This window comes from Myxine glutinosa, unplaced genomic scaffold (assembly GCF_964187855.1).
Source record: "Myxine glutinosa unplaced genomic scaffold, kmMyxGlut1.1 SCAFFOLD_1714, whole genome shotgun sequence".
NCBI lineage: Eukaryota > Metazoa > Chordata > Myxini > Myxiniformes > Myxinidae > Myxine > Myxine glutinosa.
The window spans coordinates 1,006-73,094 of NW_027617809.1; the positions used below are offsets into that span (position 1 = coordinate 1,006).

Here is a 72,089-nt window from a genome sequence, read left to right on the forward strand (position 1 = left end):
TGCTCCGGGACCCAAGCGGTCCGTAATTAAATTTAGGTTCGTGGAACAGGTATGAGCAGGGAACGGAACAAACGGCAACCGAGCAAGAGAGTGGTTTACAATTTGGACTGACCCCCAGGCTAAAAAGGAAAAACAAAAGAAAACCACAGCTCACCTGACCCGGGTCAATTGCCAGCTGGTCTCTCACCACTCACTTGCCTGGGACCGCGTCCCGGACCGCCCAGACTGTATCCTGGCCGCTGCCACCAGTTGTTGGATTAGAACTTAGAACTTGGGACTCAGAAGACTCAGAGGAAAGGAGCAACGGATATATTTATTAGAACTCGATTACACAAGCTTGAGGACAGCAAAAGTTGCACTGAAACTCACAAGAAATGACCAACAGTACAGCAAGATGCTCTGAATTAAATCAATTAAACTTTGCTTTATATAAGGAATATCAGGGGTGGGGTTAGCTCACAAGATACAGAGATAGAATGGGCTCATTGGTCCCAGAATGGGCTCATTGGTCCCCCCACCATAGTCCCATCCTGTTGTTCAGTTACTTAGAGGAAGCTCATCAAGGCCACTCATAGGTTAACTCAGATAAGGAGATGGTCAGCCATATGTGGCAACATGTTTACAACTTTCTGTATAGAACTTTGGTTGAGAAAGAACAAAGGGAGGGTGAAACTCATAAAAGTGTCAACATTCAGGATATTGGAAAAGTCATGAGGAGATAACAACTGTAGCCAAGGCCAGGAGAGGAGAACTGAAAGATTGTGCCCACGCAGGCTAAGAGCACACAGGAAAGAACTCCTTATTAGGATATTACACATCCTCAAAGCACAAGAAAGGATTTAAGTATTATAAAGAGTCCAAGCTTTAAGGCAAAACAGAACATATAATTGGTTATACTTGGTAATTGGTAAAGCAGCATAATAACAAAGGGGGAGGGGCATAATAGCTCCCTACATATATATATATATATATATATATATATATATATATATATATATATATTATACAATCAATCAAAGCTTGTGGAGGAGTGAGAACACGTAACGGAATAAAAGAACAGCATGGATAGGGAATTGGGTCGGGGTAGGCTTGAGGAGAGTTAATGGGTGTAGAAAATATTATGTTGGTTGGATAAGCATATATAGATTTAGGTAGATCTGCATAGGTAGGTGGTTCATCTGTCGTGATGGGGAAACCTCACCTGTAATAAGTTCTGTCTAGCCCGGTTTGTTCGGATTAAGGTGTATCTTCGTCCCCATTAGCATTACGAGGAATGGGGCATGTTAAATAGTTCTAAGGATTATGCTAACTCCATTGTATGTGAAACCTCTGTGAACATTCCCATGTCCCTTATGGCAATACATCCCACACATTAGTTAGCCCCATTAGTGCACACATTAATTAATCCCCTGCCGCCACAATGACTGACCGGAAAGACAAGCAGGAAGTGGCCACCGCGCAGTAGTACACCATGGCAAGCAAACATCGCGCAGGCAGGCCGAGAGACATGCACAGAAGGACCCCGTAACACAAGCACCGATTGGAGAGCAGGACGATGAAGGACGTGCCACTCTGGCCACCGACAAATGACGATCACTAAAGGCGCGAACATTCGGCCAGTTGGTGTGGAGGGCCCGAAGGAGGACACAAGGAGCGACGCAGCGGTTGGACGAGAGAATAGGTGACGTCAAGGCACGGGCGGTAAAACGACTGGCAAGCTGACATTTTGCCCTTCTCGTTCCTGGATCCATCCTGCCTGGACCTCTGTCTCGACCTTTCTTCTTGCCTTGTTATTCTGCCCTTGCCTCGCCCTGCTCGTTTGGTCCCTTCATCTTCGACTCTCTCGCCACGAACGTTGGGTGCATCGGAGGGCCGTGCCAAATCCGAGGAGGACGTTGCACGGCTGTGGAGGTGGGTTGCACGCCCGCTCGCTCGATTCGCGTGGGAGGCCTCGTCGGGGCCTAGTGTACGGGGGTGCGTCGAGGCCTGTTTGGGCCGACACCGGAGCCGTGCCTGGATGACGTGAATGGACCTGACGACTGATCGAGCTAAGACGCACAAACACAAACACAACGATTTATTTTCTTCATCCTTCCATTGTTCTGTATTTGAAGTGAGGTGTGGGGACGTCCCAACTTAGGATTTAGTTTTACCGTTGCGCCCTTTGTTATCGGGTCCGTTAATAAATATTCCTGTTTGTACATTTCACATACGTTTTTGGTTGATTTATTAATTTGCAGGCAAAGACATCGTCGGACCGACAGGTAAGCCGCGGCATTCTCCCCCAACCCCCTGCTCGTGTATGATCCGCCATTGAATTGGAAACGCCTCGTTAAGCTCGATTAGCCATCCGTGGCATACTCTCGGTGTTAACTGAGCCAGCCACAGGACAATATCATGGTTGAGGAGCTCTTTTGAAGCCATCGAGGGAGGAATGGGATTGAACTGACTGAAGAGGTTGGTTCCACGGGTAGGGGAAAAGAGGACCAAATGAGTGGAGGTGAGCAGTTGGTCTGAATTTTTGGAGTCTCACCAGAAGAGAATTACTGGCAGGCCTCATGCGCCCGACAGAATCCTTGGTGGGGCAAAGCACAAAACGGGCAGATGGTAGGAGAAAGAAAGGAGGTGGTAGGAGAAAGAGAAACTGCATACCTGTCTGCGATGGGAAAGTTATAGGTTCAGAGGCTCAGTTTCATTGCAGGAGAGATCACTTGACTTCCACGACGTCAAGGTGTGAGGTAGGGGTGCCACTCCAAAGGGAATAGCAGTACTTTATGCTGTGGAAAAAGGCCTGGAAAGTAGTTAAATGTTCGGATGTGCCACGGAAAGACTTTGCATGATGAAGGAGGCCCAGTCGGTGGCTGACTTTCAAGGACAATTTCGACATGTGGTTTGCCGAAGAAATATCATGGCTGATAGTGAGGCGCAAAAGTTTGAGTGACTGAACTTCTTCAAGAATATTGTTGAGGAAGGTGGTCGGAGGGTTCACCAGATAGTCCTTTCAGAGAGAGAGAGAGTGAAATTGTGAGATTTGGCGGGAATGAAGGGCATCTTCCAAGTTTTTTACCAGCTTGTAATATTTGTCATGGACTGAAGAGCCCATTTCACATAATCGATCTCAAGAGGCTGCTCCCTGCATATCGGAAATATGAGGGATGTTCCAGGGAGTCAGAAAGATCGATGATTAAGATTAGCAATGGTCTGCATTTGTGAGTGATTTGTGTCAGCAGCTCCTCAATGCAACACTGCCGTGCGGCACTCCAGCCTTGACAGGGAGAGGAGATGAAAGGATCCCGTTGAGAGCCACACGTTGCTTATGAGAGTAGGGGAAGTCAGTAAGCCATGTGTGGAGTTGGCTCTGGATGCCATTGGCAGGGATGACGTATCCCAGGGTTATGCAAGTCTTGGAATCTCCGCTGGTTCTCAAACGTTGCGTGTTCTACATTGGTTAAAGCGTCATCCTGTTACCCCTTATATAATAATCATTAGAGTGTGCCAAAAGCGTTTACATATTATTGACAGACTTTATCAATACCTGGTGACGTCAAGGCACGGGCGGTAAAACGACTGGCTCGGGGTAGGCTTGTTGAGGAAGATAGGACCATTGGGAGATAGGGCCAAAAACGATACATAGCAGGATGTCTCAAAAAGTTGCAAACGGATTTGGACAAAACTTGGTGGACAGGTTGTGTATGTGACGAGGACTAATCGATTCGATGTTGGTGAAGATCTGAATATGGATTCGGATACGAGAATTATTTAATTTTCAAGCGATTCTTCACCATTGAAAGATCTTGTGAAAAGTGATATATAACATGATATTAAAAAAAGTTATGGACGAGTTATGAATAAACTTGGTGGAAGAGTTGGTTTGGTGACAAGAACAAGCCGATTAGATCTTGGTTCAGGTCCGAATCCAGGTCTGGCCTATCAGTGGGATAGAAAACGTAAACTGTTCAGCCTGGTGGAGGCATGCGCTCTACCGAGTGCCCTTCTAGTTTGTAATGAGTTTTCATCTCTTGTGATTTTTTTTTTTACGTTTGATCATTAATTGCTGTCCTTAAAATGTAAACAAGTTAAAATCCATCTCTACTAGTCTGAACTTCGTAAAAGTATAAATTTTTTTTATTGGAATCCTGAATCCCAAGAAGCTTTACAGATAAATGTCCACATCTATTTCACTGTGTCCTTCTAAACCCGCGCAAGGAATTGATATCTAAAGGCGCCCCTGACCCCTTTCATCAAAAACTCATTGCTCTCCTTGTTAATTATTTTACATTTTCCCTCAAAGTTTATTCTTTATTTTTGACTAAAATCAAACAATAATTCCTCCCAGAACGTAGGCAAAGGGACTAATGACCGGTTGGAGGCGAAGCGACGGACGTTGTACCAATATGTGGATGAAGCTGTGGATCTGATGAAGAGGCGAGTCGACAAAATGCAAAAGAGGAGGCTTTTTCTGCTTGAGAAGCAGATCGAGAAGATGCAGCAAAACATGGAGTATCTCCGTAAAGTAGAATCCTCACTGCAAACAGCACTGCAGGAGCTGGAGACCATTTCCTTTCTGGGGGTGAGTTTTCAAATGTTGTAATGATTAATTGAAAAGGTTCAAGAAAGCTGTATCAAGTCTGTTTAAACCTGTACGTTCATGCGTTGAGAGCCTCTTGCAGGTGAATGTCGAGGACAATGCTTTGTACAGTGAATTTAACGTATGATGTACTTTACAATTTTTTTTATACAAGGTCTCTCATGGAAGAGCTAGGACACAGAACACATCAGAACACAACATAACAAAGGGAACAGCAGGAGGAAGGGGAAACACCAATACCAAGGCGGAGGGAGAAAGTAGACGGAAGCGGACAAATACGGGACGCAAGTAACGATGAGGGTTAAGGGAAAACGCAAGGGGTGCACAACATGGATACATAAGCAAAATTTTGAGAGATGTGGTGAGGTTCAACGGACATAGAAAAGATCATGGCTTTGGATGGGGGATGACTTGAGATGGTGCTGAACAGCTGTCTTGAAGACCTGGAGGAAAGAATTGGATTAAAGAGAGTGTGTAAGGCAGTTCCACAGGCAGGAAAAGAGAGGAATAAATGAGTGGAGGTGACCTTGATTGACTCCTGGCGGAGGAGTCAAACTGTGCATCAATAACCTCCCAAACCCCAAGAGTAACTCCGGCTGCGACTTCTATTCCCCTCTGCTCACAACTCCTGTTTGTCTGTGTGTTGTACCATCCTCCGAACTTTGATGACTACATCTACATCTCTCTCAGACAACATGCACCAACTTTTAACCACTCATCCCAACTCTCTCTCCCATATGTGGTGATTTCAATTGTCACCATGGCTGATTGTTGTTACCTCTCTCAACAGCCATGGCACTTCTGCAAAGGACTTATTTGACTCCATAGGACTGACTAGATCTGTAAACTTCCCACCTGGAATTCTGTGAGTGGCAAGTCCTCCCTTCTGGATTTAGTTATGACCAACTTCCCCACTCTCCCCCAACCCTCCACCCATCCCCCAATGTATCTTGCTCTCCCTCTGCCCCAATTGGTTCATCTGATCATGTGCTTGTTAAGGTCAACAATCAACATCTCTGGCCATTCTCGGAGAACAGCCTCAGAGCCGAGGAGTCTGGCATTTCACTCAGGCCGACTGGCACGGTCTGTAAGCAGCCATCAATCATCTGGACTGGTCTCCTATATCTACCATGCCTGATATTAATTCAGGCTGGGAATTCTTCCACGGAAACCTGCTCTCCTTTATGCACAGATTAATCCCATCTCATCTTCAGTTATCATACCCATTACCCATCCCAACGATGGTACACTAAATCTTGTGGTGGGGCAGTTGCCTTGAAACAACTTCCATTCTCCTCCTGGAAGGCGAATCAGATCATTCCACAAAGCCTGTAACAAGTGTGTGTCCACTCTCAGAAGAGCCAGAAAACAACATCTGTCCAACCTCAAGAATGAACTTTCAAACTTGTCTCCCTCCTCTAAAACCTGGTGGCGCTTCCTTGTTTGTTTCCGGTGTATTATGGGCCCTTCCGGCCCCTTCCATCCCTACCCTCTCTTCAAATGGCACCACAGCCGACTCCGCTCATGAGAAGGCCGAATGCCTCTATTCTGTGTTTGTTTCCAAATATTGTGTCCCTAACCCATTTTATCTGTACACACCCTTCCTAGTCACACCCAACTGCTCCTGGACTTTGTGTATTTTGCATTTGAGAAGGTGTAGAGGGTTCTGGCAATCCTAGACTGATTCTGCAACTAGACCTGATGGCATCAGATCACGTGTCCTAAAAACCCGCTCTGCTGCTCTTGCACTTCCGCTCTCTGCTATTTTCACATTGCCATTTGTCCTCGATCATCTTCTATCTGCTTGGAAGTCAGCCAACATCAATATATTATATAAAATATGAAAAAAGGATCGCTTTAACTACAGACCGATTGGCCTACTTCCATTCATCAGCAAGGTTATGGAATCCATCAAAGGAGGCATAAAATAATTTCTTTGCTCCAATAACCTTATCTCAGATCATCAATTAGGATTCATACCATGTCACTCGACATTGTACATGCTGCTTCTACTCTCCCAACAATGTAAGGAGGCTTTCAATGTCAGACACGAGATCAGGGCCATTTCTCCAGACATATATCGAGCTTTCGATACAGTCTGTCATCCCGCCTTGCTCTCCAAACTCTGCCGATGGCCTCCATGGCCAGCTCCACTCTTGAATTACTGACTTCCTCCATTTTGGTAGCCAATGTGTGGCTCTCAATGGAACCCTTTCTTCTCCTCTCCCTGTCGAGACTGGAGTACCCAAGGCAGTGTTCTTGGCTCCATCCAATCCTAATCTTCATCAATGATCTCACTGACTCTCTGAACATCCTCTTTATCTTTTTACCGATGACACAATTCTCTCCCTCATCCTTCAAACCGATAGGCAGAAGCCTCTTCCTTCTCTTCAGACCTTGACAAAATCACAAGCTCGTCAAATACTTGGAACATGTATTTTAATCCAGAGAAATCACACATACTCACTCTCTCTCTCTCGCCCCCTGCTGGGATGTTGTGAGTTGGGTGTGGCATCATGGCGGCAGTGTACGTGCGTGTGTAGTTCGTTTTTGTGTTTCTGTGTTTTGTTCGTTTATCGTCTTCCTCTTTTCTTCTTTTCTAGTATTCTCTGTTCTCCCTTTTCCCTTCTCCTCCTTTTCCCTCCAGCCCCCCCCCCCCTCAACCTTCGTTTTTGTTTCCCTCCTTATCTTTGTTATTTGTGTTGATTCGTCGTGTTTGTTCTCCCTTGTTCTTTTACCTTCCCCATTCCTTTTCAAGATGAGAGAGACAGAGAGCCCACAACGTGTGGTTTAGACGAGAGAGGCAGCATTAATCGTTTCATAGAAAGAAAGGTGTGTCGAGTGACTTTTCGAGGGCCCCCTTTGGTGCCCGGCAATGACGTCATACAGCGCCTGGAGATGGAATAGGATAGCAGCGGTGTACAATAGGCAAGATGGCGGTAAGTTTATCTTACGTTAACCTGTTGCCGTGTACGTCACTTTGTGAGATGTAGTGCCTGGAGATGTCCCACTTGTATCAATACTTGAAGCTCGTTCCATGGTTGTATCTCTTGCCTTGGTGACCATTTTATAAACCATAACAGCACATCCAATGGTTCATGTGCAAGGATCTGTACCATGTTCTGAGTTGACCTGTTTCAGCACTTGTAGTTTATGGAATTATTCGACAAGGTGAGCTGTGCTGTGCATTTGATATTATTCTGTTGTGTTAAGCAGGACGTGGTGATTGCTCTTCAGCAAATGTCCAAATTAATCACATCTTACATTATTTGTTCTAATAAAATAAAGCAGAAATATATTCAGGAATGGTGTATTAATCCTTTGTTTTCTGTATTTTTCAGGGTTTCCAGGATCTCGTGAAGAGGTAGGCCTGCAATGCCATCTATGTATCACATTATCTGGCATATCGTGATTTTTGAGCCTCCCCCTGTAGTATAGGGGAAGGCTTATGCCTTTTGTATGGTTTCTTTCTACATTTGGTGCTGCCAATTTTTATTGGTACCACAGACTTTATTAGGCCCTTTTGAGTAGGCTTAGTAAACCAACATTTAAAATAATGATTTTCTTTTTCTCCCTGCACTCTCAACACTCCAAATTTCCGAACTGTATTTCAGAGCCGGCAGGGACTTTCGGAACGAAATTTTGCATAAATAATGCGGATATAAAGTATGCGGAGTTGACATAATGCTTTTGACCTTGACCCGATTATAGATATTTTAACTTTTTCCACAAAACTTTGACTAAGGTTTGTCCAATCAGAACAAAATTTCACTTTCTAGATAGCCCAGAGCAAGGTGCATTTAAGCTCAATTTATATCATAACCCTCCAGGTTAAAGGTCAAGGTCTTGCACCAATTAGAAGTACTAAACCACCATTTAGGTTTTTCTCCCTTTTTATGCCATGTCCGAGCTCAATCTTGCAGCCAGCAGAGACTTTCAGAATGAAATTTTGCTGCAATAATGGGAATACAAAGTATGCAGGTCGTGATTGTTTTTTGACCTTGACAATTTTCAGGTCATGACCCAATTGTAGTCTTTTAAACATTTTTCATGAAACACTTGACTTGGTTTTGTGTGATCAGAATGAAATTTTGCTGCAATAATGGGAATACAAAGTATGCGAGTCATGATTGTTTTTTGACCTTGACATAATTTTAAGGTCATGACCCAATTAAAGACATTTTAACATTTTTCATGAAACACTGGACTAGGTTTTGTGTGATCAGAAAGAAATTTTGCTGCAATAATGGGAATGCAAAGTATGCGGGTCATGTTTGTTTTTTGACCTTGACATAATTTTAAGGTCATGACCCAATTATAGACGTTTTTACATTTTTCATGAAACACTTGACTAGGTTTTGTGTGATCAGAATGAAATTTTGCTGCAATAATGGGAATACAAAGTATGCGGGTCATTGTTTTGATCTTGACACAATTTTTAAGGTCATGACCCAATGAAAGACATTTTAACTTTTTTCACGAAACGTTTGACTATGTTTGGTGTGATCAGAATGAAATTGCCATCTATAGATAGATTAAAGTAAGTGGCATTTATGCCAATAATTTACATCATGCCCATCCGGTTTAAAGGTCAAGGTCAAATGGCGGTTTGTAAAAAAAAAAGAATGTATTTTTTGTCATCACTCAATTTTGCCAATGTGGAATCTCAAAGCCTGCTTGGCCTTCCAAGATGTTCTTACATCATAATAGTGGACCCGTACTACTGTTGTGCACCTGATATTTGTTTTGTGTTCTTGACCTACTTTTTACGGCTTTCAGATCTACTTTTTTGGGATCCGGGTGCGGGAAAGAAAAGAAAGGAAAAGGCAGAAAAAGCTGCCAGAAAAGGCAGAGCATGAAAGTTATTAAGGCAGCCAAGAAGGCTGCAAAGAAAGAGGTAGCAAAGGCACAGGAGGCATGTAGGAAAATGTTCGGAGAACGCTTGGATTCGGAAGAGGGTCAGAGAGCGGTATTCAGGATTGCAAAGCAGATAGCGAAAGAGAGGTGTGATGTGATGGGGGTGAGTTGCTTGAAGGATGAAGTGGGAAAAATCGTTGTGGACCCAGATGGAATTAAAGGAAGATGGAAGAGATATATGGAAATGCTGTTGAATGCAGAGAATGAATGGGATGGCAACATAGAGAGTAACCCAGTTTTAGGACCGGCAGAGAAGATAACCGACAAGGAAGTTGAGGAAGCGATAAAAGCCATGAAGAGTAGAAAAGCGGGAGGGCCGACGGGAGTTGTGGGAGATATGTTGAAGGCAGCGGGAAATTGGGGTGTGAAGAGAATGACAGAGATCTGCAATCTGGTGGTGAAAGAAGGCCGCATTCCAGTGGTTTGGGAACTGAGTACCCTCGTCCCTCTATACACCTGGAAAGGTGACCCTCTGGAGTGTGGCTCATACCGAGCGATAAAGTTATTGGAGCATGGAATAAAGGTATTGGAAAGGGTGTTGGAGAGGAGGATAAGGAAGAAAGTGAAGATCGACGAAATGCAGTTTGGATTTATGCCAGGAAGAGGAACGACAGATGCGCTTTTCATTGTGAGGCAGTTGCAGGAGAAGTACATGGAGAAGAGGAAGAAGTTGTTTTTTGGATTTGTTGATCTGGAGAAAGCATTCGATAGGGTTCCACGCAAAGTATTGACATGGGCATTGAGGAAGTTAGGAGTGGAGGAATGGTTGATCAGAGTAGTGATGGCAATGTACAAAAGAGCGCGCACAGCTGTAAGGACGAAGGACGGCAACAGTGGTGAGTTTGAGGCGAAGGTGGGAGTGCATCAGGGGTCGGTACTAAGTCCACTACTATTTGTGGCTGTGATGGAGGTACTGGCACAGAACGTAAAGGAGGGTTTACCGTGGGAGTTGTTGTATGCAGATGATCTGGTGTTGATTGCGGAAAGTATGGATGGACTGAAGGAAAAGATGAACAAGTGGAAGGAATGTTTGGAGACAAAAGGTCTGAAGGTGAATATCGGAAAAACGAAGGTGATGGCAAGTGGTAAAGCATGTGGTGAGGTGGAAAGAACAGGGAAGTGGCCGTGTGCTGTATGCAGGAAGGGTGTCGGAGTGAATTCCATGCAATGTACAATGTGCGCTGAGTGGGTTCATCAAAAATGTAGTGATTTGAGAGGGTCATTAACCAGTGTGGCAGCTACATTCAAGTGTAAGGTGTGCACAGAGGGAGCTGCAGATGGAGGAAATGTTGAGTTGGATCTTGGAGATGGCGTGAAGCTGGAAGGTGTGAAAACATTTTGTTACCTAGGAGACATGCTGAATGGAGAAGGTGGATCATACTCGGCAACGGTTGCTCGAGTGAGATGTGCATGGAAGTAGTTTCGTGAACTGAGTGGCGTGCTGACGAGGAGGGGAGTGTCATTGAAGCTGAAGGGAAAGGTGTATGCTGCATGTGTGAGAAGTGTTATGATTTATGGGAGTGAGACATGGGTAATGAACGTAGAACAGCAACGAAGGCTGGAAAGTTGGAAATGCGAATGGTTCGGTGGATGTGTGGAGTATCGTTGAGAGAGAGGAAGACAAATGATGAATTGCGAAAGATGATGGGAATAGAGCCTGTGATGGATGCTGTGAAGAGAAACAGGTTGAGATGGTTTGGTCATGTGTTGAGGAAGGATGAAAGTGACTGGTTGAGAAGAGTGATGGAAATGAATGTAGAAGGAAGTAGAGGACGGGGAAGACCGAGAAAGACTTGGCTAAAGATGGTCGAAGAAGAAATGCGGGCAAGGGGGTTAACAAGGGGAGATGCAGAAAATAGGGCAAAATGGGGAACATTGTCATGGGGTCCGCAAGGCTCACCCCCGCTCTTGCAGGGAAAATGGCCTTAAAATGCGTTGTTGTTGTTGTTTTTTTTTTGGGGATTGTTACTTGATTAATGAAAACCACCTTTCCGATCATAACTTGAATAATTTTCCTCCACTTTTCATGATGTTGTTTTATGGATAGAATGTAGATGGAGACACATTTGCTTTATTTACATTTTTTATTTCTTTATTTATTTCATGATGTTTATGCCTAAATGTTGAAGGTCAAGGTGATATAGTGGTTCAAAAGAAATATGGCCATCATTGGATCAAGGGCCAAGGATAAGGTGTGGGCAATCACCAAGGGTAAGCTCCTTGGTAAGGACATTGGTAAGGTCACCAGGGTAAGCATACCCTTGTCGTTCACATAGTGATGGCAAATATCTGGTTTCTTTTGGTTCTTCCCTGATTCAAAGATTAAAATATTTTAATTTCTCGCCTCGAATAAGAGGAAGGGGAAACTAGGGATGAAAAAGTAATGGAGCAAAAATGAAATGGAAGCAGAGGGAAAGAAGCAAAATAACCTGCAAAAGAATGTGTGGGCTTGGGGACATTTAATCAGGATAGATGTGGCATGAGGTGATGATAAACAGTCATCTTGATGCCCTGGAAAGAAGGATGAGATTGAACAGACTAAGGAAATTGGTTCCATAGATGAGAGAAAAGAGGAACAAATGAGTGGAGGTGAGGAATGATCCTGCATTTTGGGAGTTTCACAAGAAGTTTCACCCGAAGTTTCACCAGAAGTTTCACTAGAAGTTTCACCCGAAGTTTCAGTTGAAGTTTCACCAGAAGTTGCACTACCATATTTATGGAGATTTACTACTAGAGTCGTTCATAAAGAACTTGTATTTGATATGAAAATAAATATTTTACAAACCTTTTATATTCCAATAACCTCTCCTACCCTACCTAAAGTAATATTTTTCCTTTTCATTCCAAGGATTCAGTTTGTGTTGGACTTTCAACACAAGAGCGTGACACCACCCACACTGCTGGACTTCTCGAAGGAGGAGAAGAGTCTGGACTCGCTCATCGAGCTGAACCACAACCTGGTGGAGACGATAACGAGTGAGTAACACAACCATGAATGTTTAGGAGAATAATGAATAAGGAAAGATAAAATGTGAAAAAGCAGTATCGCATATTAAAGATGCAAATGGTAAAGTGTGGTGCTGTGCACACACGACTCGATTGCCAGAGAGGTAGGCCACAACGCGTGGGTACAAACAAAAGACTTTATTCCAAAGCTCTCAACTCAGCACTGGGCGGGCTCGAGCTTAGAGCCCGCATATATGTCTCGAGGCCACGCCTTGCCCCCGGGCGTGGCCGGTCGGCCGAGAGGCGGGGCATGTGTTCCAGTTCCCCGCCTGGACGCTCGCGCCACCCACTGGTGCGCGGAATTATTGCCCGTTGTGCCCGCCACACGCGCCCCCCCCAGAACTCCCGTGGACCTGAAGGGTGAGTTTGCGGGGAAGCCGGATGACCCGGCCGAAACGCCCCCTGGCGATGCGGGCAGGGCTGGGGGGTAGCGGGACGGCGGGGCTGGTGGGTGCCGGGGGTCTGACCGCCGGGGGTCTGACCGCCAGGGGGCAGCCTCGACGAGGAGGCAGAGCTGCTGGCGGGGGGGTGGTCGAGATCGAGGTGGGCCAGCTTGAGGCGGTCCACGGAGATACACTCCGGAGCACCGCCGATGTCCACCGTAAAATGCTTGTCCCCGGACTCCAGCACGCGGAAAGGCCCATCGTACGGGGGCCGCAGCGGTGCCCAGTGGGCGTAGTGTCGGACGAAAACGTACTCCGCTGTGCGAAGCTCCGGGGGGACGTTGGAGGACGGGCAACCGTGGTGTGCCATGGGCACCGGGGCGAACCGCCTAGCGGCCTCCTGCAGGGTGGAGCGCTGTTGCGCCACGGACCAAGGAGCCGTGGAGTCGGGGATAAACTCGCCCGGCACCCGCAGCAGCTGTCCGAAGACCAGCTCCGCCGAGGACGTGCAGGTCGTCCTTAGGCGCCGTCCTGAGGCCCAGCAGGACCCAGGGGAGCCTGTCGGCCCAGCTGCCATCGTGGAGGCTGGCCCGGAGTGTGGCCTTCATGGAGCGGTGAAAGCGCTCGCACAGGCCATTGGCCTGGGGGTGGAAGGCCGTGGTGCGGTGCAGTTTAACGCCGAGCCCTTGCGCCACCGCGCCCCAGAGCTCCGAGGTGAACTGGGGGCCGCGGTCGGACGAGATGTCCGAGGGGGCACCAAACCGGGCAACCCACGTGGCGATGAAGGCTTGTGCGATGTCAGCCACAGTCGTCGTCGCCAAGGGCACGGCCTCCGGCCACCGGGTGGTGCGGTCCACCATGGTGAGGAGGTGTGTGAACCCCCGCGAGGGGGGCAGAGGTCCCACCAAGTCGATGTGAACATGGTTGAACCGACCTTCGGGCAACGTAAACGGGGCCAACGGGGCCCGGGTGTGGCGGTGGACCTTTGCGTGCTGGCACGCGAGACACGTCCTGGCCCAGTCGCGGACGTTCTTCCTGAGGCCATGCCAGATGAACTTCGCTGCGACGAGCTTCTGGGAGGCCTTCGTGCCTGGGTGGGACAGGCCGTGTATGGCGTCGAAGACCGGGTGCTGCCAGCCAACGGGCACGATGGGGCGAGGCCGGCCGAGGGAGACGTCGCACAAGAGGGCCGTGCCCGCGACGTCGAACGGCACCTCGGTGACGCGGAGGCCCGTGACGGCGGTCCGCAAGGCCTGGACGTCAGGGTCGGCGGTCTGGTCCTCCGCCATCCGGGCATAGTCGATCCCGAGGTGGACCGCGTGAGCGACGGACCGGGAAAGGCAATCCGCCACCGGGTTGTCTTTACCCGCGACGTGACGGATGTCCGTCGTGTACTCGGACACGGCCGAGAGGTGACGCTGCTGCCGGGCCGACCATGGCTCGGCGACCTTGGCCATCGTGAACACAAGGGGCTTGTGATCCACGAAGGTTGTGAACGGGCGGCCTTCGAGCAGATGGCGGAAGTGTCGGACCGCCAGGTGGAGCCCGAGCAGCTCGCGGTCGAAAGTGCTGTAGCGGCGTTCGTGCGGGCGAAGCTGCCGGCTAAAAAACGCCAGCGGCTGCCAAGCACCACGCACCCACTGCTCGTGCACCGCGCCCACCGCTTAGTCCGACACGTCGGCGGTGAGGGCGATCGGTGCATCGGGCGCCGGGTGCGTCAGCATGGTGGCGTTGGCCAGGGCCAGCTTTGCGCCCGCAAACGCCGCGGCCATCGGCTCCGACCAGGCGATGTCACCTTTGCCCGGCTTGCCCCGGAGGGCCTCGTGCAGGGGGCGGAGGAGCTGGGCGACGTGGGGCACGAAGCGGTGGTAAAAGTTTACCATGCCCAGGAATTCCTGGAGCCCATTGATAGTGCGGGGGCGCGGGAAACCCCTGACCGCCTCCACCTTGGCCGGTAAAGGGACGGCCCCGTGCTTGGTGATGCGGTGCCCCAAAAAGTCGATGGCGGTGACGCCGAAACGGCACTTTGCGGGGTTGATGATCAGGCCATGCTGACCCAGGCGTTCGAAGAGCGTGCGGAGGTGGAGCAGGTGCTCCTCCCGGGACGCTCTCGCGACTAGGATGTTGTCCAGGTAGACGAAGATGAAAGGTAAGTCGCGCAAGACGCTGTCCATGAGCCGCTGGAACGCCTGGGCCGCATTCTTTAACCCAAAAGGCATCCGCAGGAACTCAAAGAGGCCGAAAGGGGTGATGACGGCCATCTTTGGGACATCGTCCGGTTGGACGGGGACCTGGTGGTAACCCCGGATGAGGTCCACCTTGGAAAAAACGGTCGTGTTTGCCAACCGGGTGGAAAAGTCCTGGATATGTGGGACCAGGTAGTGGTCGGGGGTGGTGGCATCGTTGAGCCGGCGGTAGTCGCCGCACGGCCGCCATCCGCCGCCGGGCTTTGGCACAATGTGCAGAGGAGAAGCCCATGCGCTGTTGGAGCGCCGTACGATGCCCAGCCGCTCCAGCGTGGCGAACTCCGCTTTCGCCACGGCGAGCTTCGTGGGGTCGAGGCGGTGCGCCCGGACGTAGACCGGTGGGCCGACGGTGGGGATATGGTGCTCCACCCCGTGTTTGATGGCCACCGCTGAAAAGGTGGGCCGCGTGAGTGCCGGGAAACTGGCGAGGAGGCGGGTAAACTCGTCCGCTGCCGGAAGCGTACAAACTAATCTCGCCGGGACGGAACCACTCAGCAAGCCGCTTGGCAAGCCGCTCGGTGAGCTGCTCAGCGAGCTGCTCAACAAGCCGCTCAGCGAGCTGCTCAACAAGCCGCTCAGCGAACAAGCGAGCGAGCTGAAGGTTTCGGCCTGGATAAGACGTCTGCGCTTAACGTCGACCAGCAGCCCCATGCGCACATAGGAAGTCCGCGCCAAGCAGGGCCATTGGCACGCTGGCGGTGACGAACGACCACTGGAAGCGCTGCCCTCCGAACCGCAGTGAGAGGCAACGCTTCCCGAATGTGCGGATGGGTGTGCCGTTGGCGGCAAGCAAAGCGGGGCCCCGGCCCGCGGCTTGCTGGTCGGACGCGGAGGCAGGGAGGACGCTTACCTGCGCTCCCGTGTCGCACAGAAAACGACGACCAGACGAGGTGTCCGTAATGAACAGGAGGCTGCCAGAATGGCCGACGCTCATGGCCGCAAGTGAGCGCCGGCCCGGTCGTTTCCCGACCCGTCAAAAGAACACGGCGGGCGGCACGTTCTAGCCTTGCGGCCGAACCTGGCATGGTAGTAGCACCAGGTTTGCGGCGGTGGCGGCCGTGGCGGCCGTGCCGGTGGTGGTGGTGGCGGCAGCGGTAGTGGGCGGAGCGCAGCAGCGGCCACGAGGGAAGCAGGGGGCGCTGTAGCCTCCGCACCGGGATCCACTACGGCAGCACCGTACACCGACCGCGTGTCGCAGGCCACAAAAAACTTGTCGGCCTCTCCAGCTAGGGCGCGGGGCTCCGTTATTTTGGACGCGGCCAGCACGAGGCGCACCTGTACAGGTAGCTGGCGTAGGAAAAGTGCTCGGAATAAGAAATCCGGGCACTGGTCTCCAAGCAGGGACAGCATGAAATCCATCCGGACGGATGGTCGTGTGTCGTCGAGGGCGGGAAGGTCCAGGAGGCGGTCGGCTCGTTCGACCTCCTTGAGCCTGAACGTGGCGAGGAGGAGACGTTTGAGTGCCTCGTACTTGTGGTCGCCCGGCGGGCGCCGAAGGATGGACATGACGCGGGCGGCAGTGCCGGGCCCGAGGGCGGCGACCACGTGGTAGTACCTGGTCTGGTCCGCCGTGATGCCCCGGAGTTGAAATTAAGCCTCGACCTGCACGAACCAAACGTCGGCTTGTGCTTCCCAAAACTCCGGGAGTTTGATTGCGACGGCGTTGGTAGCCATGGCGCGTTCGGGGGTCAGCGACGGCTGAACCAAGCGGGGTCACCAGTGTGGTTGCGTGCACACACGACTCGATTGCCAGAGAGGTAGGCCACAATGCGTGGGTACAAACAAAAGACTTTATTCCAAAGTTCTCAACTCAGCACTGGGCGGGCTCGAGCTTAGAGCCCGCATATATGTCCCGAGGCCACGCCTTGCCCCCGGGCGTGGCCGGTCGGCCGAAAGGCGGGGCATGTGTTCCAGTTCCTTGCCTGGACGCTTGCGCCACCCACTGGTGTGCGGAATTATTGCCCGTTGTGCCCGCCACAAAAGTATATCAAAGCTGTTGTAACTCTTTCCTTTCCGACATGTTTCGGGTAGCTGAAAAGGTGGGTAGCTGAAACAAATCGGTGCGAGGTAAATGGGAGGTAATGGGAGCTAATTATATTGCGTTACTGAAACATTGTCACAAATTATTTAATGTTTCTTAGGAGGTGTATTGGTAAGGTGTGAGGTTAGTTATTGCACGAGTCCATCTAAAATTTTATTCAGAGTTTATTGGCCATATATAAATGACGAGGTCATATTTGTGGAGGTGAGATGTTTATTCTAAAAGTTGATTTGTATAAAATGGTAACAGATTGTAATGTTGATTTTGGTCCTCAAACTGTATATAGAAAGATCACCGGTGTACAAGTAATTTCCTGTTACTTCCGGATTTACAATCGTCCAGCAAATGCAAGCGGCTTGATAAAGGACGGATCTCCGTGAATGTTCTCTCTCCAAGGATTTATAAATGGGAAAGAGAAGAGAAAGAGCTGCTCACCTCCACTCATTTGTTCCTCTTTTATCTCGCCTGTTGAATAAACTTCGCCAATCGTTTTTTTTTGTGTGCATGCAGAGTCGAGGCTCGTGGAAGAGCTGGACCACATAATGGGTCAGGATGCAACAAAACAAAAGGAGCAGCCACAAGAGAAGGGGGAAATGCCAATAACAGGGCCGAGGGAGAAAGTACTCGGAGACGGACAAACAAGGGATGTGGATGACGTTGAGGGCTGGGGGAGAACGCAAAGGGTAGACCAGATGGATATAGAAACAAACTTTGGGCGGATGGTGGAGGTGGGTTAACGGAGGTAGGAAAGATCATTGTTTTTGATGGGATCCGAAGCCTCTCCTCAGTGAAAGACACATGAAAGCCCGCTTGGAGTTTGCAAAAAAGCACCTAAAGGACTCTCAGACTGTGAGAAGCAAGATTCTGTGGTCTGATGAAACCAAGATTGAACTGTTTGGCTTCCGTCTGGTTACTCTGCCATAAAGCCCAGATCGGTGGAGTGTTGCAGTGATGGTTGCCCTTCTGGAAGTTTCTCCCATCTCCACACAGCATCTCTGGAGCTCAGCCAGAGTGACCATCAGGTTCTTGGTCCCCTCCCTCACTAAGGCCCTTCTCCCCCGATTGCTCAGTTTGGCCGGGCGGCCAGCTCTAGGAACAGTCCTGATTGTTCCAAACTTCTTCCATTTAATAATTATGGAGGCCACTGTGCTCTTGGGAACCTTCAATGCAGCAGAGATTTTTTTTGTCGGCTTCCCCAGATCTGTGCCTCGACACAATCCTGTCTCTGAGCTCTGCAGGCAGTTCCTTCGACCTCATGGCTTGGGGTTTTTGCTCTGATATGCATTGTCAGCTGTGAGACCTTATATAGACAGGTGTGTGCCTTTCCAAATCATGTCCAATCAATTGAATTTACCACAGCTGGACTCCAATCAAGGTGTAGAAACATCTCAAAGATGATCAAGAGAAATGGGAGGCACCCGAGCTAAATTTCAAGTGTCATAGCAAAGGGTCTGAATACTTATGTCAATGTGATATTTCAGTTTTTTCTTTTTAATAAATTTGCAAATCTTTCTAAAATCCTGTTTTCTCTTTGTCATTATGGGGTATTGAGTGGAGATTTATGAGGGGAAAAATGAATTTAAACGATTTCAGCATAAGGCTGCAACATAACAAAATGTGAAAAAGTGAAGGGGTCTGAATACTTTCTGAATGCACTATATATATATATACAAATCTTTATAAAAAGCCCAATTTTTTTCAACACGGATACCGATATAATTCGTTTGGTGAGTTCCGATCATTAAATATGTTACCATATGTGAGAAACAACTCTTAATTTAGACATTGCCATGATCGGTAAGTTCGGGAAAGAATCAGTCACATGACCTCTCACATGCGCTAATTATTCAAAAACCGAAAATAGTACAAACACAACCTATACATCGTTTTAAAGGTCATTTTACTGATCATCTAAAAACATCACTCTCAAGTGTGAAAATATAGTTTGTAGAAAAAAAATGACCCACGTGATGCCAGCTCCAAACTGCCACTTCCACTTGACAACGGGTGAACCTCCAATGACTACCTCATCCTAACAACAAGGTGAGTTGTTGTTTTGCTCTTTGTTTGGGATCAAACTGCTTTGAGCTCCCAAGGTTAATGACAACGAAACTTTCTACCATCAGATTTTTACCACAATGTACCTGAATAGGGGTTTTATGCCGTGATGAGGGGGTCATTTAGCCCGTTATTGCCGTGTTGCACTCCCAAGTTAGTTTATTTATGAACCCGAGGTAATTTCTTTACTACAGCTTCACTCCTTTACACCCTGTATTAATGGTTTAGACCCTTTACAACCCTTGGACCCCCTTCGACCTCTTTAGACCCTTTACACCCCTTTGATTCCTAAAGACCCCTGAGACCTTTTACACTCTTTAGACCTTTTCATACCCATTTCAACCCCTTTGAGACATGTATACCTTCTTCAAAACCTTTCAGACCGATTGACTTTTTAAGACGCTTTGGCCAATTTAAGACCCTTTAGCCAATTTAAGACCCTTTGGACAATTTAAGACCATTTGGACACTTTTGACTCTTTTGCTCTTTCGTCCGTAGACACCTTTAAGACCCCACTAGGCCCTTTTAAGAGTCTCGATTATTTAAACAGTTAAGACCACTTTATGACCCTAAAAAAAACTTTAGACCCCTTAGATCATTGTAAAAAATTTCCTCCCGAAATCGGTTTTGACGACCTTTTCTATGCACTATTCGTGTCGCATCACAAGTTGCAATGATGAATCTAAACTGATATCTCAAAGCAAAACTGATGTTGAAAAGTGAAACGAAACTACTGATCTATGAATCATCGAATGGGAAACCAGAATGAAATGCGATGGGAAATTGCTGAAAGCAAAGCTATGGGGAGTATAGAGAGAGGGGTAAGGCCAGAGTTGAAGAAACAATGTGGAGAGGGATAGGTGACTGGGCGTGACCGGTTGGTATGGAATGAACTTTGGTGATCTTCCGTCAGACTGTAGGCCCAAAACATGCCTAAACCCGATTCCCAGCTGAGCTTTCATAATATCACCCTCACTCCTCAGCAGTACTTTAGAGGTACAACAAGTATGGATTGGAAATCTTTGCTGATAGAATGGAATGAGGTTGTCGTGGTTACCAACTACACCCATAGCGACATCTGCTCACTGAATATTTACAATGAATTCCCATTTCTACCAATACACACTCCAAAGGAAATTGCTCATATCAGGTGAGACATCGATGAACCCCTGAACCCCAGTCATTGACGGGTACCCCCCTTGTCCCCCCCCCCCTCCCCCGGGAAAGATGATGGGGGTGTGCAGTACTTCCTCGCTGTTGCAGTTGGTTTGAATAGCGTCACCTTTGGCGAAGTTGGGCACTACAGCATGGATTTAATTTCCCCAGACAAATGTCTTACTGTCATTTTCTGTGGTTATTCTCGCCATCACCATGGCTACCTTTTCCTGTCATTGGGGATGGGTACCGTCACTAGTGTAAAAAAAAAAAGGTAAAAATTGGGCCGGTTTGGATAATACATTTTTAAAGAAAGAAGGTGCTTCCAACGAGAAAGTAGAAAACTACAGCTACTCCGCAAATTTGAGCAAATAAGCAAGAGCAGACCCGATCTCACTCGACGTTTCACCCGCTTCACAGCAAGCTTCCTCAGGCCAATAGACCGCAAGCCCTGGTGCGTGCCAATTTTTATTCACCATGTGGATGCTTCTGGTCATGTGACGGTCAGATGGAGGAGTTAAAAAAAAAATTTTTTTGCAAACCTCAAGCAACAAACGTCAAGGCACATCATTGATGGGTTGCTCTCCTCTTTTTTTCAGTATTACTCACACGTAATCTGGTGTTTTATGAGTGTGCATGAGCATTTGTGTGTGCTTGTTGTCGATTTTTCATTTTGTTTTTGTTGTTGTGTTTCCGGGACACGAAGCCACTCATGGCTGTACACAAATATATATTACTCTGTATACAAATACTTTGTGCAAAACAACTCCAACTCAGTGTGTCATTGCAAATCTAGTTATACTTGAGTAACGGCCGACACAGAGAGCAACAGGTGCAAAAATATATTGTTAAAGGATAATATTTTTTGATAAAAATTTGTTTCTCAGTCATCTTAACATACAGTCACGTGAAAAAGTAAGTACACCCCATGTAAAGTTTTGACTTTTTCAACATATTTCAACATACAGCTATTTGATCTTCATTTCAACAATATTGATAGATAAAGGTGATATAATATAACAAATATCATAAAACATTTACATTTTGTAGTCCATTGTATAATTTAAATAAACATAAATGCAAATTTCGCATATGGAAAAAGTAAGTACACCCCATGAAATGTTTTTTAAAATCTTTTTAACATATGCGGACATATCAATATTTGATCTTCATTTAAACAGTATCTATAGATAAAGGTGATCTAATTGAACAAAAAACAATTACAAAATGACTGCAATAATTATTTATTCAACAAAAAATTAACAGAGATGCCATTTCCTTCTGTGGAAAAAGTAAGTACACCCTTGGCTCTAATAGGTGGTATTGCCCCCTTTGGCAGAAACAACCTCAAGTAGGCGTTTCTTATAACTGTCTACCAGTCTCTGACATCGACTGGGAGAAATTTTTTCCCAATCCTCCATGCAGAATTCTTTCAGCTGTGCGATGTTTGAGGGGTTTCTTGCATGCACAGCTCGTTTCAAATCCCCCCACAACATCTCGATGGGATTTAGATCCGGGCTTTGACTTAGTCATTCCAGAACCCTCCATTTCTTTCTTTTCAGCCATTCCTTGGTGGATTTACTGGTATGTTTAGGGTCATTGTCATGTTGCAAGGTCCACCTTCGGTTGAGCTTCAACTTTCTGACAGATGGCCTCACATTATCCTCAAGCACCCTCTGCTACAATGAAGAATTCATTGTGGATTCAATGATGGTGAGCTGCCCAGGCCCTGATGCAGCAAAGCTGCCCCAAACCATAATATTTCCACCACCATGCTTTACAGTTGGTATCAGGTTCTTGTGGTCAAATGCTGTCTTTGGTTTTTGCCAAACATGTCTTCTGGTACTGTGGCCAAATAGCTCTACCTTTGACTCATCTGTCCAGAGCACATTGTTCCAGAAGTGCTGGTCTTTGCCTCGGTGTTCATTGGCAAACGTTAGTCTTGTCCTGATGTTCTTTCTGGACAGCAAAGGTTTCCTCCTGGCACACCTCCCATGTAGATCAAATTTGTGCAGCCTCTTTCTAATGGTAGACTCGTGCACTTTGACATCAACACTGGCAAGAGCTATCTGTAGGTCCCGTGATGACATTCTGGGGTTCTTCGAGACTTCTTTCAGCATCTTGCGGTCTGCTCTCGGGCTGAATTTGCTGGGATGACCTGGCCTGAACAAGTTGGCAGTTGTTTGGAATCTTCTCCACTTGTAGATGATCTTCTGGACAGTCGAATGATTGATTTCAAATTGTTTGGAGATCTTTTTAAATCCCTTCCCAGACTCGTAGGCATCTATAACCTTCTTTCTGAAGGCCTCAGAGAGCTCTTTTGATCTAGGCATGGTGACGCCACACACTTCAACAACAAAGAGGAAACCAAACGAAATGTCTCAGGTTTAAATAAGACAGGTTCCTCCAAGATCCTCTCTAACGATGTTCTAATCATTTGCACCTGAGCCGGTGCACCTGATTCTAATTTTAGGTATTTGAAGTAGTGATGAATGTAGGGGTGTACTTACTTTTTCCACATGCGAAATTTGCATTTATGTTTATTTAAATTATACAATGGACTACAAAATGTAAATGTTTCATCATATTTGTTATATTATATCACCTTTATCTTTCAATATTGTTGAAATGAAGATCAAATTGCTGTATGTTGAAATATGTTGAAAAAGTCAAAACTTTACATGGGGTGTACTTACTTTTTCACTTGACTGTACAAAAGAGCAATCAACAGATTATTTTGACAAAGGGTAATATCAATTTCCCATGAAAGATTTACCTGTACAATGAATCAGTTTGGATCCAGATTCAACTGTTTTTTGCTTTCCTCTTTGTTCACGATTGGCACAAACCTGAGTTTCAGCTCCTCAACCTTATCCTGGTTCCAGCTCAGGCTCTGGGCTGTGTTGTGGTGATAATGCAGTAGAGATGGCTCATAGTACATAACAGTGTAGCAAAGCACAATACAGTATAGTAAGAGTACAATGTGAAACAGTACTGTGTAGTACAGTGGTACATTATTGTGGTACAGCACCTGTTGTATAGTTATAGTGTGGAATGGTACAGTCATACAGTATGTGTAGTATAGTATAGTACCATGTAGTAAAGTATAGCTAGTACAGTGACTATACTACAGTATAGTATGATAAAATGCTCTGCAGTACAGTGCAGGACAGTACAGTGCCTTGTCAGTTGTATTGTGCATCAAAGAAGCTCCATTAAAACTGAGAGATCTGCTGTTTCTATTCCGCATGTGTTCTTAAATGTTGTTGTAAAACGCAGGAAGTAATTGTTGTGAAAAATAAAACGATGTACTGTAATTAAACAGCCTGTAGTGTTTATTAATCTTTGCTGATTTCCACAGAGGAGCCGGTGGAGCATCCAGAAATGGACAAGTTTGAGTGGAGCACCTTGAGAAGTCTTTGTAAGTGAAGAGAAATGGAAGGAGGATGATGGGAATTTTAAGAGAATGGAATATACCAAGGAAGTTTGATTAATGGAATCCTTATATGCTTCATCCTTCCATGTATCTCTTCTTATTAGTCCTCCACCCAGAGTGTTACAGAAGGTTTTACATGCAGGTCATTCACGTTAAACCCTGGCTACTTGATGAACAACGCATCATCCTTCATACGATTGTTATGGATTCGTCACTTCCGTTGTTGTGGTTTTCATCCACTGTAAACATTTTTCATTCCATGTACTATTATTGTTGTCGTTTAAGGGAGATAGAGGTTACTATTTTCAAAATGTAAAAAAAGTTAATGTTTTAAATGAAACCGGAACTGGACGACGACGAGGCTAAAGAGGAGGAAAAGAAGGCGGAGCGAGTGAGTCGGGGAAGAAGCCCAGCTGCTTCGAGGTCTGGAGCACACGTTGACGAACGGAGGTCACTGGTGAACTTCGGGTTTCCCGGGAAAGGGATTCTTGCGACAGAGTTGTTATCGCTGTGACAGATTAACCTGCCTGTCAGGTTTTGGCGGTTGATTCCGAGGAAAATCATTGTAGGGCCATTACGCCTCGAGAACGGACCGTCGGCCATTTTGACTCACGCGCTTTGCGCGTCACGCAAGGTTTTTTTCACTTCGCTTCAACCATTTTCACCGCCTCCAGACGTTTATCTGGTGTGTGTGTGTGTGTTACGTGGATTTTGAAGGTAAATCTGCGGTTCGCCGATTTGGAGCCGTGAAACGTCCATACCCGAGGGTGGGATTTCTCAGTCGCCTGGAGGGCGCCTTTGGATTTCCCCGTCGCCTTGAGGGCGCCTTTGCGCAGCTTTGGCTGCGTGACTGTGGCTGTCATCCGAGCGGGATTCTGGTTTCGATTGGACATCGTTCTGACGATCGCTGGAGCGGTTCGACTTGGGCTTGATGCCGGAATAGAGACATTGGGGAATGTTCTTCTTTTCGCTCACTTGGAGCACAGTGAGTTATATTGTACAAACCTGATGGTACCATTGTAGGAAATATATATATTGGTTGTACAATTGATTACTATTGTTGTTGTACTGTTATTCTTGTGTGATCTTAATACAATATTTGTTTGTTGGTAACAATTGGTGTGGCTTCACCATTGATCTTCGACATACAGAATAACACATCTTTCTGCCGTGACTCCTCTCGGGGCTCGAAGGTACCGGGGGTTGGGGGGGGGAGCACGTAACAATGATGCACATTTAAACAGGACAATTCTCGAGCTAACATTTCCCTACTTAATACATCAAAATGGCTAACTACCCGAACACGGAGCATACCGAGCTGTGCATTTCTACTGTTCTAAGGTGATTACCCCTCCCCCACCCGAACACGGAGCATACCGAGCTGTGCATTTCTAAGGTGATTACCCCTCCCCCCTTACAAACATAACAATATTATCTGGTCCTGGAGCTCTATCTTGTCTTTGCTTTCCTAGCTGTTTCTTTATTTCCTCCACTCTTACTTGGATCTCCTCAAGAAGACCTTAATCACCCCTTAGATAGATTATGTCAGCTATTGGTACTTCTCCTGACTGTTCTTATGTAAATGTTGAAGCAAAATAACTATTTAATAATCCAGCCATCTCACTTTCATCGCTAACCACTCTCCCTGTGCTATTCCTCAACGGGCCCACACATTTCTTAACCTGTACCGCTTAAAATATATGAGATTCCTCACATTCAGTCAATCAAATGTAAGACCAAATACTCCATTGGAGTCATCAGCAGGAACCTGAATAAGTAAAGAGCAAAGAGGGAGTGATCAGGAGGAGCCTGGATAGGATTCGGGATTCAGTCGCTACTCCACAACCCTCAAACCCACCCAGGCACAGCCAAGTGAGCCTTGCAGAAAACCTTCTGCAAGAATTCACTTCTACTTAGAGAGATACAAAAAGAAAGAGAGAAAAAAAGAGTGAAATATATAAAAGACAAGTAGAGATACATTCAAAGTACACCGCCCCCATGCCAAATAAATAAATAACACCCTCCAGCATGCGGCATTGCTTCCCCCAACGATACCGCCATGCAGCACATAGAAACGCAATTGGTAAGGAGAGGTGTACAATAATTGATTGATTAATTGGGTAATTAAAATCAATAAACACTAATCGTAAATATTTTCTTAATCAATTGGCTAATAGCATACCTCAACCACCAGTGTTTCATTTGAAGCTGTAATTTTTTGAAAATTAATTAAATGTCATTTATCGAAAAAAGTAAATAAATGATTGATTAATTGACTAATCAATAAATAACTAATCGAATAATTGATTAATCAATAAATCAAAAATATCCTTTATAGCCACATCACTTGGTCACTGTCGTGTCCGAATATCAGCTTCCTAGTACAAAAGGTGCCTGAGATATTGACCAGAAGAGAAAGGAAATAAATGAGTACTTAATTAATCAATTTATTTATTTATTAATTAATTCATCCAAAAACAAAAAATCACGTTTTTGCCAAAGTACTCGCTCATTATTTTGCCGAAATTTCAGCTTTATTGCTCAAAGGATGGTTGAGATATCGCCCCAATAAACCCCCCTTCGGTGCCCTGCGTTGATGTCATGCAGCGCCTGGAGATGGCATAGGAAAGGAACGGTGTACATCAAACAAGAATGAATGAAGAGAAATTCAACACAGGCATAGGCCATTAAGCCCAGCAAATCCTGCACAATGGTTGCTTTTCCACGCTTTGTCCTTTTTAAATATGCTGGGAAGTCATCACCTCCCATTTTAAAGTCTTTTTTTGTATGCAGTACATAGTGAAGGCTCATGGAATAGATAGAACACAGAACGGATCAGGACACAACGTAAAAAAAAAAGAAGGTCACCAAGGTATATTAGGTCATTGAACTGGTTCTCCAAAAATGAGTTTTGTTTTGAAATCCGTTTTGACATGTTTCTACTGTATAGCAACAATTTCATCACATTATAATCAAATTGGACATTAAAAAAAGCTTTTATTATTGCCATCTATAATAATAAAAGAGTGTGTTTGTCCATCCATCATCCCATCCGTCTCCTCCATAAACCCCCAAACCATGAAACCTAGAGGCCCCAAACTTTGCATGCATAGCTCTCGACCTCCAAGGGATTGCAAGAATGAAAACTGTGTGTTTGGGCATGCTTAAACTTTGTTCTCCATGCTCCTCTCTCCTCCAATCCCCCCCCCCCTCCTCTCTGTCTGCCTCTCCTCAGTTTCCCCCCTCGTAAGTCTTCCCCACCCCTCTCTTCACATTCCCATCACGAAGCGACTCTGCATTACGCGGCAACGCCAGGCACCTTTTCTAGTATTGTACACCGCTCCTTTCCTATTCTACCTCCAGGCGCTGCATGACGTCATTGCCGGGCACAGAAGGGGGCCCGGCAATGAAGCGCTCTGAAAGGGAGTACAGTACTCAGTTTTCACTCTGGTTTCTTGTTTTCTTGTTTGTCCAGGCGATATGTCAGCAATCCTCTGAGCTAGGAAGCTGAAATTTCAGCACAATAGTGAGCAAGTACTTTGTCAAAAATGGTATTTTTTGTTTTTTAAATTAATCAGTTAATTGATTAGTTATTTAATTATTATCGATTAATTAAGTACTTATTTATTTTCTTTCTCATCTGGGCAATATCTCAGGCACCTTTTGAGATAGGAAGCTGATATTTGGACATGATGGTGACCAAGTGATTCGACTGTAAAGGGTATTTTTTATTTATTGATTAATGAAATAATAGATTAATTATTTATTGATTAATCCATTTTTTCCCCGATTAATGCCTTATTTAATTAATTTCCAAAATGTTACAGCTTCGGGTGAAGCACTGCTGGTTTAGGTATGCTATTGGCCAATTGATTAAGAAAATATTTTACAATAATTGTTTATTGATTTTAATTATGCAATTAATCAATCAATTATTGTACACCTCTCCCTCCCAATACCGTCTTTATGTGCTGCATGGCGGTATTGCTGGGCGCTCCGGCAATGCCGCGCATGAGGATGTTATTTATTTATTTGGCATGGGGGCGGTGTACTTTGAATGTATCTGTGCTTGTCTCAATTTTTCAAAATGTCAAATGGAAACTGGCACAGTTTATTTGTATGTATGTCTCGTATTTGTGTGTAAAAGTTCATCAAAGTTTGGGAAAAGTCAAGGTGAAGGCCATCTGAAACAGGCAAAACAACTATTACGTCGCAGTTAAAGAAATGTATTAGCCAAATGTATTTTGCATAACAATCAATCATGTAAGCATTTGATAGGTTAAATTTTTTCGAAATTGCCAAACTGCTGTTTCCATGGCAACTGTTTATTTGGATTTCGCAAGTATTGTGCCATGCTCAACATATTTCTTGTTATGAATTATTGGTTGGAGATTTTAATTTAAATTACCTTTGTAATTATTTGTTTGGATTGTAATCGGTGCTTAATTACATAATCAAAACGTTCATGTTGATTATAAAATTATTGTAAATCTGAGAGTAGTAATTAAATAATTTAGTTGAATTTTGTAAATGTTCTCCCTTTATTCCTCATTCCGTTAGTAAACGTATGAGTAGTTTTTTTCGTATGAAAAAGTCGTCACTCATTGAAGAGCAGTGCAGACTATGGTCCAGCACGAGGAGCCTCACCTGTCTGCACAACACATCTCAAGGGACAACTATTGGAGATGCCTCTTCGTTGTGGGGATGGTACACTAACCTGGATGTGGGGGATCTCTGGGTCGCCCCTGTGAGATTGATCGGCTGTCTCCGTGCCGCGGGTTTGTTCGAGAGAACTGCAACAACAACAACAACAACAACAACAACAACACCTCTCAAGGACAACTATCAGGGACGCCTCTTCATGGTGGTTGTAGCCCCCAACGCAAGTTGGGGGTCAAATCTTCCCCATTCTTCCCTGCTGACCGGATTCGTCAGGGCAGCGCTGTTACGGTCCAAGTGTTGATCGGTCTGCATGGGACCGGCCCTTTCCCTCTTCCCTCTCTTTTTCTCTCCCTCTCCCTCTCCCTCTACCTAACTCTGGCGTGGCCCTAAAGGGCACATGGCGGGAAGGCGCGGCACACCATCCTAGATGTGGGAGATCTCTGGGTCAGTAGGTCATTCTTGGGTGATCAATCGGTTGTTTCCGTGCTACGGGCTTGTTTGAGAGAGTTCCGAGAGCCTCTTTCTGGAGCTTTAAAACAACAACAACACATCTCAAGGGAACTGGGTGTGAACCTACAAGATATTGAGAAATAGGCGCAGATATTGAGCAATCACAAACACAACCACACAAGCAGACAAGCAGAGATTGTTTTAACCTTCACTTTCACTTGTTCGGAAACTGGGACAGACACAAAGATAAAATTATCCCAAGACAATAAGCAGTGAGACCGACAGGAAGGAAAAACATGGAAAATGTATTTTTCACAAGACAATCCAAAGTGAAGTTCCCATTATGGAATTCAACAAAAAATATAAACTGAAAGGAAATGTAACATGCTCATTGCTCCATGATAGTCGCGTTCCTGGCAATTAAAATCTCTCCGAGGAACGGATAGCTGAACAAACTTACTCGAAGGTGTTCGTCAAATATACTGAGAACAAGAAAAGCACGACGGTACAACTAAATTCCTATGGGATCCTCCACACCAGACTTAAACGCAGACAAAGGGGAATGTAAAAATAACTGGAAAATAATGGTGTAATTTAATTGTGAGGACTTGATTCGGATCGGTATCTCATCAGTGATGTCAGGCCCCAAGCGCGCAAGCCCTATGCCGCTTCTGCCTTGGTGGGAAGAAGGCCTCGATGCACCCTTGTTCACTAGGCCTCGATGAAGGCCTCCCGCGCGAGGCGAATGGGCAGGCGTGCAGCCCGCTCCCCAGCCATGCCCGTCCTCACGAATTCGGTACGGAAACCGCGGCTCTTCGTTCTTGGCGCTCTGCCTCTTTACGACCACCAGCAAGGTCTCGGAACACGGCCGCTGCGATGAAGAGAGAAATGTCAGCGCACAGCCGTCTCCCACCAAAGCCCGGAACCAAGCAGGACAAAAGTCCATCAGCTCATTCTTTTCTCGGCCAACCTCTCACGTCATCGGTGCTTCTCCCCCAATCCCCGCAGGCCAACACCACAGGCTCAGCTCTCCACCACTCAACACGCAGTCCGCCTTCGTGACGCAGTCCGCCTTCGTGACGCAGTCCGCCTTTGTGACACAGTCCACCTGTCGATCAAAACCCTGACCAACGGTGTCTCCTCGAGGTGTGGCTTTCGGCCTGCCTGACCCTGTGGTGATGTAGCTGGTTGCCATGCCATCAGCAGTGCTCAGAACTGGCTTCCTGTTTGTTTTTATTGTTATTTAAAGCAGTTAATGGGCAATTCCTGCTATACGTGTCTAATGCGGTGCCAAAAGGGACGAGGGATGTAAATTACAGAGGTTTGACAAACAAGGTAGTAGTTAACATAATCCCTACAACGAGTTAACACAAGGGCCATCCTCGTATGGCCACAATTGTTCACTCTTGGGTGACAAATGTCTAAATAAAATCACTACTTATTACATGGTGGAACTGGAAATCTCCCGCGATGAAGCTAACTCCAAGGGCCTTTCACTCGCTCACCGCAGGCAGGTTGGTGGTCTTTCCGTCTTCTACCGACTCCTCTCCGGCCTTGCCCCCCCCCCCCCCCCAGCTCTCTCTGGGCTCTGTCCCCCAAATATTCCTACAGGTCGCACAAGATCTGCCTACAACCCTCTTATGGTTAAACTGCCAAAATCAAGACTCTGCTCACCTTCACTCCTTCATTCCTCTTTTCTCCCGCCTCTGGAACAAACTCCCTCACTCTCTTCAATGCCACTCCTCCCTCCGGGTCTTTAAAACAGCTGTTCACCACCACCTCTTATCTTCCCCCATCCAAAACCTTGATCTTTTCTACCCCCGCTAATTTCACCCCAAATCCACTTTTTGAAATACCAACTTCTGTCCTGGAAGTCCTTGGTGTCCTTGTGTTTTATACTTCTCCCACCCCCCCCCCTTCCCACGCCTCCTCCCCCCAAGCCCTCTCCCTCCCACACATTTCTCGATGTCCCTGCTCTCAAATGTTGTGTTTGTGTGCTTCCTCTTCTCTCCCCATCTTGTCTACCGCTCCCTCCTTTTATATATTTTGTTTGTCTGTTTGATTTGTTTGTGAAATAAATGTTAGCTCTTTCACGAGCCTCGATTCTGTATACAAAAAAAAAGAAGAAAAAAAATGGTGGTGGTTCTTCTATTCCACGACATTTGGAGCATGCTAATTTATACATTCTACCTGTACTACAGTAATAACTACCCCACAAACATAACAATACTTTACCCGATACATCAATACAGCTCTTCCACCAGATTTGGTTTTTGATAAACAAACATTCAGGTTTTCCCACAAAATCACCTCGTGGTTCCTAAAGATATCATGGAATATTTCACCTTCACAACTTGCATAGAGATGAGACAGCCGGCTTTCCAGTCTTTGTTATTTTGGGATCTTCATGGTGAGCAACAGATAAAATGTTGATGTTCCTATCACCCCTTCCCAAGATGTGAACCAAATTGTTAGGTTTGTCAATTTTTTTTAACTAAAGCGGTTGAAGCACAAGAGAAAATAATCTGGGTTTGTTTGATAATTTAAGTGAATTGTTAAAAAGAAAAGTTTTGAAGAGATAAACGTGTTTGCATTTCTGCCCTTTTGTCTAACAAAGGCTGCGGATCTGTGTGTCTGTAGATGGTCGACTCCCAAGTCTGGACGCAAACTCTGCGCATCCATTGATCCTCATCTCCGAGGACCTCAGGACGGCGACCTTAACCAGGACCGTACAACAATACCCGGAACATCCTGATCGGTTTGATTTCTGGGTTCAAGTTCTCTCCTCTGAGAGTTTCTCATCGGGCCGTCACTACTGGGAGGTCGACCTGAGTTCATGTCGTCGGTGCAGAGTCGGAGTCGCTTTAAACTCCATGGGGCGTAAAGGGGGAGAGTCAAGGGAGTCTCATCGTGGGATGACAATGGGGTTGGAATTTGATTGGAATATGATTGAGGGAATGAACGTTTGCCCGAATTCCTCACAACTTGGAGCTTCGAGCATGTATCAGGAAGGGAAAGGGAAAAATTGTCGTTTGGGAGAGAATCCCGAGTCGTGGTGTGTAGAGAAAAATAATAACGGATACTCAGCATGGCACAACAACCAATGTACCGCTCTGTCCGGGACGGTGAATCCCATTTGCAAAAATATCATTCATCTTGAAAAGGTGCCTCTGTCCAAGCAGGTCAATCCCAAACGGTTAGGGTTCTTCTTGGATTGCGAAGAGGGAGAGATGAGGTGTCTCTGGGACTTGCGGGTACTGCATGTGTTCAAGGGGAACTTCAAGGAACCTGTTAAACCCGCAATCGGGTTCTTCTTGGATTCCGGTGTGGGAGGGTTTATGTGTTTCGGGGATGCGCAGCATGGCAGACGAACCAAGGTACCCCTCCTTTTAAAACCTGTGTTCATGACAGCCGCTACGAAATATGGTCATGATAATGGTGGGATCCGGATCCCACCTGCGCATCCGCATTCCGTGCAGTTCTGCTCCTTGTGATGCAGATTATGATTTATGCTAATTGTGATGGTGATTGTTATGGTGATGGTGATTGCGATGGAGATTATGATTTATGGTGATTGCGATGGTGATTGTTATGGTGATTGTGATGGAGATTATGATTTATGGTGATTTTGATGGTGATGGTGATTGCGATGGAGATTATGATTTATGGTGATTGCGATGGAGATTATGATTTATGGTGATTGTGATGGTGATTGTTATGGTGATGGTGATTGCGATGGAGATTATGATTTATGGTGATTGCGATGGAGATTATGATTTATGGTGATTGCGATGGAGATTATGATTTATGGTGATTGTTATGGTGATGGTGATTGTGATGGAGATTATGATTTATGGTGATTGCGATTGAGATTATGATTTATGGTGATTGCGATGGAGATTATGATTTATGGTGATTGCGATGGAGATTATGATTTATGGTGATTGCGATGGAGATTATGATTTATGGTGATTGCGATGGAGATTATGATTTATGGTGATTGCGATGGAGATTATGATTTATGGTGATTGCGATGGAGATTATGATTTATGGTGATTGCGATGGAGATTATGATTTATGGTGATTGCGATGGAGATTATGATTTATGGAGATTGCGATGGAGATTATGATTTATGGAGATTATGATTTATGGTGATTGCAATGGAGATTATGATTTATGGTGATTGCGATGGAGATTATGATTTATGGTGATTGCGATGGAGATTATGATTTATGGTGATTGCGATGGAGATTATGATTTATGGTGATTGTGATGGAGATTATGATTTATGGTGATTGCGATGGAGATTATGATTTATGGTGATTGCGATGGAGATTATGATTTATGGTGATTGCGATGGAGATTATGATTTATGGTGATTGCGATGGAGATGATGATTTATGGTGATTGCGATTATGATTTATGGTGATTGCGATGGAGATTATGATTTATGGTGATTGCGATGGAGATTATGATTTATGGTGATTGCGATGCAGATTATGATTTATGGTGATTGCGATGGAGATTATGATTTATGGTGATTGCGATGGAGATGATGATTTATGGTGATTGCGATGGAGATTATGATTTATGGTGATTGCGATGGAGATTATGATTTATGGTGATTGCGATGGAGATTATGATTTATGGTGATTGCGATGGAGATTATGATTTATGGTGATTGCGATGGAGATGATGATTTATGGTGATTGCGATGGAGATTATGATTTATGGTGATTGCGATGGAGATTATGATTTATGGTGATTGCGATGGAGATTATGATTTATGGTGATTGCGATGGAGATTATGATTTATGGTGATTGCGATGGAGATTATGATTTATGGTGATTGCGATGGAGATTATGATTTATGGTGATTGCGATGGAGATTATGATTTATGGTGATTGTGATGGAGATTATGATTTATGGTGATTGCGATGGAGATTATGATTTATGGTGATTGCGATGGAGATTATGATTTATGGTGATTGCGATGGAGATTATGATTTATGGTGATTGCGATGGAGATGATGATTTATGGTGATTGCGATTATGATTTATGGTGATTGCGATGGAGATTATGATTTATGGTGATTGCGATGGAGATTATGATTTATGGTGATTGCGATGGAGATTATGATTTATGAGTGATTGCGATGGAGATTATGATTTATGGTGATTGCGATGGAGATTATGATTTATGGTGATTGTGATGGAGATTATGATTTATGGTGATTGCGATGGAGATGATGATTTATGGTGATTGCGATGGAGATTATGATTTATGGTGATTGCGATGGAGATTATGATTTATGGTGATTGCGATGGAGATTATGATTTATGGTGATTGCGATGGAGATTATGATTTATGGTGATTGTGATGGAGATTATGATTTATGGTGATTGCGATGGAGATTATGATTTATGGTGATTGCGATGGAGATTATGATTTATGGTGATGGTGATTGTGTGGAGATTATGATTTATGGTGATTGTGATCAAGATTATGATTTATGGTGATTATGATTTGTGGTGATTGTGGTGGTGATGGTGATTGAGACTATGATTTATGGTGATTATGATTTATGGTGATTGTGGTGGTGATGGTGATTGAGATTATGATTTATGGTGATTATGATTTATGGTGATTGTGGTGGTGATGGTGATTGAGATTATGATTTATGGTGATTGTCATGGTGATTACGATTTATGGTGACTGGTTATGATATATGCATTTGGTGATTACGATTTATAAATTTCTTCATTATTATCCTCTTCTTCTTCGTCTCCTTTTTATGCAGCGCATAGCTGCGAGTAGCATCATTAGCCGAGGGTAGAACTGTACAAATGATGCAGTGCCCCTCTATGTTCGGGCGTTAATTTGTCATTTGCTCCAGCGTCTCGGCGATAGCTCGCCTACTCTTCGTGAAGGACACCGTGGGATCTTTAACGTCCACCAACTGACATTAGCAGACGTGACGCCCAGTTTAACGTCCATCCGAAGGACGGCACACACACTGATGTCTCACCCTGCCTGTGAAACACCAGAATGACAGTTTGTAGCTGGGTCGAGAAACGAACCCAGACTAGACAGCTTAGACAATCGGGTTCATACCTCTAGTCTAGGCCATTCTGCCAACTCAATTTCGTGATTATAATGATTTATCGATTTTGTGATTATGATTTATCGATTTGGTGATCATGATTTATCGATTTGGTGATCATGATTTATCGATTTTGTGATTATGATTTATCGATTTGGTGATCATGATTTATCGATTTTGTGATTATGATTTATCGATTTGGCGATCATGATTTATCGATTTTGTGATTATGATTTATCGATTTTGTGATTATGATTTCTCGATTTTGTGATTATGATTTATCGATTTTGTGATTATGATTTATCGATTTGGTGATCATGATTTATCAAGCTTGTGAATGATAGCTTATTTACAATCATACTGTAATTTGAGAAGTCTCTGGTTTTTGCTCATTTTAATTCTCGACCCCCCCCCCCCCCCCCGCTCCCCCCCGCCCCCTCCCTGCTCCTGCCCCCAACTCCCCTCCTGAATCGCTGGATATGAGTTGAAAACTGGTTATTATTGGGGTGTGGGCAGGGTGTTTTATGGGTTAAAAAAAAACCATCCCTACAGGGGTACAGGGGGACCCCCATTCTCTCTTTATTAATATGATGGCATAGCACCCCTCCCGGGGTATGTTACAAGTCATAATAGAATACATCAATTTCTAGGAAATTGGCCTTTGTCTTCAATTTAAATTAATTTCACAAGTCTGATCAATGTTGATTTGGTACAATAAACTTCATAAAACGAAAGTTGTTTAATCCTTGAATGTTCTTAACCTCCTACAATTGTACTTGGCTTATAAAACAGTTTTATTTCGACCTTCAATAGTCCTGTAATTCATGTTTTATGTCGAGCTCCATCCCACGGACACAAAATCATCTAAATATTACATACGCAAAGATGGTGGAATTTTTCCTCTCCACCCCTCCCCATTCCGTCTACCCCCACCCCATTCCCCACTAAGTTGGCGAGCCCCTGCTTGAACTTAAACTTCACTGAACTGTCCTTTCATGCTCTCGATTCTCCTCCGAAACTTCTCCCCTTTCTCTCTTATCTTTCCTTTTGATTTTCTGTCAATTTTGAATTTCCCCGACTCCACCTCCCCCTCCTCCCCTGTTGAATTGGTGGGAGGACGCGGAGAAGAAGCAGCACAAAATTTATAATTGGATCGATTGGTGGGGCGTCAGTTGGTTTCCTACCAGGAACATTATAATCGTTGCTATTTTTTTGGATGACACAATGTCAAATATTTTAATGCCTCTCATCTAATTCCATCATTGTTGCTAAAATAGCATTTTTTGAATGGACTTGTGAAAAAACAAGCCTGATAGTCTAACAACGGCGTAGCTGGGCTTGGATCTGCTGAGTGCAGGATCTGCTGTCCGCCTGTCATGTGACCAGATCCTCAGCTCTGATTGGTGGACGTTTTTGAGGGACATACATACATACACCAGTAGGACAGACAAACCCTGTTCCAGACAGCACAGCACTACGGGCTAAGTTGTAAAAAATATGGCTACCATGTGACGTCATCAATTTTCTTTTCACGACGAATTTATCCTGAGATCACGCTCAAAGTTCATACTGATCGGATCAACATTCTACTTGTCGATTTATGACGTCATAATGAAGAAACCTATGACATAATCATTAACATGTTATTCCCCATGGGGAGTACTTTACAATGAGCCACGTTTCAATTTTTTCCTTGGAGCGGTTTCGGAGACATGGAGGTGCAACGATTTTCGTTTTTTTCTAAGATGGGGCCCATACCAAGTGATCTATGACGTCATAATTATCATTAAAAAGATTCTACTGGACGAGGCGCCTTTGAAGAAACTTTCGTGTCAATCGGACCAACGGTTGCAGAGTAAACGAATTTTAAAGGGAATAAACCCCCAAAATGTCGGCAAAAGTGAGATACATACATCCAAACATACATACACTGGATGGACACACATGCTGTTCCAGACGGCATTGCCCGATGGGCTATGCCATAAAAACATTCTTACCATGGGAGGGGGTTGTATGAACCTCTCTCGTGATGAGATTGGGAAATGTTTAGTTATTTTAGCCCGATCTTTTTGGTTGTTTTAGCCCCATCTCTCAATGGTGAAGAATTACCTTAAAAAATTATCTGATTCGAATCTTCATCAAAATCGAATCATTTTTGTCCTTGTCAGATACCCAACCTCTCCATCAAATTTCATCCACATCCATCCACAACTTTGAGATATCTTAATCACAAACAAACAAACAAATAAATATGTCGTGCATAGCACGATACTTGCGAAATCCCTAAAATAAGTTGTTGGCCTATGATGACATCAAAATTACTTGGTGGTTGAATTCAGTGACCACATATGCAAGTCCTCTTCAAATTTCAAGTCAATCGGATGAAAATCGAGGATTTTTTTTTGTATACAAGATCGAGGCTCGTGAAAGAGCTAACATTAATCAGAAAAAAAAAACGGACACATAAAACATGTAATAAGGGGAGCGGTAGACAAAATGGGGAGAGAGGGCGAAGCACACAAGCACAACATTTGCAAGCAGGGACATCGGGAGATCTGTGGGAGGTAGAGGGCTTTGGGGGGGTGGGTGGGGAGTGGGAGAGGTACAAAACACATGGACACTGCAAGGACTTCCAGGAAAGAAGTTGGAATTTCAAAAAAGAGGTCCCGGGGTGAATTAGCGGGGGTAGAAAAGATCAAGGTTTTGGATGAGGGAAGATAAGAGATGGTGGTGATCAGCTGTTTTAAAGAGCTGGAGGGAGGAGTGGGATTGAAGAGAGTGTGCGAGTTTGTTCCAGAAGCAGGAGAAAAGAGGAATGAAACAGTGAAGTTGAGCAGAGTCTTGATTTTGGCAATTGCACCAGAAGAGGGTTGCTGGCAGATCTTGTGCGACCTGCAGGAATATTTGGGGGACAGAGCCCAGAGAGAGCTGGGGGAGCTGGGCCGGAAAGGAGTCGGTAGAAGTCAGAAAGACCAACAACCTGCCTGCGGTGAGTGAGTGAAAAGCCCTCGGAGTTACCTTCATCGCAGGAGATTCCAATGATTCTGAAAGCTTTGGTTTCAACAGCGTGAAGCCGAGCTAGGTGTGAGGCAGGAGCACCGGCCCAGAGGGGAGAGCAGTATTCCATTGAGCTGCGGATGAAAGCCTTGTATGTGGTGAGGAGCTCAGGTGTGCCAAGGAAGGACTTCGCACGACGGAGGATGCCCAGTCGGCGACTGGCTTTGGAGGCCAGATTGGAAATGTGGTTTTCAAGGAAATGCCATTTTAGAAATTTTACAAAATTGGTGACCTTTGGCCGATGTTGACCTATTGACCTTTTGACCCCTAAAACAATAGGCTTCTTGCTTATGACTAAGTCCACCATTTGGTGAAGTTTTGTGAAGATCGGTTGAAAATTGTGCCCTGTAGGCGACTGACATACAGACATACAGAGAAACAGACAAAACAACAAAGACCAACCAACATACTTGAAAAATCTTCGATTCTCGCAAGTAACAAGTACAGATACATTCAAAGTACACCACCCCCATGGTAGCCACCGAACCAATTTTACCATATCGTTGGACTCCGTCACCCAGACCCATAAATTTGGTGTCCAAGTTTGGGGAACAATGATTTGAAATATTTTATTTTCCACATTCTATGACGTTCGTTTCCGCCATTTAATTCTTAAAAGTTGGTCAGAACAAACCAAAATGTTGGTCCAGGCATCGGACAATAGGGCGCTACAGTTTGTACACAAGAAACTTCTTTTCAGCAGCGAAAACCTTTCAAATTTCAGGGTTTAGATTATGCATAACTGGAATCGAAGCAGAGATGGAGCTATTAAGACATGTGCACTGAAAGTAGGACAAACCATGTATAACTGGGAAGAAAACTGTCATCCACATCATTATGTATGTATTTTTGTTTGTTTGTACAGTGCATTCAGAAAGTATTCAGACCCCTTCACTTTTTTCACATTTTGTTATGTTGCAGCCTTATGCTGAAATCGTTTAAATTCATTTTTCCCTCATCAATCTACACTCAATACCCCAAAATGACAAAGAGAAAACAGGATTTTAGAAAGTTTTGCAAATTTATTTTTAAAAAAAACTGAAATATCACATTTACATAAGTATTCAGACCCTTTGCTATGACACTTGAAATTTAGCTCGGGTGCCTCCCATTTCTCTTGATCATCTTTGAGATGTTTCCACACCTTGATTGGAGTCCACTTGTAGTAAATTCAATTGATTGGACATGATTTGGAAAGGCACACACCTGTCTCTATAAGGTCTCACAGCTGACAATGCATATCAGAGCAAAATCCAAGCCATGAGGACGAAGGAACTGCCTGCAGAGCTCAGAGACAGGATTGTGTCGAGGCACAGATCTGGGGAAGCCTACAAACAAATCTCTGCTGCATTGAAGGCTCCCAAGAGCACAGTGGCCTCCATAATTCTTAAATGGAAGAAGTTTGGAACAACCAGGACTCTTCCTAGAGCTGGCCGCCCGGCTAAACTGAGCAATTGGGGGAGAAGGGCCTTGGTGATAGAGGTGACCAAGAACCCGATGGTCACTGGCTGAGCTCCAGAGAGCCTGTGTGGAGATGGGAGAAACTTCCAGAAGGACAACCATCACTGCAACACTCCACCGATCTGGGCTTCATGGCAGAGTGGCCAGAGGGAAGCCTCTCCTCCGTGAAAGACACATGAAAGCCCACAGAATCTTGTTTCTCAGTCTGAGAGCCCTTTCGGTGCTTTTTTGCAAACTCCAAGTGGGCATTAAGCCGCATAGACTGCCTTAATGAGCGCAGATTTTGAAGAGGTCAGTACACCTTCGTTAAGCATCAGATATGAAGCTCGTGGCCAAGTTTCATCAAAATCGTGTGTTTGGTTCAAGTGATAATGACTGAAGTGTTTACTGACTGACTGACCCACGGACACTGTTCAATCGCATAAGCTCATCGGACTAAAGTCCAGTTGAGCTAATAATGGATGAGAATATACTGGCAAAAGTAGGATCTGGGGACATTTGATGAGTTAGTTTCATTTATTGAGGAACACATATCAGATCGTCACAATGCACATGTATCTCCAGTTTTCAAACTCAGATTCGTAGCTTGAACAGGAACCGACTGATTCAGCTCCGTGATGTGACTGGCAATGTTCATTCAAAAATTCTGAAAAAAGAATTCATTGTAACTTCTCCGAACTATGAGCTTCAAAATGTGGTCGTGACATTGTCCTCGTCATGAACAGTGATGTTGGAAGTGCCCTCAGAAAAGCACGTAAAACATGCTGAAGAAGATGCTTGCATCCTCGCCTGTGCTGCCAATATTGTCAGGAAAAATGTTGGAAATAAAGGTCAGAGATGATCAAAAGTAAAGTTTTTGAAATGCTCATCCCCAAAAACCTTTATTTTGACACCAAAATTATGGGTTTGGATTCTCGGTGAAGTAGTATTTAAGATATTGGGAAAATAGGTTTTCCTGGTGGCCATCTTTTAAAATGGCCGCCAGTGCTATCCAACCAAAATCTGAGATGGCCTTAGGTCTAACTTTGTTTGTCTTGATGAGTTCGAATTCTGTGCCAAGTTTCATACTTTCATCACAAAATGCACTATTCATTCAGTTATCTGCTCCACGATAAGCTAAAAATTATATAAGCTAAAAATATAAAACAGATAAAAGAAAAAAAACATTTTTTTTTAATATTTATAAAGATAAAAGGGATAAAAAAAGAAAAGGGTTGAAGGGAAAGGTGTATGCTGCACGTGTGAGAAGTGTTATGATTTATGGGAGCGAGACATGGGTAATGAACGTAGAGCAGCAACGAAGGCTGTAAAGGGTGGAAACGCGAATGGTTCGGTGGATGTGCGGAGTATCTTTGAGAGAGAGGAAGACAAATGATGAATTGTGAAAGATGATGGGAATAGAGCCTGTGATTGATGCTGTGAAGAGAAACAGGTTGAGATGGTTTGGTCATGTGTTGAGGAAGGATGAAAGTGACTGGGTGAGAAGAGTGATGGAAATGAATGTAGAAGGAAGTAGAGGACGGGGAAAACCGAGGAAGACTTGGCTAAAGATGGTGGATGAAGACATGCGGGCAAGGGGGTTAACAAGGGGAGATGCAGAAAATAGGGCAATATGGAGAAGATTGTCATGGGGCCCGCAAGGCTAACCCCCCCTGCTCTGGCAGGGAAAATGGCCTTAAAATGCCTGTTGTTGTTTGCTGTTGTATTGTGCTCTGCATGACGTCTTCTTGTTTAGATATTATCCTTTATGTAAGTTGTCCGACAGTTTTTTTAAAAAATCCTTGGATATTGCCTTTGAATTGTATCAGTTTGCAAAATTTATCACCTATTAATTAGTGATGGGCTCAATGTGATTTAACTTCGACCTCATGCCAAATGAAAATCAGTTGGCAAAAACTCTTTTGGTATTAGATATGACGAGAGAAATACCCGTGCTACACAAGGGTGGGAGGCCAAAACCAAACAGGCAATGCAGATACGGCGAATGCTAAAGCATGGAACCAATAAATTCCACATTCCTGTAGCACCTTCAGTCGCACGTCAGACATGGACAGCAAGTTCGTGAAGGACTTCCATGAAAAACGTACCTGTTCGCAAACAAACGGGTACGTTCACGTATGGAAACATCGATCGTGGGACCGTGGCGAATCTGCATATGGCAATGGCAAAATATCAGAAATTGAAGGGTTTATATTTTATTTTAAATGATTCATATAAACATCCGTTGAATCATATCACACGCAAATCATCAAAATCTAAACAGTATCTTGAGAATTTCAATAAAAGCCACATCACTGTTCATGTCGGTAAATATTATTCCATCGTGTTTCAAATCGTGATCAATACACTATGATCGGGATGATCGTGATCGTGATCGATAATCGTGTTCACACCGATCGAGATTTAACGGATGTTTATATAAATCGTTTCAAAGAAAAAAAGCCTTCAATTTCCGATATTTAGCCTTTTCATTTGGCCCTCCCAATTGAAGCCCCGCCCATAGGGCGGGTACCGTTGCTCGACGTAAGAAGACGTCACAATGAGCGTTATGTGAACGCGAATGTTATGCGGGAGTCCAAACCTGAGAATGCTGGAGACCAAAGCTGAAATTGGGAAAACTAAACAGCCTATTTTACTCCTGGAGATCCCAGGATTACCCACACAAAATATCTTTGCGATCGGTTCAGCAGTTTTTACGGTACCTTCGAACGGACAGACAGACAGACAGACATTTGGTGAATTATAGTAAGATTGAGTACCCAGCTAGTGCTGTATAGTGGTAAAGATTGCTCCGATGCTGTACTGTGGCATCAACACAAGTAGATAGTTGGTTGGGTCAGATAAATACCATCTCGTTGAGAAATCCTCATTTGACAAGTTAAACCACAGGTGATGTGTTTCGTGAAAACTGACAGCAGGTAAACCAAATGAGCTTGGATGATTTAGAGGTTGGGTATGTTACAAGGATGAAGTGATTAGATTTTGGTGAAGATTCAGATCTGGATCTGGATACTTTCAAGTGATTCTTCACCATTGAGAGAGATCTGGGCAAAAACGATATATAGCATAATACCTCAAAAAGTTATGGATGAATTTGGATGAAACTTGTATGACAAGTTGGGTGTGTGGCAAGGACGAATGGATTAAATTTTTGTGAAGATCCGAATCCGGATCAGATCATTTTTAAGTGCTTCTTCACCATTGAGTGATCGAGGTAAAAACAATTTATAGCATGATATCTGAAAAAGCTATGAACGGATTCGGATGAAACTTGGTGGATAGATTGGGTGTGTCACAAGGACAAATTCATTCGATTTTGGTGTAGATCTGAAGACGGATCCATATCCGAGATTTAAAAAAAACTAATTGATTCTTTACTTTGGCTTTTGGGCCTCACTATCTGCCATGATCTTTCCTGGGAAAACCACATTTCAAATCTGGCCTCCAAAGCCAGTCGCCGACTGGGCATCCTCCGTCGTGCGAAGTCCTTCCTTGGCACACCTGAGCTCCTCACCACATACAAGGCTTTCATCCGCAGCTCAATGGAATACTGCTCTCCCCTCTGGGCTGGTGCTCCTGCCTCACACCTAGCTCGTCTTCACGCTGTTGAAACCAAAGCGTTCAGAATCATTGGAATCTCCTGTGATGAAGCTACCTCCGAGGGCCTTTCACTTACTCACCGCAGGCAGGTTGGTGGTCTTTCTGTCTTCTACCAACTCCTCTCCGGCCTTGCTCCTCCAGCTCTCTCTGGGCTCTGTCCCCCAAATATTCCTAAATGTAGCACAAGATCTGCCTGCAACCCTCTTATGGTTAAACTGCCAAAATCAAGACTCTCTGCTCACCTTCACTCTTTCATTCCTCTTTTCTCCCGCCTCTGGAACAAACTCCCCCACTCCCTTCAATCCCACTCCTCCCTCCAGGTCTTTAAAACAGCTGTTCACCACAATCTCTTATCTTCCCCGATCCAAAACCTTGATCTTTTCTACCCCCGCTAATTTCACCCCAAATCCTCTTTTTTGAAATACCAACTTCTTTCCTGGAAGTCCTTGGTGTCCTTTTGTTGATACTTACCCCACCCCCACCCACCCCCCCCCCCTTCCCACGCCGCCTCCCCCCAAGCCCTCTATCTCCCACACATTCCCGATGTCCCTCACAAATGTTGTGTTTATGTGCTTCCCCTTCTCTCCCCATCTTGTCTACCGCTCCCCTTTTTATATATTTTGTTTGTTTGTCTGTTTGATTTGTTTGTGCGATAAATGTTAGCTCTTTCACGAGCCTCGATTATGTATACAAAAAAAAAACCAAAAAAAAAAACCACAGCGATAGGGCCAAAAACGATATAGAGTATGGCATCTCAAAAGGTTGTGGATGACTTGTGACAAAACAAGGTGGGCGAGTTGGTTTAGGTGATAAGATCAAGCCGATTAGATTTTGGTTCACGTCCAGATCCAGAAGAGGGTCAGAGAGCGGTATTCAGGATTGCAAAGCAGATAGCGAAAGAGAGGTGTGATGTGATGGGGGGTGAGTTGCTTGAAGGATGAAGTGGGACAAATCGTTATGGACCCAGATGGAATTAAAGGAAGATGGAAGAGGTATATGGAAATGCTGTTGAATGCAGAGAATGAATGGGACGGCAACATAGAGTAACCCAGTTTTTGGACCGGCAGAGAAGATAACTGAGAAGGAAGTTGAGGAAGCGATAAAAGCAATGAAGAGTAGAAAAGCGGGAGGGCCGCCGGGTGTTTTGGGAGATATGTTGAAGGCAGCAGGAAGTTGGGGTGTGAAGAGAATGACAGATCTGTAATCTGGTGGTGAAAGAGGGCCGCATTCCAGTGGCTTGTGAACTGAGTACCCTCGTCCCTCTATACAAGGGGAAAGGTGACCCTCTGGACTGTGGCTCATATCGAGCGATAAAGTTATTGGAGCATGGAATGAAGGTATTGGAAAGGGTGTTGGAGAGGAGGATAAGGAAGAAGGTGAAGATCGAGGAAATGCAGTTTGGATTTATGCCAGGAAGAGGAACGACATACGCGCTTTTTATTGCGAGGCAGTTGCAGGAGAAGTATATGGAGAAGAGGAAGAAGTTGTTTCTTGGGTTTGTTGATCTGCAGAAAGCATTCGATTGGGTTCCACGTGAAGTAGTGACATGGGCATTGAGGAAGTTAGGAGTGGAGGAATGGTTGATCAGAGTAGTGATGGCAATGTACAAAAGAGCGCGTACAGCTGTAAGGACAAAGGACGGGAACAGTGGTGAGTTTGAGGTGAAGATGGGAGTGCATCAGGGGTCAGTACTAAGTCCACTACTATTTGTAGCTGTGATGGAGGTGCTGGCTCAGAATGTAAAGGAGGGTTTACCGTGGGAGTTGTTGTATGCAGATGATCTGGTGTTGATTGCGGAAAGTATGGATGGACTGAAGGAGAAGATGAACAAGTGGAAGGAATGTAAGGAGACAAAAGGTCTGAAGGTGAATATCGGAAAAACGAAGGTGATGGCAAGTGGTAAAGCATGTCGTGAGGTGGAAGGAACTGGGAAGTGGCCGTGTGCTGTGTGCAGGAAGGGTGTCGGAGTGAATTCCATTCAATGTACAATGTGCGCTGAGTGGGTTCATCAAAAATGTAGTGGTTTGAGAGGGTCATTAACCAGTGTGGCAGCGACATTCAAGTGTAAGGTGTGCACAGAGGGAGCTGCAGATGGAGGAAATGTTGAGTTGGATCTTGGAGATGGCGTGAAGCTGGAAGGTGTGAAAACATTTTGTTACCTAGGAGACATGCTAAATGGAGAAGGTGGATCAGACTCGGCAACGGTTGCTCGAGTGAGATATGCATGGAAGAAGTTTCGGGAACTGAGTGGCGTGCTGACGAGGAGGGGAGTGTCGTTGAAGCTGAAGGGAAAGGTGTATGCTGCATGTGTGAGAAGTGTTATGATTTATGGGAGTGAGACATGGGTAATGAATGAGAGCAGCAACGAAGGCTGGAAAGGGTGGAAATGCGAATGGTTCGGTGGATGTGTGGAGTATCGTTGAGAGAGAGGAAGACAAATGATGAATTGCGAAAGATGATGGGAATAGAGCCTGTGATGGATGCTGTGAAGAGAAATAAGTTGAGATGGTTTGGTCATGTGTTGAGGAAGGATGAAAGTGACTGGTTGAGAAGAGTGATGGAAATGAATATGGAAGGAAGTAGAGGATGGGGAAGACCGAGAAAGACTTGGCTAAAGATGGTCGAAGAAGAAATGTGTGCAAGGGGGTTAACAAGGGGAGATGCAGAAAATAGGGCAAAATGGAGAAGATTGTCATGGGGACTGCAAGGCTAACCCCCGCTCTTGCAGGGAAAATGGCCTTAAAATGCCCGTTGTTGTTGTTGTAACCAAGTCATTCACGAACTGGCTGTCCATGCCTGATGTTCAACTGAAGGTGTCACAGAAATGTAGAATTTATTGGTTTGTTTGCCATTCGGCATTCTTTATCAAAGTCATTCACGAACAGGCTGTCCATGCTTGATGTTCAACTGAAGGTGTCACAGAAATGTAGAATTTATTGGTTTGTTTGCCATTCGGCATTCTTTATCAAAGCCATTCACGAACAGGCTGTCCATGCCTGATGTTCAACTGAAGGTGGCGCAATAATGTGGAATTCATTGGTTCATCGATTAGCATTCGCCGTTTACGCATTGTCTGCTTGCGCCCGGCCTCCCACCCTCGCTAATTTAATATATTCGTTTAGAACTGTGGATTCTATTTTTAATAGCCTCGTGAGTGTGTAGGTTACGTGTCGGGTATGTGACCCACGTCATGATATTTGTTTGGGGCCAGAATACTGACAAGTCTGGTACACGATACGTCATTTGAGGGGGGGGGGGGGGGGGGGAGGGGATATAACAAGGCCGAAAGTCTAACAGCGGCGTAGCTGGGCTTGTAACATATATTATAAACCACAAACACACATGATTAGCTTTTTAAACAGTCGCTAATGCTGTTTATAACATTAAACAAAGAAATTTGGAGGAATCCAGACATCCATGAGGTAAGTTTTACTTCCAGAACCGAAGGAAGATCTACTGTAATCTATATAACCCACAAGGATTGGGTGTGCACTGTTTTGTTGGAAGAGACGTAATGCCGATGCTTTCGATATTTGATGATCATTTTAACAATCAGTTTGTTTGTGTTTCACACTGAATGAAAAACGTAAAGGTAAAGCATGGAGATTGTGACATATGACAGGTTCGACGATATGTTCGGCACGAAAGAAATTGGATTCAAAATGGCAGTGTGCGGAGTCAGCTGACTTACCGCCGTAATGACATCAGATGTAATCGCATCACACTGTCATGTGACCAGATCCTCAGCTCTGATTGGTATACGTTTGAGGGGACATACATACATACATACAGACAAACACTGTTCAAGACGGCTTTGCCCTATGGGCTGCGCAGTAAAAAAAAACAAAAAAAACTGGCGTGTCGGGTGCATGGCTGCGATTTTGAAAAAAATAAAATAATAAAAGAAGAAGGGCCTCCTACCTTTTAAAAAATGAAACTGGACGATCAACTGGTAGCTTTATTTTATTTAGCCATATCGACAGATTTCAATGTTCATGACATGGGAGACCTCGGAATTGACCTGCCGGGGCTAAAGTAACACGTGTCAAGTTTATAACAAACTCAACAACTTGCCTGTAGTTCTCACGGACTCACCATTACTTCCACCCTCTTCGAGACTAAAGCAGTCCTCATGTGCCATCTTCATCCGCACGAATCCAGAAAGTTCTTCCGTCCCATTGGCACATCCGGGCACGACGGTCCGTGGCGATGCTCTCCCCGCACGACACGACTCCATGTACCGACAGAGCTCGGCGTACATGGTGGAGGTGAACCCTCGTGTAGACAATGAACAGAGTCGATCCCTCACCGGAGCGGGCTCGGCTCGGGCACAGAGAGCTCCGAAGATCTCGATCCCCAGACCAGTAACCACAGCTCGGAGAGACTCCTCGGTCAAGCCCCAGCTCTCCAGCCACTCAGGGGTGGCAATGCCGCTGTCTCCAGCACTCGTGGACTCCATTGTCCTTCAGAACACGCGCCGATATTCAAGCTAAATAAATAAATAAGTCGTGCGTGCTGCGCCCGTCACTTTTCGAGTTTTCGGTCAAGTCTGTTTTTCAGATCTGAAATACATTTTTATACACACCAAATCTTGGACACTTTCACTTTACTTTATATTCTCAATCATCTGTGCTTGCATTGCTGAACAGCGACTTTTAGAGATGACATATAGATATAGCCTACCTTTTCCAGTATCTCTATGCTTCCGGTTGTTGTTGTTGTTGTTGTTGTTGTTGTTTCATCACTTCTCCATTTTTCACAGTCATCTTAAACACCAACCACACTGGAATCCTCCTGCTATTAATTTGCAATTTGTCACTGGTTTTGAAACCAATACAAATTTTTATTACGGAACATTGGCATCAAAAATCTGCACACACCAACAAATAGTTTCAAATGGAGCACCGCAACGCCATTAGATTTAGGGCATTTAAATTGCATCAGATGCGGCAAAAAATGCAAATTGTTACTCCCAGCTTGTCGGCTCGATGACAGAAGTCACCATTTGCTTTTTTGACTTCTCTACCCATCCCAGTTAAAAATCCCATATGGGCACCAACCAGTAACTTGATAGTAATACTACATTAGAGCCTTTAAATTTCATCAGATGCCGCAATAAATGTGAATTGTTGCTCCCGGCTTTCTGGCTCGATGACAGAAGTCGCCATTTGCTTTTTTGCCACCTTCATTTCTTCCCCGTTTATAATCCCATGCGGCATGAGTAACTTTCGAGTAATACTACATTAGAGCCTTTAAATTGCATCAGATGCGGCAATAAATGTGAATTGTTGCTACCAGCTTGCCGGCTTGATGACAGAAGTCCCCATTTGCTTCTTTGCCACCTTCATTTCTTCCCCGTTTATAATCCCATGCGGCACAGGTAACTTGCTCGTAATGCTACATTAGAGCCTTTAGATTGCTTCAGATGCGGCAATAAATGTGAATTGTTGCTCCGAGCTTGCCGGCTCGATGACAGAAGTCCCCATTTGCTTCTTTGCCACCTTCATTTCTTCCCCATATATAATCCTATGCAGCACAGGTAACTTGTTCATTATCCCACATTAGAGCCTTTAGATTGCTTCAGATGCGGCAATAACTGCGAATTGTTGCTCCCAGCTTTCCGGCTCGATGAAAGAAGTCAGAATTTGCTTTTTTTGCTGCCTTAATTTCTCTCCCATTTAAAATCCCGTGTAGGCATGAGTAACTTGCCAGTAATACTACATTAGAGCCTTTAAATTGCATCAGATGCCGCAATAAATGTGAATTGTTTCTTCTGGCTTTCCGGCTCGATGACAGAAGTTGCCATTTGATTTTTTACCACCTTCATTTCTTCCCCATTTATAATCCCATGCGGCATGAGTAACTGCATAGTAATACCACATTAGAGCCTTTACATTGCATCAGATGCGGCAATAAATGCGAATTCTTGCTCCCAGCTTGCCGGCTTGATGACAGAAGTCGCCATTTGCTTTTTTGCCGCCTTCATTTCTTCCCCATTTACATTCCCGTACAGGCATCAGTAATTTGCTGGTAATACATTAGAGCCTTTAAATTGAATCAGATGCGGCAATAAATGCAAATTGTTGCTCCCAGCTTGCCGGCTTGATGACAGAAGTCGCCATTTGCTTTTTTGCCACCTTCATTTCTTCCCCATTTAAAATCCCGTACAGGCACCAGTAATTTGCTCGTAATACATTGGAGCCTTTAAATTGCATCAGATGCGGCGATAAATGTGAATTGTTCCTCCTAGCTTCCTGGCTCGATGACAGAAGTCCCCATTTGCTTATTTGCCACCTTCATTTCTTCCCTATTTATAATTCCATGCAGCACAGGTAACTTGCTCGTAATACTACAATAGAGCCTTTAGATTGCTTCAGATGCGGCAATAACTGTGAATTGTTGCTCGCAGCTTTCCGGCTCGATGACAGAAGTCGGAATTTGCTTTTTTTGCTGCCTTAATTTCTTTCCCATTTAAAATCCCGTGTCGGCATGAGTGACTTGCTAGTAATACTACATTAGAGCCTTTAAATTGCATCAGATGCCGCAATAAATATGAATTGTTGCTTCCAGCTTTCTGGCTCGATGACAGAAGTCGCCATTTGCTTTTTTACGACCTTCATTTCTTCCCCGTTTATAATCACATGCGGCATGAGTACCTTTATAGTAATATACCACATTAGAGCCTTTACATTGCATAAGATGCGGCAATAAATGTGAATTGTTGCTCCCAGCTTGCCGGCTTGATGACAGAAGTCGCCATTTGCTTTTTTGCCGCCTTCATTTCTTCCCCATTTATAATCCCGTACAGACATCATTAATTTGCTGATAATACATTTGAGCCTTTAAATTGAATCAGATGCGGCAATAAATGCGAATTGTTGCTCCCAGCTTGCCGGCTTGATGACAGAAGTCGGAATTTGCTTTTTTGGCTTCTCCATGCTTCCCAGTCTAGAATCCCATACGGGCACGATTAATTTGCTCGTAATACATTGGAGCCTTTAAATTGCATCAGATGCGGCGATAAATGTGAATTGTTCCTCCTAGCTTGTAGGCTCGATGACAGAAGTCGCCATTTGCTTTTTTGCCACCTTCATTTCTTCCCCGTTTATAATCCCATGCAGCATGAGTAACTTTCGAGTAATACTACATTAAAGCCTTTAGATTGCTTCAAATGCGGCAATAAATGTGAATTATTGCTCCGAGCTTTCCGGCTCGATGACAGAAGTCCCCATTTGCTTCTTTGGCACCTTCATTTCTTCCCCATATATAATCCCATGCAGCACAGGTAACTTGCTCATTATCCTACATTAGAGCTTTTAGATTGGTTCAGATGCAGCAATAACTGTGAATTGTTGCTCCCAGCTTTCCAGCTCGATGACAGAAGTCAGAATTTGCTTTTTTTGCTGCCTTAATTTCTCTCCCATTTAAAATCCCGTGTAGGCATGAGTAACTTGCTAGTAATACTACATTAGAGCCTTTAAATTGCATCAGATGCCGCAATCAATGTGAATTGTTTCTTCCGGCTTTCCGGCTAGATGACAGAAGTTGCCATTTGCTTTTTTTCCGCCTTCATTTCTTCCCCATTTACATTCCCGTACAGGCATCAGTAATTTGCTGGTAATACATTAGAGCCTTTAAATTGAATCAGATGCGGCAATAAATGCAAATTGTTGCTCCCAGCTTGCCGGCTTGATGACAGAAGTCGCCATTTGCTTTTTTGGCTTCTCCACCCTTCCCAGTCTAGAATCCCATACAGGCACCAGTAATTTGCTCGTAATACGTTGGAGCCTTTAAATTGCATCAGATGCGGCGATAAATGTGAATTGTTCCTCCTAGCTTGCCGGCTCGATGACAGAAGTCCCCATTTCCTTCTTTGCCACCTTCATTCCTTCCCTATTTATAATTCCTTGCAGCACAGGTAACTTGCTCGTAATACTACATTCGAGCATTTAGATTGCTCCAGATGCGGCAATAACTGTGAATTGTTGCTCCCAGCTTTCCGGCTCGATGACAGAAGTCGGAATTTGCTTTTTTTGCTGCCTTAATTTCTTTCCCATTTAAAATTCCGTGTCGGCATGAGTGATTTGCTAGTAATACTACATTAGACCCTTTAATTTTTTATTTCTTTTTTTTTTTTTTTTTTTTTTTTTTGTATACAAGATCGAGGCTCGTGAAAGAGCTAACATGAATCACACAGAAAGACAAACCAACACATAAAACATATAACATGGGGAGTGGTAGACAAGATAGGGAGTGAGCGGAAAGGAAACAAACACAACATTTGAGAGCAGGGACATCGAGAGATCTGTGGGAGGGAGAGGGCTTTGGGGGGGGAGGGGGGGAGGCATAAAACATATGGACACTGCAAGGACTTCCAGGAATCCCCATGTCTGTTCAGTGAATGGAACCACTGCATCACCATCGTGTTCTTTATCACCAATCATATGCAGCACACACTGCAACGGCACTTCTATACGATCATCCATATTTTTCACATTTTCAGGGAATTTCAAAAAGAAGAGCAGCAGCCTTCTTTCAATGATGGAGGAGACGATGTCTGACCCAAGCATCTTTCTGCACAACACCAGTTCTGCAGGATGCTGCTCGTTTAAAAGATGCTGTGAATCAACTTCCTGGTCCCTTCCTTCAATTGCATCAGATGCCGCAATAAATATGAATTGTTGCTTCTGGCTTTCTGGCTCGATGACAGAAGTCGCCATTTGCTTTTTACCGCCTTCATTTCTTCCCCATTTAAAATTCCGTACTGGCATCAGTAATTTGCTGATAATACATTTGAGCCTTTAAATTGAAACAGATGCGGCAATAAATGTGAATTGTTGCTCCCAGCTTGCCGGCTTGATGACAGAAGTCGCAATTTGCTTTTCTGGCCTCTCCACGCTTCCCAGTCTAGTATCCCATACGGGCACCAGTAATTTGCTATTAATACATTGGAGCCTTTAAATTGCATCAGATGCGGCGATAAATGTGAATTGTTCCTCCTAGCTTGCCGGCTCCATGACAGAAGTCGGCATTTGCTTTTTTTGCTCATTCATTTCTTTCCCATTTAAAATCCCGTGTCGGCCATAAATGCAGCCATAAATGCGAATTGTTGCTCCCAGCTTGCAGGCTCGATGACATAAGTCACCATTTCCTTTTTTGGCCTCTCCAACCTTCCCAGTTAAGAATCCCATACGGGCACCAACCAGTATCTTGCTAGTAATACTACATTAGAGACTTTAAATTGCATCAGATGCTGCAATAAATGTGAATTGTTGCTCCCGGCTTTCCGGCTCGATGACAGAAGTCGCCATTTGCTTTTTTGCAACCTTCATTTCTTCCCCGTTTATAATCCCATGCGGCATGAGTAACTTTCTAGTAATACTACATTAGAGCCTTTAAATTGCATCAGATGCGGAAATAAATGCGAATTTTTGCTCCCAGCTTGCCAGCTTGATGACAGAAGTTGCAATTTGATTTTTTACCACCTTCATTTCTTCCCCATTTATAATCCCATGCGGCATGAGTAACTTTATATTAATACCACATTAGAGCCTTTACATTGCATCAGATGCGGCAATAAATGCGAATTGTTGCTCCCAGCTTGCCGGCTTGATGACAGAAGTCGCCATTTGCTTTTTTGCCGCCTTCATTTCTTCCGCATTTACATTCCCGTACAGGCATCGGTAATTTGCTGGTGATACATTAGAGCCTTTAAATTGAATCAGATGCAGCAATAAATGCGAATTGTTCCTCCTAGCTTGCCGGCTCGATGACAGAAGTCGCCATTAGCTTTTTTGCCGCCTTAATTTCTTCCCCATTTAAAATCCCGTACGCGCACCAGTAATTTGCTAGGAATACATTAGAGCCTTTAAATTCAATCAGATGCGACGATAAATGTGAATTGTTCCTCCTAGCTTTCCGACTCGATGGCAGAAGTAGCCAATTGCTTTTTTGCCACCTTCATTTCTTCCCCATTTAAAATCCTGTACGGGTACCAGTAATTTGCTGGATATACATTAGAGCCTTTAAATTCAATCAGATGCGGCAATAAATGTGAATTGTTGCTCCCAGCTTGCCGGCTCTATGAAAGAAGTTTCCATTTGCTTTTTTGCCGCCTTCATTTTTTCCCCATTTAAAATCCCGTGTTGGCATGAGTAACTTGCTAGTAACACTACATTAGAGCCTTTAGATTGCTTCAGATGCAGCAATAAATGTGTATTGTTCCTCCCACCTTTCAGGCTCGATGACAGAATTCGCCATTTGCTTTTTTTGCCGCCTTCATTTCTTCCCCATTTAAAATCCTGTACGGGCACCAGTAATTTGCTAGTAATACATTAGAGCCTTTAAATTGAATCAGATGCAGCAATAAATGCGAATTGTTGCTCCTAGCTTGCCGGCTCGATGACAGAAGTTGCCATTTGCTTTTTTGCCGCCTTCATTTCTTCCCCATTTAAAATCCTGTGCGGCACAGGTAACTTGCTCGTAATACTACATCAGAGCCTTTAAATTGCATCAGATGCGGCAATAAATGTGAATTGTTGCTCCCAGCTTGCCGGCTAGACGACAGAAGTCGTCATTTGCTTTTTTGCCGCCTTCATCCCTTCCCTGGTTGGAATCCCGTGAGTTCTGTATCCTACTGATAGGCCGCATCTGCATGTGAACTTGAATCAAAATAAAATTGGCTTGTTCTTATTGTCCTGGGGACTGAGGATGCTTCGGTGAAAAACCATTAAGTTGAAGGAGCTGGGGCTCCCACGTCGATCGGAAGAATGGACGCGACAAAAAGCTGGAATTCATCCGAGTTGCTTTAATCAAACCAAACACTCAGGCACTCTGAAAAGCCCGTTTATCGGTCAGCAATATATATACATATTATCCCGGAGCGTTTGCCCAGGAAAGGCGAGAGGGGGCGTGGCCCAGCGTCCTGGCTGCGGCCTGGCAAGTTGAGGGCGAGCCTGCCCGGGCATGCCCGAGCCTGCCCGGGCATGCCCGGGCGTCCCGACCGAGGCCTGGCAAGTTGAGCGCGGGCCTGCCCGGGCGTCCTGGACGAGCCCGGCATGGTGATCGCTCCGCGTCCTTGATAGGTGCAAGGCGATTGTGAAAACCCAGCGGTAGCCGCTACACATGTCCCCCCAGAATCGACTTGCACCGGCAGGGTCAATTTGAGGGGGGTCCTGATGACCCGGCCGAAGCGACCCCTGGCGGGTCGTGGGAGGGGGTCCGGTGTGGTGGTGGGCGGTCGAGTGGGGGGCACCGTGGACGGGGGGCGACCTCGCCGCGGCGGAAGGGCCACCCGTGGTGGGTGGTCGACGTCCACGTGCGCCGGCTTGAGGCGGTCCACAGCAATCCGGTCCGACCTGCCGCCGATGTCGATGACGAACGACTTGTCGTCCCGTCGCAGCACCCGGAAGGGCCCGTCGTACGGCGGCCGGAGTGGCCCCCGATGTGCGTCGTGACGCACAAAAACATACTCCGCTGTGCGAAGTGCTGGGGGGACGTAGGACTGGGGGTCACCGTGGTGGGATGTTGGCACGGGGGCAAACCGTCGGGCGGCCTCCTGGAGGTCCGAGCGCTGGTGAGCTGCGGACCAGGGACTGGTAGCGTCAGGCACGTATTCGCCCGGGACGCGTAGCGCCTGGCCATAGACAAGCTCGGCGGTGGATGCCTGGAGGTCCTCCTTGGGGGCCATGCGGAGGCCCAAAAGGACCCACGGCAGCCGGTCGGCCCAACCGCCGTCTTGAAGGCCGGCCATGAGCGCGGCCTTCATGGAGCGGTGGAATCGCTCGCACAACCCGTTTGCTTGGGGGTGGTAGGCCGTAGTACGGTGGAGCTTGACCCCCAGGTTGCGGGCGACCACGCCCCACAGCTCGGAGGTGAACTGTGGTCCGCGGTCTGACGAGATGTCCGCCGGTGCGCCGAAGCGGGCGACCCAGGTGGCGATGAAAGCCTGCGCCACGTCGGCGGTGGTGGTGGAGACGAGGGGAACGGCCTCCGGCCACCTGGTGGTCCTGTCCACCATGGTGAGCAGGTGTGTGAACCCCCGTGACGGGGGGAGGGGGCCCACCAGATCCACGTTGACGTGGTCGAAACGTCGTTCGGGCACGGTGAAAGGTGCCAGCGGGGCCTGGGTGTGTCGGTGGACCTTGGCCCGTTGGCAGGCCGTGCAGGTGCTGGTCCAATCGCGGACGTCCCGACGAAGGCCGTGCCAGACGAATCGCGCCGACACCAGCTTCTGGGAAGCTTTCCGGCCCGGGTGGGAAAGGCCGTGGAGGGAGGCGAAGATGCGGCGTTGCCAGGTGACGGGCACGATGGGGCGAGGCTGGCCTTGGGAGACGTCGCAGAGCAGGGCAGTGTCCGCGAAGGGGATGTCGGCCAGGCGGAGGCCCGTGTCCGCCGCCCGGAGGGCTTGCACCGTGGTGTCGGTGGTTTGGTCCGCCGCCATAAGTGCAAAGTCCACGCCCAGGTGGACCGCGTTCGCGCTGGCCCGTGAAAGACTGTCGGCCACGGCGTTGTTTTTGCCGGCGACGTGCCGGATGTCCGTGGTAAACTCCGACACGGCGGAGAGGTGGCGCTGTTGGCGGGCCAACCACGGCTCCGTGACCTTGGCCATGGCGTAAACCAACGGCTTGTGGTCGACGAACGCCGTGAAAGGTCGGCACTCCAGGAGGTGGCGGAAATGGCGGACGGCCAGGTGTAGACCGAGGAGCTCCCGGTCAAACGTGCTGTATTTGAGCTCATTCGGCCGGAGCTGCCGGCTGAAAAAAGCGAGTGGCTGCCAAACCCCGTTCACCCATTGCTCATGTACGGCGCCCACCGCGTAGTCGGAGGCATCCGTGGTGAGGGCGATGGGAGCGTTGAGCACCGGGTGAGCGAGCAGTGTTGCGTCGGCGAGGGCCCGCTTTGAGCTTTGGAAGGCCGCATCCATTGCTGCGGACCAGGCGATGTCGTGCTTGGCCGGCTTGCCCCGGAGGGCTTCGTAGAGGGGCCGCATGAGTTGAGCAGCGCGGGGCACGAAGCGGTGATAAAAATTCACCATTCCCAGGAATTCCTGCAGGGCCTTTATGGTGCGGGGACGCGGGAACGTGGTGATGGCCTCGACCTTGGTCGGCAGCGGCACGGCCCTGGTCTTGGTGATGCGGTGGCCTTCATTTGCTTTTTTGCCGCCTTCATCCCTTCCCTGGTTGGAATCCCGTGAGTTCTGTATCCTACTGATAGGCCGCATCTGCATGTGAACTTGAATCAAAATAAAATTGGCTTGTTCTTATTGTCCTGGGGACTGAGGATGCTTCGGTGAAAAACCATTAAGTTGAAGGAGCTGGGGCTCCCACGTCGATCGGAAGAATGGACGTGACAAAAAGCTGGAATTCATCCGAGTTGCTTTAATCAAACCAAACACTCAGGCACTCTGAAAAGCCCGTTTATCGGGCAGCAATATATATACATATTATCCCGGAGCGTTTGCCCAGGAAAGGCGAGAGGGGGCGTGGCCCAGCGTCCTGGCTGCGGCCTGGCAAGTTGAGGGCGAGCCTGCCCGGGCATGCCCGGGCATGCCCGGGCGTCCCGACCGAGGCCTGGCAAGTTGAGCGCGGGCCTGCCCGGGCGTCCTGGACGAGCCCGGCATGGTGATCGCTCCGCGTCCTTGATAGGTGCAAGGCGATTGTGAAAACCCAGCGGTAGCCGCTACAAAGTAATCCTTGTGAAAGGTATTAGCTGAATGGATCGATTTCAGCTGTATCGACCAATCAAATGAGTGGAAAAAGAGAGCCCTGAGGTCAATCTCTGAAAGTATTAGTTTCACACCGTCGTCCACGCGATGACTCCACGCGATGCCAGCAAGCGTGGGAAGCACCGTTGGCCTTGTTTGGTCCAACGCGGCCTACCCTGCGAATCGCGTCTGCTACCTACTCCATGCAGTCAGTTCCCACCAGCTTCCTTCCACGTCCACACTGGTCCGTCTCCAAAGGAAACCCTCGAGAGTGGCTGGCTGATTCAGCAGAGTGCCCTCCACACACTCCCTGTCCCCCTGCCGCTTCTCCCTCTTCAACTTTCCGTCGGCAGTGACGTCATCTCCCACTATCCACGAGCTACTGCAACATCCCTCGCAAACTTTAAATGCTGTTTAACATTAAACTGAAAGAAATTTGGAGAAATTCTGACATCAGTAAGGCAAATTTTACTTACGGAACTGAGTGAAGATCTACGGTAATCTATGTTGCCCACAATGAGTTATTGACATTCCCCTTTCTGCCCCTCCTGAGGAAAACGGGTGTATCTCGGCTCTCACAAACGGTATCCTATTTTTGGTATCACTTTCGGACAACAACTTTAACTGAACTTGGTATCTCTGTCTTCGCCGTAATGGCGGGAACGACTTGTGACGTCAAGGTTATTATTCCCACCGACAGATTCGGAGGCAATTCCTACCACCAATTATTCCCGCCATGTGGAGTCGGCCAGAAAACGTTTTAAAGCCATCTTAAACGAATTGGAGTTGAAATGCACAAAACAATTAATTCAAGCCTTTCAAAGTTTGAACCCAAAACTGAACGGAGATCAATCTACGAGCTGAGCTGTGCTGATGGTCCAAGGGAACTTTCCGAACTCGAACCACGATCATATCGGATCGAATAACAATCCGTGGATCCTGAATAAAGATCTTTTTGAAAATGTAAAATGATCGGACGAGCAAAGTGGATATTTAAAGGGACAGAGAAAGAATGGTCATCATGACGTCAAAAGGTGGAAATCCTCTTGAGTACTTCGGTTGTTCAAAAAATAAGACACAAAATAAGTGGAAACTTCCCAATGAAAGAAGGCTCAGTATGTTGCGTATTGTGAGGACCTGCATCAGATGCACGGACGAGAGTGCGCTTGTACGGCCTTACGTCATCACGTTCGTAATGACGTTACGGAAAAGGCGCTCGTCTGATTCTCGGAAGTGTTCGCGCGTTTCACAGACCGGACGAACAGGAGAGAGTAGCACACGGGATATCAGCGACACGGTGAATATATCGTCGATGATCAAGTTTTTACTGGTGAATAAATCGTCGGTCATCAAGTTTAATATTACTGGTGAATAAATCCTCGGTCATCAAGTTTTTACTGGTGAATAAGTCGTCGGTGATCAAGTTGAATATTACTGGTGAATAAGTTGTTGGTGATCAAGTTTTTACTGGTGAATAAGTCGTCGGTGATCAAGTTGAATATTACTGGTGAATAAGTCGTCTGTGATCCAGTTTTTACTGGTGAATAAATCGTCGGTCATCAAGTTATTACTGGTGAATAAATCGTCGGTCATCAAGTTATTACTGGTGAATAAATCCTTGGTCATCAAGTTATTACTGGTGAATAAATCGTCGGTCATCAAGTTATTACTGGTGAATAAATCGTTGGTCATCAAGTTATTACTGGTGAATAAATCCTCGGTGATCAAGTTGAATATTACTGGTGAATATATCGTCGATGATCAAGTTTTTACTGGTGAATAAGTCGTCGGTCATCAAGTTTAATATTACTGGTGAATAAATCGTCGATGATCAAGTTATTACTGGTGAATAAATCCTCGGTCATCAAGTTATTACTGGTGAATAAATCCTCGGTCATCAAGTTATTACTGGTGAATAAATCGTCGGTCATCAAGTTATTACTGGTGAATATATCGTCGATGATCAAGTTTTTACTGGTGAATAAGTCGTCGGTCATCAAGTTTAATATTACTGGTGAATAAATCGTCGGTCATCAAGTTTAATATTACTGGTGAATAAATCGTCGATGATCAAGTTATTACTGGTGAATAAATCCTCGGTCATCAAGTTATTACTGGTGAATAAATCCTCGGTCATCAAGTTTTTACTGGTGAATAAATCCTCGGTCATCAAGTTATTACTGGTGAATAAATCCTCGGTCATCAAGTTTTTACTGGTGAATAAGTCGTTGGCGTTCAAGTTTTTACTGGTGAATAAGTCGTCGGTGATCAAGTTGAATATTACTGGTGAATAAGTCGTCTGTGATCCAGTTTTTACTGGTGAATAAATCGTCGGTCATCAAGTTATTACTGGTGAATAAATCCTCGGTCATCAAGTTTTTACTGGTGAATAAATCCTCGGTCATCAAGTTATTACTGGTGAATGAATCCTCGGTCATCAAGTTATTACTGGTGAATGAATCCTCGGTCATCAAGTTATTACTGGTGAATGAATCCTCGGTCATCAAGTTATTACTGGTGAATAAATCCTTGGTCATCAAGTTATTACTGGTGAATGAATCCTCGGTCATCAAGTTATTACTGGTGAATAAATCCTCGGTCATCAAGTTATTACTGGTGAATAAATCCTCGGTCATCAAGTTATTACTGGTGAATGAATCCTTGGTCATCAAGTTATTACTGGTGAATGAATCCTTGGTCATCAAGTTATTACTGGTGAATAAATCCTTGGTCATCAAGTTATTACTGGTGAATGAATCCTCGGTCATCAAGTTATTACTGGTGAATGAATCCTTGGTCATCAAGTTATTACTGGTGAATGAATCCTTGGTCATCAAGTTATTACTGCTGAATAAATCCTTGGTCATCAAGTTATTACTGGTGAATGAATCCTCGGTCATCAAGTTATTACTGGTGAATGAATCCTCGGTCATCAAGTTATTACTGGTGAATGAATCCTCGGTCATCAAGTTATTACTGGTGAATAAATCCTCGGTCATCAAGTTATTACTGGTGAATAAATCCTCGGTCATCAAGTTTTTACTGGTGAATAAGTCGTTGGTGATCAAGTTTTTACTGGTGAATAAGTCGTCGGTGATCAAGTTGAATATTACTGGTGAATAAGTCGTCTGTGATCCAGTTTTTACTGGTGAATAAATCGTCGGTCATCAAGTTATTACTGGTGAATAAATCCTCGGTCATCAAGTTTTTACTGGTGAATAAATCCTCGGTCATCAAGTTATTACTGGTGAATGAATCCTCGGTCATCAAGTTATTACTGGTGAATGAATCCTCGGTCATCAAGTTATTACTGGTGAATGAATCCTCGGTCATCAAGTTATTACTGGTGAATAAATCCTTGGTCATCAAGTTATTACTGGTGAATGAATCCTCGGTCATCAAGTTATTACTGGTGAATAAATCCTCGGTCATCAAGTTATTACTGGTGAATAAATCCTCGGTCATCAAGTTATTACTGGTGAATGAATCCTTGGTCATCAAGTTATTACTGGTGAATGAATCCTTGGTCATCAAGTTATTACTGGTGAATAAATCCTTGGTCATCAAGTTATTACTGGTGAATGAATCCTCGGTCATCAAGTTATTACTGGTGAATGAATCCTCGGTCATCAAGTTATTACTGGTGAATGAATCCTCGGTCATCAAGTTATTACTGGTGTTACGTGGTCCTCCCGGTGACTACCTGGTCTCGGTGGCCCCCGGACCGTGAGAGGAACTCCGCCAGAAAGATCTATGATTTATACGCTTTCGTAACGCAATCAATATGAATTCCAGTCAATAAGAAACCCCACACCAAGGATCCGGAGTAATCAATAATATATTCCCCAAGCAATCAACAACCATCAACAATCAATCCAATATTACTAAGAACGCCATCTTATATATGTCCCCCCTTTCCCCACTCACGACCCCTTTTGGTCACTGTCCCTCACAATGTCTCTGGGCCCCTCCAGACCAAGGTGAAGGTCGGCTTCTCCGCACACGGGTGGTTGAACGAACCCATGGCTGACGTGCTCCCAAACGTGCACGTCACGTACCGGGAACAACGGCTGCAGCGCACACCTCCTTGCCAAGCAAAGCGGGCAAAGCAACGCGCGGTTTGCCCAGCGCGCGAGGCCCAAGGTGCGACCCGTACGCGTCCTTGTAGATGGTGAGGCGAACTGTGCACGCTTGGTTCCGTGCACGAACCCACGGCAACTTGACGTGTAAAGGGGTAATTACCCCGCGCAGGTAACTCCTTTCGCCAGACGGGCTTTCAAACGCAGTGTCCCCCACGCTGCTCAATATCAATACCGCTCGCGTCGGAGCTCGGCGAGGAAGAGGAAGATCGCCGCTTCTCCCGGACCTCGTGTCTTTTCTCCTTCCGTTTCCGGTCTCCTTTTCCCCAGAAGGGCTACTGACCCTTTAATCACAACAACCTTTAATCGACTACACATTAATAAGCAAAGACCTGAATAGTAATTCACCTAAATTCACATAAATCCGTAACACTCCCCCCCTTCAAGAAAGAAAGTTTGACGCCAGCGAAAACTTTCTTTGCCGGCCAACTTTGATAAACAAACCAGATAACTCACACCCCCCAAATCATCAGTTCCCCCCGGGCACAATTATCACTTAAAAATAAAGCAACAAAATTTCACAAAACCCCCAGATTAATTCACTCTGGACCAAGCGTCAACCACTTCTAGTTTCTCTTGAATGACGGTTAAGAGGTGGTGACCAAAGCCCCAACGTTAAACCTCTCGATAGCACTTTTTCGGGAGGCCCAGCTGAGTATTCCCTACATGGACGCCTAAAGGAATGTGGAGTTCACGGTTAGTCCGGGGAGGAACGTTCATTGCATGGACGCCTTTAAGAACGTGGAGTTCACGGTTAGTCCGTGCAGGAAAGTTCACTACCTGGACGCCTTGAAGAACGTGGCGTTCACGGTTAGTCCGTGTAGGAGCCCCGGCTCGGCGGCTCCCTCTTATCTAGTGCTTCAACTTCTCCAGACTCCTAACAGTTACGGTGGGACCCCTTGTCCCAGCCGTTACCTGACTGGCGGTCTCCGTTTCGGCCAGTGCTCTGACATTCATTCTTTCGGGAGGTGCCGTAACTCTGGGAGCCTCCATAGTAATATCGGCTGCTGCCAACCCCAAAACTACCGCCAAGTTGTCCTCTTCTGTAGACCTCTTGACGCCTACGAAAGGCCTTCCCTACTGTTATGGTCCGACCCTCCAAAGCCTTACCATTCCAATTCTTCTCTGCCTCTCTGGCGTCTTTTGTGCTTGCAAACGTGACAAAGCCGAACCCTCTTGACCGTTGCGTTTCCCTGTCTTTTACCACCCGCACTTCCACCAGCGGCCCATATCTGTTGAAGACAGAGGTCAGAACTTCTTCCTCTGTGTTGAAGTTCAGTCCCCCTACAAATAACTTGGAACTTTTGTCGCCATCCCGAGCTGGGGTGGTGTTATTTCCCCTGCGGGGCTCTTTACCCACCCTCGGGTTACCATAAATTTGCCCCCCGGCCAAATAATTCCCGATAATCACAGATACTCCCTCTACAGGAAGCGTGGCTTGTAAACCGACTGTGACCGGTCCTGACACCAAATCGGATTCCAAATGGATGACATGAAGTGGGGCACTAACACAGCCACCGATCCCTTGTAACCGAACACTATCACCAGTTGCGGTACTCTTTGACAATGGCAAAATGCCTTCAAGCATTAAGGATTGATGGGCTCCTGTGTCCCTCAATACCCTAACAGGTCTTGGGTTAGTCAAGTCTCCCTTGAGTAAGACCAACCCCTCATAAATAAATGGTTGGTAACTCTTCTGTGGGCGATTTTTTACGCTTGCCATCGCATTCGGAGTTGTAATAGTCGGACTCCGCTCTGGGTTTTCCCTTTTCATGAGGTAACAACTGGACATCAAGTGTCCAGGTTTTTTGCAAAAGGCGCAAGTCGGCCCGGAGGAAAAACTCGTGGTCTGCCTCGGGCCCCCCGGGAAATAAGTTTGTCTTGGGCCCGTAGCCCTCTGATTTCGAACAGGTGGGGTATCCGCGTTGTCCCCATAATCCTCTCGAGGCCGCCGCCATGTATTGTCGTTCTCCGCACCGGGTGTTCCATAACTCCCCTGCTGAAGTCTAGGCGAGGAGTTAGATTCGTGGACCCCTATCCGGTGTGTTAAGGCATAATCATCTGCCATGGTGGCTGCGTCCCACAACTTTGGTACTTTCTTTTCCTGCAGGTACACTTTGATGTCCTCGTGGACACACTGTTGAAATTCCTCCACCAGCATCAAGTCACGCAATGCTTCGAAGTCGTTCCCGACTCCTTTCGACTCACACCACCGATCAAACATGTTTTCTTTCACTCTGGCAAACTCCACATGGGTCTCACTCTCCCTCTTCCTGGCATTCCTGAATTTTTGCCGGTACGCTTCAGGAACCAACTCATACGCTTTGAGGATGTGCTTCTTCAATACCTCATAATCTGCACATTGGTCCATTGGTAGCGCCGAATAAATCTCTTGAGCTTTACCCACCAGCACACTTTGCACTAGTACGGTCCAGGCCTCCTCCGGCCAGTTTAACTGTCGAGCCACTTTTTCAAAGTGTGGAAAAAATTTAGCGACTTCCTTTTCACTGAAGGGTGGAACCAGCCTCACATGTCTGCCCACATCCCAGGTGTTCTGGCTAGGTGTCGACCCCGTCAGCAAGGGTGGTACCTCTCCCCGTTCTCTCATTAAATCCAGCTCCTTGAATTTAATCTCTTGCTGAAGCGCCAGATCACGTTCCTTCAACTCCCTTTCGGCTTTTCTCTCCTCTGCTTCGAGTTCCCTGGCAGCTCTCCTCTCCTCTGCTTTTCTCCCTTCTAACCTTTCCTGGAGTTCTCGTTCCACTCTCCTTTCCTCTGCTTGTTTCTCTTCTCTCCTCTCTTCTGCTTTCCTTTCTTCTTCTGCTCTTTCCTTTTCTGCTTTCCTTTCTTCTTCTGCTCTTTCCTTTTCTGCTTTCCTTTCTTCTTCTGCTCTTTCCTTTTCTGCTTTCCTTTCTTCTTCTTTTAACCTTTCCTGGAGTTCTCTTTCCACTCTCCTTTCCTCTGCTTGTTTCTCTTCTCTCCTCTCTTCTGCTTTCCTTTCCTCTTCTTTGATCCGTTCCTGGCTCCGTAATTGCAACTCCAGTTTCCGGAGCTCAACGTCTTCTGGTTCTTCAGGTAGCCACTCCCAGGCTAACTCGTCCCATGTTCCTAATCCCACCATAGACTGTATCACCGTGGTCTGCAACTCTGCCTTCCTCAAATTAGTTCGGACCTCCAAGTTAAAATGTTTGGCCAATTTCAAGAGGTCCGATTTTAGTAACGCTCGGAACTGTGCCTCACTCGGGGTTACCGCAAAGTTCTGTGCCACAAACGCCATGGTGCCTATCGTTAACACCTGTTAACCTTCACCCCAGAAATTTCCAACAAAGAAAAGCAACAGTATTACTATTATTGCTATTGTTATTATTATTTTTTTGTTGTTGTTGTTGTTGTTTTGTCGACAGAGCAAAACAATTTTAGGAACGTTGGAAAAGTTCCCACTCTTGGGAATTCTTTCCCGGACTAAAATTTAGAAAATTTTATAGATCCCGGACGAGCCCCCAATTTCTGTTACGTGGTCCTCCCGGTGACTACCTGGTCTCGGTGACCCCCGGACCGTGAGAGGAACTCCGCCAGAAAGATCTATGATTTATACGCTTTCGTAACGCAATCAATATGAATTCCAGTCAATAAGAAACCCCACACCAAGGATCCGGAGTAATCAATAATATATTCCCCAAGCAATCAACAACCATCAACAATCAATCCAATATTACTAAGATGGCCATCTTATATATGTCCCCCCTTTCCCCACTCATGACCCCTTTTGGTCACTGTCCCTCACAATGTCTCTGGGTCCCTCCAGACCAAGGTGAAGGTCGGCTTCTCCGCACACGGGCGGTTGAACGAACCCCTGGCTGATGTGCTCCCAAACGTGCACGTCACGTACCGGGAACAATGGCTGCAGCGCACACCTCCTTGCCAAGCAAAGCGGGCAAAGCAACGCGCGGCTTGCCCAGCGCGCGAGGCCCAAGGTGCGACCCGTACGCGTCCTTGTAGACGGTGAGGCGAACTGTGCCGGACGCTTGGTTCCGTGCATGAACCCACGGCAACTTGACGTGTAAAGGGGTAATTACCCCGCGCAGGTAACTCCTTTTGCCAGACGGGCTTTCAAACGCAGCGTCCCCCACGCTGCTCAATATCGATACCGCTCGCGTCGGAGCTCGGCGAGGAAGAGGAAGATCGCCGCTTCTCCCGGACCTCGTGTCTTTTCTCCTTCCGTTTCCGGTCTCCTTTTTCCCAGAAGGGCTCCTGACCCTTTAATCATAACAACCTTTAATCGACTACACATTAATAAGCAAAGACCTGAATAGTAATTCACCTAAATTCACATAAATCCGTAACACTGGTGAATGAATCCTTGGTCATCAAGTTATTACTGGTGAATAAATCCTTGGTCATCAAGTTATTACTGGTGAATGAATCCTCGGTCATCAAGTTATTACTGGTGAATGAATCCTCGGTCATCAAGTTATTACTGGTGAATGAATCCTCGGTCATCAAGTTATTACTGGTGAATGAATCCTCGGTCATCAAGTTATTACTGGTGAATGAATCCTTGGTCATCAAGTTATTACTGGTGAATAAATCCTTGGTCATCAAGTTATTACTGGTGAATAAATCCTTGGTCATCAAGTTATTACTGGTGAATAAATCCTTGGTCATCAAGTTATTACTGGTGAATAAATCGTCTGTGTCAAGTTATTACTGAGATTTTATTTGCAATTGTGTTTGTATCACTAATGATAATTGCTATGCTGTAGATATATATAAACTGAACTATACTGTGTATATATAAACTGTTTTATACTGTGTATATATAAACTGTTTTATACTGTGCATATATAAACTGAACTATACTGTGTATATATAAACTGTTTTATACTGTGCATATATAAACTGTTTTATACTGTGCATATATAAACTGTATTATACTGTGTGTATATAAACTGTTTTATACTGTGTATATATAAACTGTTTTATACTGTGTATATATAAACTGTTTTATACTGTGTATATATAAACTGTTTTATACTGTGTATATAAAAACTGTATAAAACAAACGGCCTACCGGGGCCGCCCAAAAGTCGGGCGTGAGGGGCACGTCCACTAATGGAACGCCTCTCGCTTCCCAAATCGAGGGCCACGTGGTCAGGAGAACCTCGTCCCTTCTGGTTGCCTTGCCGTCCCACCGTGAGCGCTGGTCAGGGTGTACTTCAAGCTAAGCTTAAGTGTTAAGTGTTAAGTTCCTCCTTGCCCTCGCAAGGGAAAGGCTAGGGTTAAGCTCTCCCAAATTTCCAAACACTAGAAATCGGACGTCTCAAATTAATTCATTAATTTGTTAATACATCTCAGTCGCCCGCGACCCCTCCAGCACGGGCGTCGAACCAGTTCATTTCCGGTGCGACCGGGCCGGATATCGGCCCGGCCGTGGCCGAAGCCGTTGATTCCGCCGTAGCACGCTAACGCGTAGGCTCGCGCGTCCCTGGTCCGCCGGGGCTCCGCGGGTGTCCTACCGTGCCTGACGCCGTTACCCTCTCAACTTTCGGGAGTAGGCGCCGGTGCCCGGGGACGGATTTCGCTGTCTAAACATGGTAGCGCTAGGCCAGTGGGACCGCCGGGACCCACGTGCACTCACAAGTTGTTATGCGCGTGGGTGGCAGTATCAGACCGGGGCGCCCAAACTCTCCCCGGCTAAAGTTCATCCTGAAAGCGCCCACATTGTGCGGACAAACTCCACCAATTGGCCGGTCACACTGTGCCTATCGGCCGGCCTCGAAGAGATTTTATTTGCAATTGTGTTTGTATCACTAATGATAATTGCTATGCTGTAGATATATATAAACGGAACTATACTGTGTATATATAAACTGTTTTATACTGTGTATATATAAACTGTTTTATACTGTGTATATATAAACTGTTTTATACTGTGTATATATAAACTGTATTATACTGTGTGTATATAAACTGTTTTATACTGTGTATATATAAACTGTTTTATACTGTGTATATATAAACTGTTTTATACTGTGCATATATAAACTGTATTATACTGTGTATATATAAACTGTTTTATACTGTGTATATATAAACTGTTTTATACTGTGTATATATAAACTGTTTTATACTGTGTATATATAAACTGTTTTATACTGTGTATATATAAACTGTATTATACTGTGTATATATAAACTGTTTTATACTGTGTGTATATATAAACTGTTTTATACTGTGTGTATATATAAACTGTATTATACTGTGTATATATAAACTGTTTTAAACTGTGTATATATAAAAACTTTTTTATACTGTGTATATACAACAACAACAACAACAACAACAACAACAACAACAACAACAACAACAACATGCATTTTAAGGCCATTTTCCCTGCTAGCGCGGGGGTTAGCCTTGCGGTCCCCATGACAAACTTCTCCATTTTGCCCTATTTTCTGCATCTCTCCTTGTTAACCCCCTTTGCCCGAATTTCTTCTTCCACCATCTTTAGTCAAGTCTTTCTCGGTCTTCCCCGTCCTCTACTTCCTTCTACATTCATTTCCATCACTCTTCTCAACCAGTCACTTTCATCCTTCCTCAACACATGACCAAACCATCTCAACCTGTTCCTCTTCACAGCCTCAATCACAGGCTCTATTCCCATCATCTTTCGCAATTCATCATTTGTCTTCCTCTCTCTCAACGATACTCCGCATATCCACCGAACCATTCGCATTTCCACCCTTTCCAGCCTTCGTTGCTGCTCTACGTTCATTACCCATGTCTCACTCCCATAAATCATAATAATAAATTATGTATTGTAATAAAATAATAAAATAATTTAATAATAAAAATAAATCCTAAATCATATATGTGTATATATAAACTGTTTTATACTGTGTATATTTAAACTGTATTATACTGTGTATATTTAAACTGTATTATACTGTGTATATATCAACTGTATTATACTGTGCATATATAAACTGTTTTATACTGTGTATATATAAACTGTATTATACTGTGTATATATCAACTGTATTATACTGTGCATATATAAACTGTATTATACTGTTGCGGATCTCCCGAAGCCCGTTCCACGTTACAAAGGGGGGATTAAACCCCTTTTTCCCCCTGGGTCTTCATGTCCACGAGGCCGAATCGCCACTTCCGCAGCAAGCGTGAAAACCTGGTCACTCTACTGGTCACTCTACTCTGACTGTACTCTGGTCACTCTACTCTGGACATGCTGCTTCTGCTTTCTCAACAATGGATGGAGGTCCTCAATGCCAAACAGGAAATCAGAGCTGTCTCCCTTGACATATCACGTGCCTTCGATACGGTCTGGCACCCCGCTCTGCTCACCAAACTCTCCTCTGTTGGTATCCATGGAAATCTCCACGCATGGCTGGCGGACTTCCTCTCTAGTCGTAGTCAACGTGTGGCCCTGAATGGGTTTCTCTCATCTCCTCTTCCTGTTCAGGCTGGAGTTCCCCAAGGCAGTGTTCTGGGCCCTGTGCTTTTTCTGGTCTTCATCAATGATCTCTCTGACTCTCTTGAAAATCCTCTCTATCTCTTTGCTGATGACTCTACTCTCTGTCGCTCCATTCTTCATCCCTCAGATCGGCAGTCTGCAGCCTCCTCACTCTCTGCAGACCTGGACAAAATCACAGACTGGGCAAACAAGTGGAACATGTCTTTCAATCCTGACAAATCTCACACTCTTACGATGTCTCTCCGAAAAGACCGACTGGACAACCCTCCCATCCACTTTCTGAATAAACCTCTCCAAGAAGTTCTGTCACTCAAGCTTTTGGGTCTCACTATCTGCCATGATCTTTCCTGGGAAAACCACATTTCAAATCTGGCCTCCAAAGCCAGTCGCCGACTGGGCATCCTCCGTCGTGCGAAGTCCTTCCTTGGCACACCTGAGCTCCTCACCACATACAAGGCTTTCATCCGCAGCTCAATGGAATACTGCTCTCCCCTCTGGGCTGGTGCTCCTGCCTCACACCTAGCTCGTCTTCACGCTGTTGAAACCAAAGCATTCAGAATCATTGGAATCTCCCATGATGAAGCTAACTCCAAGGGCCTCTCACTCACTCACCGCAGGCAGGTTGGTGGTCTTTCCGTCTTCTACCGACTCCTCTCTGGCCCTGCCCCCCCCCCCCAGCTCTCTCTGGGCTCTGTCCCGCAAATATTCCTACAGGTCGCACAAGATCTGCCTGCAACCCTCTTATGGTTAAACTGCCAAAATCAAGACTCTCTGCTCACCTTCACTCCTTCATTCCTCTTTTCTCCCACCTCTGGAACAAACTCCCTCACTCTCTTCAATCCCACTCCACCCTCCAGGTCTTTAAAACAGCTGTTCACCACCATCTCTTATCTTCCCCCATCCAAAACCTTGATCTTTTCTATCCCCGCTAATTTCACCCCAATTCCACTTTTTTGAAATACCAACTTCTGTCCTGGAAGTCCTTGGTGTCCTTGTGTTTTATACTTCTCCCACCCCACCCCCCCCCCCTTCCCACGCCTCCTCCCCCCAAGCACTCTCCCTCCCACACATCTCCCTGCTCTTAAATGTTGTGTGCTCTCAAGTGTTTGTGTGCTTCCCCTTCTCTTGTCTTCCACTCCCTCTTTTTATATATTTTGTTTGTCTGATTGATTTGTTTGTGAAGTAAATGTCAGCTCTTTCACGAGCCTCGATTCAGTATACAAAAAAGAAAGAAAAAAAAAGGGTGTCCGGTCGACGCCGCACGTACCTTTAACCCATGCTGCCACGAAAGCGGGGACCGGACCTCGCACGAGCCACGCTTAATCGAGTACGCCCAAGAGGTATGCGTATCACGTGACTCGTGCCGTTACTTTTATGGAACCCGATTTGTGCGGTTCTATTCGTACCATGCGAGGCCAATTAATGGAAGCGACGGGAACGGTCAAATCAGAGGAAGAACACAATTTATTTACACAATGTACAGTGATCAGGATAAGGAAAGGGGACACAGAGCAGATGCTTTACAATGTTAACATATCCAGACACAGGGCCCACTCACGCACACGGGGAGAAGGAGGAGGACGTTCGTGTGCCAAGCTTGCTTTGCCGTCGGTCGCTCTGGGGCAGCTCGCCCGGCGTGGCCCTCTGGCGGTCACAGCACGTATGCAGGAAAAGGCAGGCAGGAAGGAGATCGCGCGTCTGTGGCCCAGAATGGATCGTCTTCCCAAGCGCGATTAATACAGCGCAGGGCACGGGGCACGGGGGATTCGTGTACCGCGCGGCTATTTCAGTGATTCAAGTCCAACACTCTGACTCGTTCTCTTGCGCGTTCTCTCTCTCCGACGCGCACTCCAGCTCAACTCCTTGCGTTCTCCAAACTGTGCACACGACTCAACTCTTCTAAGATGGGGGGCTCGGAGCAGGGTTTTATGGCTCCGCCCCGGCCTTACTCGAATGTTCCAAGCCCCACCTCTCGTCCCCGTTGTCAGCCACTCCCCTCGAGCCCTGATTGGTGGCTCATTGCTTACCGGCACTCCCCCTGCAGCTCCCCCCTTCGGCCTTGCCAGACTTGTTCAGGCCTGCCACGTGGCATTTCAGCGCCAAAAGACCACCCTACTCACAGGCCTGCTCAACGCAAAACTAACACGGGAAAGGACTACGCTTACATTCACTAAGAAATAACTACACTATCACGAGGCTTCATGTTGTGGTGCGTCTACCTACGAGGGGGATTATCCTTTATTCCAAAACCGTAACAATACTGTGTATATATAAACTGTTTTATACAGTGTATATATAAACTGTATTATACTGTGTATATATAAACTGTATTATACTGTGTATATATAAACTGTATTATACTGTGTATATATAAACTGTATTATACTGTGTATATATAAACTGTATTATACTGTGTATATATAAACTGTATTATACTGTGTATATATAAACTGTATTATTCGGTGTATATATAAACTGTATTATACTGTGTATATACATAAACTGTTTTATACTGTGTACACTATATATACTATATATAAACTGTCTGTGAGCAGGATAGCTCAAAACGTTATTGACGGGTTCGGACGAAATTTGGTGGACATGTTGGGTGTTCGACAAGGATGAATTGATTCAATTTTAGTAAAGATTCAGATCCGGATATTAGAAAATTTTCAACTGATTCTTCACCATTGAGCGATGTGGCAAACACGATAGATAGCACGATATCTCAAAATGTTATGGACTGATTATGATGAAACCTGATGGACAGATTGGTTGTGTGATGAAGACAAATTGGTTTCATCTCAAATCCAGATAGTGAATGATTTAATCATTTTGTGATTCTTCACCATTGAGAGATGGGGCCAAAAACGAGATTTAGCATGATATTTCAAAAAGTTGGAAACTGATTATGACAAAACTTGGTGGATAAGTTGGGCAGGTGACGAGAACAATCCGATTCGATTTGGGTTCAGGTCCGAATCCAGATCCTGTTTATCAGTCGGATACAAAACATAAACTGTTCAGCCTGGTGGAGATATGCTCTGTATGTACCGAGTGCCATTCTAGTTCAACATCTTTCTTGATTGAAAATTCTTGCCATTTAGTTGCTTGTTTTGGCTTTGAAACCTGGGTTTGCATTTACCAAAGAATGCTTTTCTGGAACACACTTGGCAAAGGGAGATACATCTTTAAGGATTCCATCTTTTGAATGGAGATGTAAAGCTCGCAATTTGACTTAAGTTTGTACTTTGAATTTTGGATTGTTTGATTATTATACAGTCATGGCCAAAAATATTGGCACCTTGCACTTTTTTCAAGTAACTCACAATTTTCTCTAAAATACCGTTACGAATTTGGGTAGTGATATATGTAGAGCAGAGTAGATCTGAGTAGGTAACATGCTTCATGTGTCGCAGTAAGGAACACTACCTGTAATAAGTCCATGTGTAGGCGTTTTGTCGGTTAAGGTGTATAACTGTGGATCTACCAGGAGATTCGAGTGATAGGTAGTGTAGGGGTTAATGAGAAGAGCCCTTGTATGTCTCACCTGGTAATCAAACCTTTGTCCCTTATGGCACTGC

General features: G+C 45.5%; 2 protein-coding genes across 2 annotated transcripts in view; both read left to right on the forward strand.

Moving 5' to 3' along the window:
- Positions 1–4,336: 4,336 nt before the first annotated feature.
- On the forward strand, positions 4,337–35,782 carry LOC137416957 (uncharacterized; the record flags this gene model as incomplete). Its single annotated transcript, XM_078769223.1, has 5 exons — positions 4,337–4,570; positions 7,930–7,952; positions 12,354–12,481; positions 23,756–23,815; positions 31,583–35,782. Coding segments are annotated over 5 exons (1,299 nt in total), but the record flags the coding sequence as incomplete, so codon positions are not given.
- A 22,324-nt stretch (positions 35,783–58,106) lies between these two features.
- The window catches only part of LOC144889205 (E3 ubiquitin-protein ligase TRIM8-like), a gene marked incomplete at its 3' end in the record, with an annotated part of 18,057 nt that continues 4,074 nt past the window's right edge, over positions 58,107–72,089 (forward strand). Inside the window, exon 1 of the mRNA XM_078769224.1 lies at positions 58,107–58,168. The remainder of the gene's footprint in view (positions 58,169–72,089) is intronic.